We start from the raw sequence: 68,143 nt of genomic DNA on the forward strand, positions 1-68,143 counted from the left end.
CTAATTATGTCGCTCCCAAGATTTCAAATTACACGTGATCCTGAAATGACTCATCATTAGATGGACGTAAAATGGTGGGCGGGGCTTTGCGGGGAAAGGATGAAGGCGGGCATTCATGCTAGAACTGTTTTACTAGCCCTCTCTTACTTTTGCTAAACTCAAACATTCGCGGAAGAAGACAAATTGGACATATTAAATTAGGCATTAGATGGTACGGTCCTTAGAAACAGCCATCTTTATTTAACACTATTAAGTTAGCTCCGATATTGTCATAGTTAGTAACAAAGCTAGTTATAGCATCACCTTACTCTCTATGCGCATTAAACCGAAACTCGCGTCGACCGCTGGCAAAACTCGCACCTTCTTATAGCTTGGATAAGATTACGAAGAATTAGCAGAGATTAATGTGAATGGTGCCACGTGTTGGAGAGGCTGAGCAACGCCTTAAATATAAAGGCTGCAACACCAAAACACCCCCGCCAAGCAATGCGCCAGCACTGGAATCAAATGTAAGCCTACATACTTCCAGGCTCCTGTTTTCTTCACCCTGGTTCTTCTCTTTAGCGTGAGGCGGATTCTAGCACGTTGCTATGTCAGAACCACAGCGAGACATACCTAGTTTGTCGACACCAAACGGGCCTTAAATCTATAATCCCGCGACTGGCCCAAACAAAACTGTAGCAGAATATCTGGCTAAGAACAGTCCAACTTTTATACGGCTCGAGGCAGCTAGGAAGAAGGTAGTTGAACCAGCGATGTGCATTAATTTTGATCACTTATTAATACCATTTCAGGGTTAGGACAAACCAGACGGAGACAGTTATTGGCAGAATCGACGTAAATAATCGGACAAAGCACAGAGGATGCAGCGCAAGCATTCTATAATATAACAAAGCAAATCGCAGAGGAAATGCAGGCGAAGACAAGCGCTCTAACCCCAGAAGACCTTGGTGTTTAGCTCTTCCAGTCCCTGGACTTATACATGGCACCAGGCGGCTTTACGTGGGGCACCTTGGAGTATAAACCGGACGCAATCGCCTATAGCATTACTCTCCCTCCCGGGATTGGCGGTTACAAAAACTGGTTCACATTACCTGCCGAATACGTCAAGTTCATGGACATCACCATGCTTGCGAGCAAGTTCGGCGTCGGAACCATTCCAACGTGTTCTCCAGACTACTCCCTCTTCCACGCTGAACGCCCCTTTGTTGATCAACGCTTTTAGCTTATTTTCTGCGGCGGTGCCGTTCTTAGGAGTTATAAGCGATCTGAGCACAGACGAGAATTCGAACGAATGCGTCTAACAACATCTCAGCTTATCCTAAGTATGCAGCGGATCATTTTAGGGAGGATAATAGCTGTCTTACTTCGCAGACCAGATGCCTGGGATATAGTATATCTACTTCACTAATTTAACTTATTTAAAAACTATTACAATAAATTAGTCCTATACTTACTTTATAAGCCTTTTTATCTAAAAACAGTTTTATTACTTAGCTATCCCCTTTAAAATACTTATAAATAGAGTAGCCGTATCTATATTAGCCTTTTTTTTTTCCTAAAAAGAAATATACAGCTTAACTAGCTCCTAACTCTTTAATAGTATTTAACCTACTTTATATAGTACCCTCCCTTTTTTTAATAACTAATTAAACTGCTTTATTAATATATTTTTAAAGCGCTATACCGGCTTAAAGAAGTAATATACTTATTAGGCCTTGGACGGCCTTTTCCCTTATTTTGCAAGCGACATTCACCTGTAGTTATAAGATGTCACATAGTCACATAACTGTCAGGCGGGCGCACTAGCAGCTAGCGCTAAACGCGCTAGGAACCTACTTCTAGTAGCTGCGCTCTTAACCTTTTTTCTCTTTTTATATTATAACTTCTATAGTATAGTAATATAACCTTTTCTAATTGCTATTTACCTATTAAGTTTTTACACTTTATAATACTTTCTATAATATCTACTATCCTTATAAGGACTATATTTAGTAATCCTAGCCACTTAGAAACCTAGTTTACTATTTTACCTGTTATAGTAGGTTGCTATCGCTATAATAAACCTAAAAAAGGGCGTTAACCCTACTAATTCCTGCTATACTTTTTTAGGTATATTTAGTAAGGCTGTTAAAGTATCTAGCTCTATAGTATAGTACCTAGGAGCTACTAGTAAGTAGCTAGTAATACCGCCTTTAAAGTCTAATCTACTATTACTTTCTAACCTTTTCTCTACCTTTATACCTTCTAAGAATATTACTAACTTTATAGCTAGCCTTTCTCCCCTTTCTAGGCCCTTTATGTATTAGGATATTAAATATAACTAATAAAAAAAGGGGGACTAGGATATAGATAAATCTAATAATAAAGAATTATCTAGTAGTATAGAAGTAGAAAAGGATTTTACTACTAATATTACTATTATAGCGGTTAAAGATTAAGTACCCTATAAGTTCCCTAGTATAAGCTTCCGCGTATAGAGCTATAACCTTAATATAAACCTCTAAAATAAAACTATTACCTCCTAATATAACTAAGCAATTACTATTATATATAAAACTAGGCCTAGAACAGTATATAGAAATATTATTAAGGGAGCTAAAATAGTAAACCTAGATTTAGTTCTAAAGCCTAGAGCAGAGGAAGAACTTAAGAATAGTTTAGGTAATCTTAATATAATAGTTACTTTTGCTTAAATATACCCTACTAAAACAGCTTAGCTTCTTAACAGTATTTTACTATTAGCTTTTACTTTTATTAATAACCTATTAGAAGCAAAATTTTTAAAAAGCACCTTATCTATTTTAACTACCTTAATACTAATTTTAGCTACCTTTAGCACTAATAGGCTAGCATTTGCGCTATAGTTTAAGTACTAAAAGAAAAAGCAAAGAAATAGAAAATTAAATATAAATCCTTATAGAAGAAGTATAATAATATAGTAACTATTATCCAGGAATCTAAAACTAGACAGGCCTAGTAGGCAGCAGAAAAGGCAGCTACCTAATTAAAGAAGGCAGCTAAAAAGTATATTTAATAATAGGAATCTGCCTACTATAAACTAGAAGTAAAAAACTAAGCTTTAGCTAAGGAAATCTAGGAGCTAAAAGCTAACTATTAACACGTCTGTATATAGTTACTAGTTAACTACCTAGAAGACCTTTCTATTCCTCTCTTTTATTAGTCTACACCTGGATATAGTGCCTTAGCCTTTCTAATCCTATTTTAGGAACTGTTTATAGCTTCTACTACTCTATTTAACCTATCTAGAAAAACTAGAATAGCTTACCTAGATAAGCTAAAATAGCAGTATAATAATTTCCACCCTATAGCGTATATTAAGGGCTTTTCTAAGCTAGAAAAGTTTAGGGGAGACCTACCTATATTATAGCCTTAGATTAATAGTATACTAGCCTATTTTAAGAACTACTTTAAGAACTTTATAGGTATATCCTAAAAAACTTTAGCTACTATTATAGCTAGTAAACTAGAAGATAATACTGCAGTACTAGTATACTAAAGAAACCTAGATAAGAATTTCTATTTCTAAATACTATTTAAGCTATTCTCCTTCCTATACTAGTTTTTTAGAATTAAGAATATCTATTTCTATTATAAAAACATCTATAGAATGCTATTTTAGAAACCTAATAAAAATGCTATATTATAGTTCTACTTACTTAAGTTATCTATAGAAACTATCTAAAGTTTACTAAACTAGTTAGATTAAGAGGCTATTAAAAAAATAATAGCTAAGCTATCTAACTAGATTAGTAATACTATATCCAGTATGCCCTATAGTATAGATAACTTCCCCTAGTTCCTTAATACTATTAAAAACTATATTATTAAAAACTAGACTAAGTAATAAATTCTTAAATAAAATAAGAAAATAGTTAGCTCCCACCCCCGTATTAATAACTAGGGCAAGCCGGACTAACCTTATTCTTTTTAGCCAAGCTTTACTAGTAATAATTAACCGCCTGCTTCTAATAATAGCAGTAACTGCTCTTCTATTTCTAGTAATAGCAATAGTGCTAAGCTTACCCCTTTCTTTAGATAGCGTAACCCTAACTATACTAATATAAAAATAACTCCTATATAGAAGGCCTGCCGCAACTATCTTTATACTAACTAGAAATACTTTAAGTATAAATAACTAAGCTACCGCGCTATTAACTGCCTGCTTGCAGATTAAGAAGTTAGCGCTATATAGGATACTATTTCTAATTTAGAAACTGCACTAGAATTTAAGAAAATTAATAAGCCGGAAGCTAATATTAGCTCCAACTCTAATAGTTCTAGCAGTTTAGAAAATTAGGCACTTTTAATAATAGCTACTGTTAAGGGTTATAAGTATATAAAAGTAAAAAAGATAATAGAAAGCACTTTTAGAAACTGCTAGATAGATAGGAAACTATCTAAAGAAATAAAACTATTTTTTTTAGGAAAGCAGAATTTTTAAACTTTTAAGTAGTAGAAATAAAAGTATTTCTAGACTGCGGGGCTTTCTATAACTTTATTTTATATAAACTAGCGCACTAACTAAACCTAAATATCTAACCCCTAAAAAAGAAAAAAAAGAGTATATTCCTACTAAGGTGCTAATAGACCTAAGAAGTAGATAATAGAATACGCTAAGTTTCCCTTATAAATAGGAAAGCACTTTAAAATCCTCCGCTACTATATAGTATACAGCTGCGGGCGTTATAAGCTTATTTTAGGCTACTATTAGTTTAAGATCTATAACTATATATTATAAGTAGAATAAAAAAAGGTTTTTTTTAACAGCGCCTACTATCTATAGTACTATAATATTACTTACTAAAAAGTAATAGTTAAGGCCCTGCCTGCAATATAACCCTTAGAAATACTAAAAGCGCAGACTAGCCTACCCTTATAACCGGGATATATTTCTAAAACCTCTTTAGCACCTATAATAAAAAACGTACGCAAGAGGCTGCAGGAAGCTGTAAAATAATACTTTTCTAGTCCTGTTGCACTAAGCAATACTATAGATAGTATAGAGATTAAATACTATACTAGACCTATAATTAAATAATATACTAGGTAGAAAAAATAGGGTAAAATAGCTAAAACCTACTTTTTTACCTATAATATACTGCTAGAAGTCTCTATAAACAGGATTAAGGTTAGCAAAATAATAAAGAAAAATTTCTGCAAGTTTATAAATCCTAAAAAGGACACTGCTATTAAAGCTAAAATGCCGGAGCTTTATAGCGCCTAGAAGGACCTTTATTACTACCCCTTTTTTAATATACTACCTAAGTATACTAATAAAGATTATAATATTAAGATTAAAAAAGGAGCTAAACTCCCTTTAAGGAAACTATACCTAATATCCTAAATAGAACTTAAAGCTATCTAAAAGTATATTAACAATATAATAGTAAAGGGGTTTATTAAACCTGCCCTAGGAAATATAAGTTCCCTGTTGCTAGTTATATAGAAACCCGGAGAAGGTATATATATTTATATTAACTACTAAGAACTAAATAATGCTACTATTAAGGACTAATACCCCTTACTTCTTATCTAAAAAACCTTAGCCAGGCTATTTAAGGCCAAAATCTTTATAAAAATTAATATTATTGCAGTATTTAATTGCGTCCAAATAAAGCCGGGTATAGAATAGCTAATAGCCTTTTCTACTTACTATAGGACTTACTAGTACTGCGTAATATCTTTTAGGCTGTATAATATACCTGTAACTTTCCAACGCTTTATTAATACTGCTTTTTATAAGTATTTTAATAAGTTTATTACTATATACTTAGATAATATCCTAGTATATAGTAAAAGTATTAAAAAATACCCTGCTTATATAAAAAGCATTTTTACTTAACTATATAATAAAGAACTATACGCTAATATTAATAAGAGCAAGTTTTATATAACTAAAGTAAAGTTTCTTAGTCTAATAATCTCTATAAGTAGGATTAAAATAGACCTAGTTAAGCTAGAAGCTATTTACAACTAGCAGCTACCTTATACTATTACTAGACTTCTAGAATTCCTAGGTTTTATAGGATTCTACTAATAGTTTATTATAGAATACTCCGCTATTATATATTCTTTAACTAATACTATAAAGGGCACAGGCTATTCTAAGGGAAAACTAACTAAGGTCTAAGTTATATCGGAATTCTAAGCTACTTTTTAATAACTTAAGAATACCTTTAAAAAAAACTAGATCTTTATTACTTTTAACCCTAATAAAAATATATATATATATTACAATAGCTCTAGATAAGCAGTAGAAGGCACCCTTAAGTAGAAAGGTTTAGATAGCAAATTATACCCTATAGCCTTCTTTTTAAAAAAAATATACTCTAGTAGAATCTAACTATAATATCTATAACTAGGAACTTATAGCAATTATATAAGCATTTAAGAAATTCTAACTGGAACTAATAAGTATTAACCCTAAAAACCTAATCTTAGTTATAACCGACTATAAAAACTTAGAGTCTTTTATAACTACTAAGGTTTTTAGCTGCTGCTAGGCTAAATAGAGCCTTTTCCTCTTTTAGTTTAACTTTAAAATTGTTTATTAGCTAGAAAAGGAAAATATTAAAGCAGACGCCCTTTTTAGGCGTAAATAGGATATACCTATTAGAACAGATAATAACAGGCTTACTATTAACTACTAAGTAATCCTAAAGCCTTAGAATTTTTTAGATAGAATAAAACCTACTATATTAAAGAAGTCTATTATTACTACTCTTACTACTCTATCTATAGAAGTAGAAGACAACTAAATTAATAACTATATTTCCGATAATATAGTTAACACTATACGCCTTTACTTTATAGAAAAGGAAAAGAACAGTAATAAGTTTAATAATAATCTAGAGGAAGCTATTAGCTAAAAACTAGAATTAATTAGACCTCTAGACCCTAATAGAACCCTAACTTCTAATCTAATAGCAACTATATACGCAGAAGATCTAGTTTCTAAGGAAATTTTTACTTTTCTAGAAAACCTAACTAGCACCTGTTAATAGATGCCGCTACACCTACTTAAGGCTGGATACTAATTCTTCCTAGCTAACTATTAAGTTACTAGAATAAAAATAGAAGGTTAGGATAACTGCCGCCTTAAAATAAACAGGCGACTTTTTATACCTAAAAATAAGGCTCTCTAACGCTAACTATATATAGAATAATATAACTATTCTATAGCAGGTTATAAAGAACTAAAGCGCACTTATTTCGCGCTAATTTAATACTACTACTAGCCTTATATAGCATAATAAACTTATAGCGGATAAGGACCAGCCCGCCATTAACAAGGCATTTGGAATCGGAAGTAGAACGCAGCCCGCCTAATTTACGCGACCTAACCAATTAGCTACGCTGCCGGAAGTATTATCACAGCTAGCTATATAAACCACGTACGGCGGAGGCGATTAGCTAACATTAAGCGGAGAGGTTTAAATACTATTATTATAAGACAACCTAGCCAACTAATAGATCTACGCTGAGCAAAGAACCTAGGTAGACAACGGGCAAGCTAAGAAACAATAAGAGAACACCGAGATAAGCCAATATTAGAACAACTAAACAACCTCACTATTATACAGTATAACGTCCACAAGAACTTAATAACTTAGAAGGAGTTCCTTAAAAAGGCGGAGAACGCCAGCCTGTAACCTATAGTACTAGCTATATAAAAACTATAGAGAAACCTACGCAGGCAGGGGCAGGGGTATACAGTGTATACAACGCATATAATAAAGTTATACTATCTACTGTATATAGGAGAGGAATATATAAAAGCCTGTATATATATTAATAAACAACTAGATATTAATAAGTAGTCGGTTGTGCACTACTTACTAGATTTTAACACCCTCTTTTTTTGCGCAGAGGAAAAAAGGATCTATATTTACAATATCTATAACCCGAACCCTAACAGTATTATACAGGAACTACCCCTACTGCTAAATAATACCGAAGCGGAATATATTCTTATTAAAGATATAAACCTATACTATCTACTATAGAAAGGAGTTTAAGTTATATAAATTAAAAAGCAAGCAGAGGAGCTCCTCCGCATTACGCGCGAAGCAGGCATAGACCTAGCTATAGAGGAAGGGCTAGAAATATAGGTAAGAGGAATATTATAGTCTATAATTAACCTTATATTTACAACAGGGTAGCTAACAGAACAAATAATTTCCTCTATAGTATAAAAGGAATAGAACTGCAACTCTAATCACCGGCCTATATATATAGAGTTCGATATCTTACTACTAAAGGCAGCCGAACCCCCGCAGCGTAGGCTGTAGAAGGATATAGTATAGAAAGAAGTATAAGAGAACCTAGCAATACAGCTAGATAAGCTAGAAACTCGGAATAACCTGTAGGAGACGGAGGAAGATTTTAATATATTTGCACACCGCCTATATAAGTGTATATAAGCTATAATAGACAAAACTATACCACTTGCAAAGCTGTTAAAATAAGTATTACCTGCGTGGTTAATAAAGTGTACTAAGGAAGTGCAGGAGATAAGGCGGGCCTATAGGACCTGGCGCTTATTAAAAATAGTAGAGGACTGGATTTTATACAGAGTACAGTATAATAGAAAGAAAAGGGCTATACGCAAAGAGAGTATAAAAGTATAGCGCCGCGCAGTAGATAAGATTACGTCGGATCCGAAAGGCGTATAGAAGCTAGCTAAATAGGGCAGAGCTATTAGAAAGGAACTACAGCCACCGCCTTAATTCCCCCCTTTTTTATAGCCTAATAACGCAATACTCTATATAGATAATAAGACTAAGGCCTAAATACTTATAGAATAGTTCTTCCTATTCCCTATAGAGGCAGACTTCTCTAATATTAAAGGATACTAATACCTAGAGCTATATAAGTTCTTATAAAACGTTATAGTAGAAAACGTCCTCTCCGCGCTAATAGAAATAGCCCCGGATAAAGCCCCGGGCATTATAAAGATAACTAACAGAATCCTTAAGAAATGCGAAACGCAGCTAGTACTAACGCTGGCTAGGTTCTTTACCAGGTGCGTGCGTATAGGGCACTACCTATAGCTATATAAAAAATTAATTACTATAGTGCTACGCAAGCCTTAGAAAGCGTTCTATAATACAGCAAAGTTATACAGGCTAATTATACTGCTAGAAACAGTAGGTAAGCTGCTTAAATATATTATAGCACGAAAACTATCTAAGATAGCAGAGGAGAAAGGTATGCTCCTACCGAGCTAAATAGGCGTAAGGCCCGAACAATCTACGCAGACAGTACTAGAACTTCTTATAGAACAAATATAAACTATATAGAAGGGCAACTCTTACCTTATTACCTTCCTTTTTAGCCTAGATATTTTAGGGGCTTTTAATAGAGTATTTTATAAAAGAATAATATACAACCTACAGGTTTAATATATACTAGAATAGATAGTCTAATTTATAGAATTATTCCTATAGAACTAAACTATAAAACTCTCTATTAGAAAATATATTGCTAAGACTATCCCGGTTAATACAGGCATACTATAAGAATTCTTACTCTTGCTAATCCTTTTCTTATTCTTTGTAAGTATGCTCCTGCCGGCACTATAAAAAGGTAATATAATAGCCTACAGGTTTATAGATAATACTAACATTTTTATATTTAGTAGAAGTACGGAAAAAAACTACAGGGCAATTAAAAGTGCGCACGTATAGTATATAGAGTGGGCGAAGAAGCATAGTATAGTATTTACCCCGGATAAGTATTACCTTATATACTTTATAAGGCGCCGTTTAAATATAGTAAATATAAAGGCTATAGTAAATATCTAAGGCTTTATAGAGGGCCTAATTATAGAGCTCTGCGTGCTTAAAGTCCAGGTGGACTTTAAACTTAAATAGGGCCCGCATATATATATTATAAAGGAAAAGGCTATAGTATAAATAGAAGCCCTTACACGGCTAATAGTATTAATATAGGGCGTAAGCTTCTAAAAAGTATAGTATATATACTTAGCAGTTATTAGGCCGGTTCTTATATATAGGTGCACTACCTAGTTTCTAATACTAGGTATAAAGGAATAAATTAGCAAAGCAAAGATTAAATAACTTAAAACGGCCTAGAACTACTTCCTTTATACTATTACAGGGGCGTATAAAATAACAGATATTAAAATACTTAAATATAAAACCTCTTGCCCCCTTCTAAGGCTTAAGCTAGAGGAACTTGCAGTAGCGTACGCAGACTGCACGCGCGCAGGCTAGGCTAGAGAGCATATTAAGACTATATGCCGTACTATTAAAGACACTATTAGAAGATACTATAAGCCTAGGAAAACGCCTAAATATAAGCTAAGCCGGCGTAATATACTAAAAAGGCTTGCGGTTAAGGCTATAGCACTAGCCCTAAGGTATAAAGGGCAGTTAAACAACTTATATAAGCTCTTAAAATAAGGAGTAATATAGGAAGCGTATAAGGAAAAGTGGAGGAATAAATAGAAGGCCTATAGGAAGAAATAAAGGGGCCCTTTTACGCCGGCCCTTAATATAAAATAGAATAAAAATTAGGCAACTAAATACTATAAGCTTATAAAAGCAGAAAGCTTAATTATTACGCTCTTACGAACGGAATATATAGGGCTTAACGTATACCTGCACTATATAAGGGTGCCTAATTACCCTTTACCTGCGTGCCCCTGCGGGCATATACTATAGTCTCTAAAGTATATAGTAATACACTATAAATAATACTGTAATAGTAGAGGCAATATATTTTTTAAGGCTAGAATAAGAATATATATACAGCTATATAAAGACTATAAGGGAAATAAGGCCGTTTTACAATAGTTCCTGCACTAAATAGACCTCCTACTCTACCTTTCTATAGCTAGAAAAATAGCAACGGAAAAGCTAGCTATACAGCCAGCTAACTTATATAGCCACGCCCTAAGAACAGAACTATATACACGTACGTATATTATATAACTACAGGCACGCCCGCAATAGGGCAACCCCCCTAATTTCCTATTATCCTTTAATTTAATACCTTAGCTTTTAAGAAAAAGGGCACGCGCGTACAGTAAGGGCACGCGCGCCCTAACGCGAACCCTAGACCTTACTCACCTTCTAGACACTATATAACCCTGGAACCTAGGGCCTACGGATACTAGATCGATTCTGGAGAATATATTAAGATGGCTTACTCCGTAGCAATACTTATAGAGCTGCCACGCGTCCCCTATAGCCGCGCAGAAATAAAAGGAATATAAGGCGTTATATACTATAGAAAACAAGGTTTTTACCCGACTGCTATAGAGCGAACGGTTTCCCCTTATAAATAAAACCTAGATAGCACTGCTGTATAAACCCTAACGGGAGCTAAATCGGCCTAATAGAACCTAATAATAATAATAATAATATAGTAATGTATTCCACAAGCGAGCCGTCTACCTAAGCGAGCCGTTTACTTTATTATAAAAACCGGCCTTAAACGTTAATTGCTCTACAACGCTAATAGATATTAACTATATACAACTTATAGCCTAATCTGCAGCAACCTCTGCATTATTTTTGCACGTACGAATATTGTGCCCTAGCTCGCCGCAGCGTCTACAGCGCCGCGCGCTCCCGCTAGAATCTGCCCCGCCTTGCTGCCTTTTACTTTAGGCGTCCTTATTAAGCCTTTAAGCAGCTATTTAAGAGCCTGCTTCTATTATTAGAGTTCCTTCTCTCTAGATCCGCTTCTTTTTGCGCGCCTTGCGCTTTATAGCGGCTTTATTTGCCTTTTAAAGGCTGGCAACTATATCGCGCAGTAGTATAGCTTAATATATTATTGTTGCAGCACCTTTAGAAAGGCTGCTAAGCGCATTAAGAATTGCTGTAGGCAAGCTATTTTAATACCTTTAAATATAATTATAAATTAAAGCTAATTAAGAGCCTAGCTTATAAGCGTTGCTTAGTGTTTTTAATTCCTATTAAGCCTTTACTACAGCAGGAGGCAACAGTATATAAAGCTAAATATTAAGCTTTAAAAGTACTGCCTCTAGATTAAGCAGTATAAGGCCTGCGCCTTAAAAGCCTGCGCAAATATTACTCTTTATAATTAAGTTATAGAAGGCTGCTTTAAATACTAGTAAGAACTCTAGCTTTATAATATAGTTAATATAGTAGTATATTAAGTTCTTAATTTAGCGCCCGTATACCTTTTTTAACAGCGCAAAGCAGCTAATATTAAGCGGCTGCAGCAGGTGCAATAAATACACTAGTATACAGAAAGTAATAATATTATTCTCCTTATAAATCTCCTTAAATTTAAGCAAGCGGTGGCTCTTATAGCTATTAATAATTAGCAGCTAATATATACCTATAGTGCGATCCTTTATATGCTTATTAAAATACTATAGCCAGGTAATACTAAGCTTATTTATCGTCCAGCTATTATTACTTACTGCTATAACCTAGTTTAGTAGTATATTATTACCCTTATACTATATAGAGAGGTAGTACTTACCTAAAAAGATAATAAATAGCAGGATAGCCTATCTATAGGCATTAACTCCTTAGATTATTATTATCTATTCGCAATTACCTAGCTATATTAATTTTGGATAATTGCACCGCTTAGAGCCTGTTATAACCACGCCAGTTAAAATAACACCTATTTAGAAGCTAGCTTTATTAAAGTTGTATATATCTTTATCTAGAATGCTATACTTTGCTTTTATATTGCGTATAAGCTTAAACTAATTGCTAATTACCTTTAGATCCTCGTATAAAGCTCTCTAACAATTATACTTTTAATTAAATTATGTTTTAAGCTTAGGTGTTTGCTTAACAAAGTTCTCTGGCCAGTTCTTGCCAACGTGGCCGGCGGCGCGCTCGGCGAGCAATTTGTTAGCTATCTCTCGTACAGCATGCAGGTTGGGCGGAAATCCTCGCGAATCCAGGTCGAGTATATGTTAAACAACAACTAATTCCTCCAGCTTGGAAAGCTTCTTCGAATTAGGCTTAGAATCGCGTCGTGGGGTCGTTCCAGCGCGTTGATCTCGAATTGTGCTTCTGGGTACGTTATATGTCGTAATAGCGCGCCGTTCGCTTTTAAATTGCTGCTAATTAATTGCTGCGATAGCCATGCATATTCGACCTTTATTTTGTATTAATTGCACGTTGTGTTGTCAACGTATAGTGGTTAGAAGTTAACGCGTCGCGTTTTTATAATAAAGTGGACGGCTTACTTAGGTAGACGGCTCGCTTATAGAATACGTTATAATAAATTAATAAGTTCTATAATAACTATGCTATTTACCGATAAACTAAGTATTTAAGGAATAAGAAATATAGTTTTCTTAGGCCCTTACCTATTCTAAATAAGTAATAGTAATATTTTAGCATTAACTATATTATTAGTTTCCCCGCCTGCACCCGCTAAGGAATTAAATATTAGAATATTGCTGTAGTCTATAATAGACTTATAAAATACTACTACTTTATTTCTATAGATAGTCTAAGTTTAAAGGCACTAGTTTAGATTTTCCTACTACTTTTTACCTTATATAGAATTCTATAATCTATTACTTTAGATAAAGGCAGCAACTTTATTACTAAGTTCTAGAAACGCTTATACTAACGCCTTAGAATATCTTTTAAAATATCTACTACTTTCTATTCTAAAACTAATAGATAAATAAAATACTCCAATTAGGAGCTAAAGAAGTATTTATATAAATATATTAACTATACCTAAAATAATTAGGTTAACTAGCTACTAATAGCAGAATTCTAAGTAAATAATACTATTAATATATTTACAGGTATAACGCTGTTTTTTATAGATACTAGCTACTACCCTTAATTTAGCCTAGAACCGGCTAAGGCTATAGACCTAGATTTAGACAGCAGAATAATAAATAAGATTAAAATTACAGATAGTATAGAAAAGCTTACTAAATTCCTTTAGGAAAATATTACTTAGGCCTAAAAATAATAAGCAGAACACGCTAATATACACTGCGCTAACGCCCCTTTTTTTTAAGATAGGAGACCTAGTCTATATTAATACTAGGAACTGGAAAATAGAGCACCCTGTAAAGAAACTAGATAATAAATATACTAGACTCTAGCCTGTTACTTAAATTATTCCTAGAAGTAAAGCAGTAGAAGTCTAGCTTCCTAACTAGCTAGTAGCTAAAGAAATGTTTAATATCTTCCACCTAAACCTACTACGCTAGTACTACCCTAATCTAGTACCTTTATAGTTTTATCTAGAACTATAGCCTATCTATTTAGTCTAGGATAAAGAAATAAAAACCTAGAAAAAAAAGTTTTTTATTAATAAAATTATTAATTCTAGATAAGTTAAACGCAGTATCTAATATAAGGTTAAATAGGTAGATAACCCTTAATACTATTAGGAACCTGTAAAAAATTAGCTAGACTACTATAACGCCTGGCTATTCTACTAGAAATACCTATATAAACCCCGCTCTTCCGCCTAAGTTCTTCCGCCTAACTAGCAACCTAGAAAGGAAGATTAAGACAATTTTTATAGTATTAGCACTCTCCAGCAAGTTTTTTCTAAGCGCACCAGCGCTTAGAAGCTTATTTATTTAGTTTATAACCTTTTTTCTTTTACTACTTTTTATAAGAGCTTAGACCTATAGAGGAGGAAAGTAGTATTAGGCCTTAGACGGCCTTTTCCTTTATTTTACAAGCAATATTCACCTATAGTTACGAAACGTTATATAGTTATATAATAATTAGAAGGGCGCACTAGCAGCTAGCGCTAAACGCGCCAGGAACCTACTTCTAGCAGCTGCGCCCTTAACCTTTTTTTTTTCTTTATATTACAACTTCTATAGTATAGTAATATAACCTTTTCTAATTACTATTTGCCTATTAAGTCCTTATAATACTATTATTTTATTAAAGAGGTTTAACTTTAGACTCTGCAACTCTATCTACTTAACTATTATTTTATTACCCAACTTCTTATCTTTCTTTTTAATATGCTTAGCCTAATTAATACGTTTAAAGGCCTCTATTTCTATTTATTTTTAGTAGAACTATTATAGGTTTAGACCTATACCTACCTTAGGCAGTATAAGTATTAGTAAGGTTAAATATAATAGTGCAGAGACTTTATTAGGGTAGTTTTCAATAAGCGAAATTTGCAAATATTTGTAGTACAAATATTTATTATTAGCAGCAATTCTTAAAAAATAATTATTTTAACAACTTATTAATATTAAAGATAAAAGACTTTATATAGAATTAGTATATATTAATAAGTTTCGAATAATATTATATATTAAATTATTATATAACTGCGCGCCTTTATTGCAAAGTATCTTATTTAATATTAACCTTAATACTACTAGCACTAATACTAGCACTAGCACTAGTACTAGCAACAGTAATATATAAGTATATCCTCTAATTAGCTTTTAGCTTACTTATATAAAGTTACTTTTCCTTAAGTAATAGTCTAGATTACTGCTACTGTTTATAATACTTTACCTTTTTAAAACTTTTTACACCTATTTATATTCTCTTCTATAAAATTGTATAACGCGCTCTAGAAAAGTTTCGCTTAGGTTTATTACTTATTACTGGAATTAATAAGATAGTAATTACTAGCAGTAATAGACGGGGCTATTATATGCGCTATTACTCTTAACACTACTATTAAAAAGTAGAAAGCTTTCTAATATAACTTAGAAAATTGCTAATATAGTTTTTATACTTATTTTAGCTCTAAGGTAAAGTAAACTTATTTAGATCCTTAATAATTAGATTATATAAGTCTAATTCTTCTTTATACCTAGCTTACCTATACCTAGATAGCTAAGTAGTAAGACTTTAAGGCTTAAGAGCTTGCAACTAGTAATCCTCCTAAAGCTATTTAACCTTTTTAAGCGTCGCTCTCTGCTACTTTTTATCCTAATTTACTTAGATATACTTTGTACAACACTCTAGATAAAGAGTAATCACCGCAGTATATAATAGGGATTTATCTAACTTAAAATAGTATTTATTAAATATTTTCTATCCGATTTAAATCTAAGATTAAAAGAAGCTATTCTTTTTATAATATTTAAAACTCTACTTAAAATATTATACAAGAATATCTATTAAAAAGAGAATATTTAAAATTATTATGCTATAGCCCTAAGTTTCTAATATAACCCTTTAGAAAATCTAAAGAAAGTTATATATTATATAAAGCGTAGTCCAGTTCTATAGAGTAAGGAAATCTTAGCCTAATATTTTAGCATACTTCTTTATATAAAAGTTAATTGCTAACTAAAGTTATAAGGCCACCTAAAGTATTAAATGCTAGCTATTCTATTTTATATAATTATCTAATAGAATTTATCTTTAAGCAAGAGTAATAAAGTTTTTTATATAGCCTAGTAAGCTCCGGGTGTATATAATAATATTATATAGTTTACTAAGCGCTCTAAGGAATTATAATTAATTTCTCCTAGAGTCTAGGTTTACTTTAAGTCCTTTCTTATCTTTTAATATTATATAATAAATGCTTTTCTTCTTTAACTAAGTTTTAGAAAAGGAAAGCCTTAATAGTAAAGTAGATAATATAGCTATTATATTAGATTTATTAGTATAGAGCTTTCTACTCTATATAATTTTCTTAAAGGTATTTTTAGATTATATAATATAAGATATTATTTATAACGTATTCCACTACTAAGCTAGCTAAACTACTAAGCCGGCTACTTTTTCTTGGCACGACGAACACTATGTACGAAACACCAATTTATTTATAACTAGCTAAAGAACTTATATATAATACAGTTATATTAGATTTAGAAGCTTCTTTTTTATCTTTTTTATATATATAAGTATTATATCCAGTTTTTCTATAGTTTCTATAATACTGTTAAGCTAGTAGGGCCTGTTTATTACTACTACTACTATAAGCCTTTTTAGATAACTAAAACGCTGCCTGCGCTTTAGAAGCTATATATAATACTTCTATACTATACTCTATTATCCCGCCAGTCTAAATCCGCTTTCTTTTGCGCCCTTTACGCTTGGTTACTTCTGCTAATTACTTTTTAAGCTTTTATACGCAAGCCTTTATAAGCACATTTTTATATAGCATTTCTTTAGCTCCTTTAATAAGCTTTAAAAAGCCTTTTTAGGCTGTTATTAGTAATTATATAAAGGATTTATATACTAGCTTTAATTATAATCTAAATTTATATATATTACTTAGGGTTTTTAATTACTATAGCATTTCTAGTAGAGGTGCTAGTAGTAGGGTATATAACTATATATTAAGACAATTAAAAACAACCTGCGTATTAATAGGAACTAGTCTAGATGCCTAAAAGGCCTTCTTATAGTTATTATATATAAATATATTAAAAAACACAGCTTTAAAGGCTAGGAGGAAGCCCTTTTTATTAATATAGTAGATGTGTTAGCGTGCTAAGTTTTATACGCGCTGCGAGTACTTTAGCTTTAGTAGTAAGAAGTATACTATATTAAGTGGCTAGAGTATATATAATAAATACAGAGGTATATAGAGTATAAAAATCTTTTATATAAGGTAATAATCCTTAAAATCCTAGTTAAGATGGCTTTTATAGCTATCTAGGATAAGCAGCCTATATAACCCCACCTAACGGGTTTTTATATATTTATTAAAGTGCTTTAACTACTTAAAACTAAGTATATTATTAGTCTAGCTATTCTTAGAGACTAAGAGCTTCTAATTATATAGTATATCTACTTTTTTATACTATATAGAGATATAGACGCGTTCTTTATAGATAATAAATAGTAGGGTTGCGTACCTAGCAGCGCAAATACTTTAGATAACTATAATCTATTCCTAATTACCTAGCTGCATAAGAATAGGCCTTATATATCTCTCTAAGCCTATAACAACCTTTATTAAGCTAATTATACCTATCTAGAAGCCTATCTTATTAAAGTTATAGATATTATTATTATAAATACTATACTTTATCAACACCACGAAGAACAAAGCCACGGCCCAGATGGGGGCCCTTACGAGGCTCACGGCGTCGACCTGGGGCGCAAGCTTCCGGAAGGCACGCACAATATACTCGGCGGTTATTAGGCCTGCCATCACGTACGGATGCACCTCCTGGTATACTACACCGGGCATGAAAGAGCAGATCAGCAAGACAAAGATTAAGCAGCTCGAAACAGCACAGAACCAGTGCCTTCGTGCTATCTCAGGGGCATACAAGACAACAAACATCAGGGTGATGGAGCACGAGACATCATGCCCTCCACTCCGGCTAAAGCTGGAGGAACTTACGGTGGCCTACGCGGACCGCACACGCGAGGGGCCAGCCCGCGAGCACATCGAAACCCAATGCAGCCGCATAAGAGAAACGGTCCGTGCTAAATACAGGCCGAAAGGAACACCACGGTACGGCCCAAGCAGGCGCGACGAACTCCGCAAGCTCGCGGCGAAGGCATCACGGCTAGCCGCACTATACGAAGGCGAATCGGAAGAATCCTATAGGCGCACGAGGCGTGGCATGATCCAGGATGAATACGAAGAGAAGTGGAAGAAGGAATGGGAAGCCTACCGTAAAGAACTACGCCAAGGACCCCCAACACCAGCACTCGACACTAAATGGAGCAAACGACAAGAGGCACTACACAAAGGACTCACGAAGGTAGAGAGCACAATTATCACGAACCTACGGACGGAGCATATAGGGCTCAACGGTTACCTCCACCGTATGAGAGTGCCCGGCCACCCGACGCCGGCATGCCCTTGCGGGCATAGCCTCCAATCCCCAAGACACATTGTGATGAGTTGCGGAAGACACGTTGAGGGCAGGGGCGAGCTGTTCCAGAAGGCCAAGACGAGGACGTATGAACAGCTCTACAGAAGCCAGAAAGGAAGAAAGGCCGTGGCCCAATGGCTCCTCCAAAGGACGGACCTCCTGCCATACCTCTCGGTGGCCAGAGAGATGGCAGAGGCGGAGACGTAGGCATTCCACCTCCTACAACTTTACATAACTATGCATACTACGCATACCATGCATACCACGCATACTGCGCATACTACACACACTACGCATACTACGCATACTACGCCGCCTATATCACGCACCCACCCAACAGCTGTATCCACCCGTATACCGCAGCCCCCACATATATCGCAGCCTATACAGCACTACCCCCCACATACATCATTCAATTCAAGGACCAACGCCTTGACGAAGGGCACGCGTGCGAAACGACAGCACGCGTGCCCTCACGCTAATCCTAAACCAGCTCACTACTCCGGAATCAACTCGACCCGCGCCTAGGAGGACGACTGCAAAACCCGGACAGATTTAGGAAGACGCATCACGATGGCTTATTCCGTGGTGGACTTGATAGATCTACCACGTGTCCCCAATAGCTATACAACAACGAGAAGAGCGCTCAGCGCTATACACCGCAGAGGACGGGGTTTTCATCCGAACGCTGCATGGCAGCAAACGGTTTCTCCTTGTAAACTAGCCTAGATAGAACAGCTGCATGGACCCTAACGGGAGCTACACCAGCGTAATAGAATTTAATAATAATAATAATAATACTATACTTTACCTTTATATCTTATATAAGCTTAAACCACGCGTAAATAACCTCTAGATCTTCCTAGAGTATTCTCTAGCAGTTCTTTACTTAATTAAAAGCTATTTTTAGCTCCTCTATATGCAATATAAATTATATAGGCCAGTTCTTACCTACTAGTATCCTACTATATATAGCTAATAGTTTATTAGCTATATCTGCCACCTTATATAACTAGGGCGCAAACCCTTGCAAATCTAGGTTAAGGATGTATTATATAATAGTCTGCTCTTTAGTTATAGTAAGCTTTATATAGTTTAGTTATATTTAGGATTAAAATATAATTCTATAAAGCTAATCGGAGAGCTGCTAATATTGTATATTAAAAGCCGCTGCAGCGTATTATACGCTCTAAGTTTAGCCTAAGGTATAGGCCTGAAGCGCAAGATTAATTCGACCTTTTTACTAAGATAGAATATCGTTATGTTGCTAATGCATTGCCTTTCGTACGTGGTGTTCGTCGTGCTAAGAAAAAGTGGCCGGCTCGGTGGTTTGGCCGGCTTAGTAGTAGAATACGTTAGTTGTATTATTAGTAATAACAGCACTAAGTTTCTAATTAATACTATAGTTCTAGAGTATCGGAAGCAGTATATAGAACTGGTTCTCCCCGCTATATAATATTGTTATATAAAGTGCAAAAAGGCCTTTTTAAGGTCTTTTATTTCAATCTATAAAGTATGCGCAAACGCTAAGTAAAGATATTAGTTTAGGAATATCTAGATATTAAGTAAGAAGTAGACCTTAGATATTGCTAACTAAAGCTTTTTTTATATAATATTCTTCTATATTATAAATAAACTCTAGATTAGCTTATTAACTATAGAATAAGCTGTTATAATATAGCCCTAAACCTCTAAATTAAGAAACTAATAAAATATATAGAACTCTAGCTATTTAATAATTTAAAATAGTAGGTTTAATACAGTTATTAATAAAATAAGAGCTGCAGTAATAGCTTCCTAGTTAAGTATAGATTAAAGGGCTAGCACGTTAATCTTATTTTCCTGCCCGGTATTATAAAGCTGCGTATAGAGATTCTAGAGTTAAGTATTAATTTTTATATAAACAGGGCCCTCCTTCTTTTTATAATAGATATTATACTTAGACTTTAAGTAATATACTATCTCTATACAATACTTACAGTATATAAGCCTTATTTTCTTATAGTGCGTATTTTTAGCTTTATATAGTAACTAGGTATATACCTATAGCTTATATATCTTCTATTAGAAGCTTTCTAACTCCTCTATATTAAGGGAGTTTAATATAGGAGTAAATAGTAATAAATCCGCGTTAGAAGCTATTATTTAATAATAACTACGTGTATAGTATTGCAGTTAAGAAAATTTTTAAGGGGTGCTAAAAACATCCGTGCTAATATTATAAATCTGCTAATATCTGCTAATACGCGCTAATAAACGCCAATATTGCCTAGCGCCAATATTAAGCCAATATAATTGGCAGTATTAATATTGAAAAGCACGCTGGACTTTATTAATGGGGACTAGTAATGGCACATCCCCTTTTTCCTCCACGCACACCCCCTTTTCACTCCACGCATACCCCCCTCTCGTCTGATCTTCTGATTGGCCAGAACGGCTCGGAGCTTCGTCCGGAGCTCTATTCTTACGTGCATCCGTACTGTATAGAGAGGCTGTACAGCCTCTCTATTTTATCGTGCATACTGCAGCCGTATATACAGCCGCACGTGAGGCCGTACGTACGGTTATACGTATGCTATACGTAGGCTATATAGCCTCTCCATTTTATCACGCATCCTTTCCGATTACTGCAGCCGTATATACGCTGTTGTATTGCTACCTGCCGTGCCTACGTGCCTACAAGCATGCCAAAACTGTTAAAACCTCACCTTAATACGGCTCCTCCGCATCAAGCCTGGCCCCCCTCCATCACCGCCCGCACCTACTGAGTATTTCGATCCATATACCCCTCAATCTCTTCACCGTAGGCCGCCTCCTCGTCATACGATGCAAGCTGACGGAAGAGCTCCTCACGGCTAAGCGTCGCCACCTGAGGATGAGGCTGAGGCTGAGGATAAGCGCTATCCTGCCGCTGTACTGCCTCCTTCCGTGATGCTGCCTTCTTCCGTGGTGCCTTATCCTTTGAGCCAAGCGGCCGGCCACGCTTCCTACCTGTAGGTGCATCTGTATAAGGTTGTATAGGTGCGGGCGTAGGTGCTGCTGTAGGTGCTGCCGTAGATGCTGCCGTAGGTGCTGCCGTAGGTGCTGCCGTAGATGCAGCTGTAGGCCTAAGAAGGGCTGGATTAATACAAGAAAGATCAACCGGTGTAGCTGTCGACTGATAGGCATTCCGAGCAACAGGAGCTGGACGAGGGACTACAGAAATAGGCGGTGCTGGCGGCGGAGCTGTTGGCATGCGTCCTGGAGGTATGCTCGTATGTCCTACGGTATTTTGCTAGGCCGTAGCCCTGCGCTGATGCGTGCGCTTGTAGAGCAATATGCGCTTCCTCTGCTGTAGCATAGTACGCCAGCTGTGGCGTCTGGAGGGCCATAGTGAGGGTATTGTAGAGGAAGAGGAAGAGGATGTAATTAATTGCGATCAAGGCCGCATTTGGAGAGAGCATTTGGAATTAGTGAGCGATTTAGGCGAGCGAATCGGAGGCCTCGAAGCAACCCTCCGGGCCAATCAGAACGTGGTGAAGTGACCGGGGGGGGGGGGGGGAAGGGGTGTGCGTGGAGTGAAAAGGGGGTGTACGATTAGCCCTCCCCTTCCTTTATTTCTTAAGCAATATTCACCTGTAGTTATAAAACAGTTATATGGTCACGTGACTGTTAGGCGGGTGCACTAGCAGCTAGCGCCAACCGCGCTAGGAACCTACTTCTGGCGGCTGCGCTCTTGCCCTTCTTCTCTCTTTGTATCACAACTTCCATAGTATAGCAATGCAACCCTTTCTAATTGCTGTTTGCCTATCGGGTCCTCACATAGACAAAGGGAATTTCATAGATTAGACGAGTGCAGTTACACAAGCCTTGAGAGAAATCCCGAGCTAGAGAGTAGAAGAGGCTCTGAATGAGTAACTTCCATCCCAATATCTGCTTTTCATTCCCGAAGTCAGACGTAGATGATAGAACATGGTAATGCTTTCACGGGCTCTAACGACAAATTTCACAAGCATCCTCTCTGGCTATTTGTCACCTGAATTCGAGAGTGCCAAATATTGAGTCGAGAAAAAGGAAAGCCATTCCGAGTTCCTAATCTACCCTTCAATCTCTCCAGATGGACTGATCTCCACCATCGACATTCCCTCGCTCGCCACCGAGCGATCGCGTCCACGGCCAAGTTCCCTATATCCATCCAGCATTAACAATCCACAATTCTTTCGATCTCCCTAAATACCCGAGAATATAAATGATTCCATTTGCAGACTGTCCATAGAATCTTAATATAGATTAGTACCCTTCTTATTCAACTTGATAGGACCTAGGATCTTGCTCCATACTAGCCAGTTCAGTCCTATGGATTAGGAACCAAGATCAGGTTCTGCCGACCAACTAGATCCTTCTCCCACTAGTGTTGCGCAGCTTCAGCCGGGGCCGGAGTCAGTTACAACCGTCGTACGAGGCAAAGCATATCCGCAGAATAGTCGGAGTATTCGGGGGTGTGGGATGTTCCGCGTCACTTCGGACTATCCCATCCCACAAGAGCGACAAAACGGTATTCTCAGGTATGTATCATCCCTAGGTCTTAGAGTTTTCAGTGTTTAATAAGTGAGTTTTCGCTTCCATTAGCATTATCGAGAGCAATGGAGCGGACATACGTTATCATTGTCGGAGCAGGCCCCAGTGGCCTTGCTCTAGCGCTCGCGCTCGCACACCAACAAGTCAAGGTCAGTGCCCCATTAATATGCCTGTTACTCTGTTAGTGAGGGTGTCAGAGAATGCTTACAATATGCTTAGTGTATTCTCCTCGAAGCGAATCTCGACATATGCGAAGATCCTCGGGCAATTGCCATTGCCGGCGATACACATCGCATTCTGCAATTGCTTGGGATTAATCAAGAGAAAATGAAGAGTTTTGGACAGCGTTAGTCAATTTTATTTCACTTTCTTCCGAAATTTTCGCAGCCTAACGCGTGCAATACTTTCTAGCTTTGCCATCCATTAATATTCACCGGCATTCCTTCACCGCGAAGCCCTTCCTAACAATCAATTATGACAAAGATTGGCTACAGCAAGGATTAGCAAATGGCACAACTGTCTTTCAACCAAAACTGGGTACTGTATGGAGGATACGAATGAGGGAGTCATTGCTGACCGATCAATAGAGCAATCGTTGCGCGACTTGGTCAATGCTTCCGATTATGCGGATTTGAGGACAGAGTGCCAGGTGTTGTCTTGTCGCCCTAGCGAGGAGGGTGTAGAGGCAACTTACGACAACAAAGGGACTACACATCAGCTGAAAGGAGCATTCTTAGTCGGTGCTGATGGCAAGCGGGGAACGGTGCGCAAGGACTTCCTCGAGCCATTTGGCATCAAACAAGAATACGGAATGTGAGTATCGAGACACCGGCGCTGCCATTTTATGAAAACAGATTCATATCGAAGCTAGACACGAGTACGAGGCCACATGGATTGCCGCAAACCTTCGAGTAAACGCACCCACCCCCGAATCGCACCCAAAATTCCCACTGTGGAATCAAGGATTCAAATCTGACGAGCTCTGGGACTTGTTCTGGCCAAGTGGCTTCCAGTGTGTCCTTCCCTCTATTCGCGTGAGAAATGAGCGTCCATCTCACAGCTGATACGCATTAGTTTCTGTAACCACCCAACAATGCCAGTTGCAGCTGGCAGATTTGGTCCTGTTAATGAGCGTTTATGGAGGTTATAGCCTGCTCATTCCAGGAAACTTAGTTCGTTTGACTGACTGTCCAGCTTAGATTTGAATATGAATTACCTCAAGGCCAAATGCCACCAAATCTTAACGAAGATCTTCAGAAGCAATTGGAACGACACCTCACAATCCAACCTGGCTACTATCGGTATGGTCTTCATTAAAGCTAGTCCATATGATAAACTATAACGTCTGACACATAACGTGTAACAGGGGAAAATTGATCACGAGTCCCGTGGTGTTCCCTTGGGACTGTGTCGAGATAATGCGATGTCAGCCGGCGCTGTGAGCTTTCGTCTCATCCAAATCAGGAAAAGGCGCCTTTTCTAATGGACTTGCAAACTTTAGGTTCGCCCACAAGGTCGTCAACCGATGGTTTGACAATCGAACCATTTTGATAGGCGATGCTGCGCATGTTTTCCCCCCATTTGGAGCCCAAGGCATTGCCAACGGTGTTCGGGACGCTATTGCATTATCCTGGCGTATTGCCCTGATGATCAGGCTTAAGTCAGGCGCTGAAATTCCAACCCGAAGCAACCGACTGCTGTACGTCTGGTCTCAAGAACGACGAAAAGGGGTGAATGATTCGAGCGTAGAGACGATGCGAAATGGGGCCTTGATGAGGAACAAGTCCTGGATAGTTGCGACAGTGCTGGGTATCCTTAATGGTATCTCAGGATATATGCCTTCCATTCGCGACGCCTTGCATCGTATGCTGGTAACGGACGCTAAAGGTTACGTGGGCGTGCCCGATGGATTCTTCCAAGCAAACGCACATGGGGGCAGTAAGACTGCGCAAATCTGGGTTAAGGCAACTAGCGGCTCGATCCTTCTCACAGACGAGTTATTCTGGAAGCCAAAGTCAATCTTCACTCTATTGATTGTCAGCCCGATCAAGCAAAATGAAGCTGAGGAGCTCGAGCTGATGCTTGAGGCGGCAGACTTACCTCCCAACATTCTGGCTCACGAGATTCCGGAGATCCGCTTCAAGGGATCGTCCTCTTCTGATTACCCCACTTCGAAACGGATCCTCCAGTACACAGTGTGCGAGCTCAGTGACTTGGAAGAAGAACGCATCCACGTCTTCCCTGGCTACGACCACACATCCTTCAGGAACCGGCTCCGCACCGAGGCGCGCTATGTGTTAATCAGACCTGATTTCGTCATCTATTCTCAGGCGTCGACTCTAAAGCAGCTCGTGGGCCAGCTCCAGATCGCAAAAGACATGCTGGCGACATAATGAACGGGGTCTTCACAGCAATGACTCCAACTGACGTCCTAGTTGCCGTTTACGGAGGGCAATTTCTCCTGTCAATTGATCGGAATTGATCAATCTGCCAGGAGCAACAGATGGATTGCTGTGACGCAAAAGTGTTGGACGGGCTGCAAACACTAAAGCTAAAGCTGATTAAGCGGTAAACCGAGAGCCTCGTATACTCTACGGTATATATCTACGCAGGACAAAGAGATAGCGTCCCATATTAGTTTCGTTAGTCAACACAGTATGTTCTCCCATTAGTGGATGCTAGTATTTGCCACTGTGCTATTTCCGGTGTTGTTCATGCGAGTTGTTAGTTGTCACTTAAACAGTTTTCGATACTCAAGTGCTTCTGCTTGCACTAAGTTGGTATTATATGGACTAGGGCATCAACATAGTGGCTAGAAGACTGCGCAGGTCTATATCTGGATTGGTAGATATAACTAGCATTGAAGATTGCTAGCTACAGTCCTAAGAGGATACATGATGTGAGCGTAACTTCTGCCCCATACTATAAAGCGAATGCACCGCCACACTCGACTGACATGTTTCAAGACATACCAAGTTCCTCAGAAGACTCCGCATTATGACAACATCACACATTCAACCAAGCAAAACGGTCATCGCAACAGTATCTAGTAGGGAAGATAATGCTCCACTATGGACGATTGGCTCATGATCTACGTTGGTCGAACGCGAAGATTCTATTCGAATTTCATCGTGTTCTTGAGAGTTCCAATGGATGTGATGGAGACTTCGACGACGTCGCCATCCTTTAGGTTGTATTTGGGGTTCCGGAAGTACCCGATCCCAGGAGGCGTGCCCGTCATGATCGCTGAGCCAGCTGGGAGGGTGACACCTAATGAGGAGAGTCAACGATTTGTTCTGAGTCTTTGTACTTGCGGTGAAGATGAAAATGAGAACAGGAAGTAGAGAGAGAGATGGGCCAGCAATTACGAAGTGGAAAGATAATTGGAAAGCGGAGACTGAGGGGATGGTGAAAGCGAAAGGCTTACCTTCCGATAGAAAGCTAATCAACTTTGCAGAATCATGGATGAGATCCAAAGTACTCTCTTGGAATACCTTCCCGTTGACTTTTGTGGTGATTCTCTTGCCTTCGAAACTTCCAAACTCCTGGGCGCTGATCAGGACCGGGCCCAGCGGCGCGAACTTGTCGAAGGCCTTGGCCCGCGTGAACTGACCGCCCGCCCGTTTTGGGTCTTGGTAAAATCGAGCCGTGAGGTCGTTACCAATGGTGTACCCGAGGATGTAGTTCGGGGCGTCTTCGAGACTGACGTCACGGGCGTCTTTCGATGTGATAATAGTAAGTTCGCCCTAGGATGTTTTAGCCTTTCAGGCCGATTGAAAATGGAAGCTTTGATTCAGAGTATAGCTTAATCAGATATCAATACTAAAGGGAATTTTACCTCGAAGTCTAGGAATTTCTGTTGAGCGACTTTTGGAATTGGGACATCACCGGGGTCTGTCAATGACCTCCACGGCTTGTACCACATGACAGGGTCTTCAGGAACGGTGAGCTATAAGCAAAATTAGTGACTATTCTTGGAGAAAAGGCTCGCGAGACGCAAATTGAGGCAAGGTCTTTTTACATTTGCTTCTTCGGCATGTTTTCGATAATTCGTTCCAATGCAGACAATTTCGTTGGTTTGGACCGGTGTTGGGGAGAGGAACTGGAGCATAGTATTAGAGTACTCAGTGATTATGCGCTTTCAGGCACCTCGTGCCGCGTGAACTCGTGAAGTGTCTTATCGGAGGTTCCCAACCTTCTCAACGCTAATCGACTTCCCGCCTTCACGCTTCTCAAATTCAGCAAAGGACAGATAGCCTGTCAGAGTGAGATGTGAGTTTTCAGTCGAATCGAGTGGCCCAGGAGCCTCGGCGAAGTAGATTTGACCATCGATGGCTAGGAACCGGCTCATGTATTTCCAAGTTGGGACACTCATGGTGTTCGAAGTAAAGACTGGGTAAATCTTGGTGGATGGGAGAGTAACGCGGCTATTCAACGCAAAGTAAAGCTTAGTGAGGCAAGAGGTGACGAGCGACAGAGTACTGAATATGTATTTAAAACACACGTTGACTTGATTGCTTTGCAAGCCACGCGGAGGATTGTAGCTGAGAATCTTCCGCGTGGCCGGACGATCCGGTCAATGCTACGGCTCCACTGAGTCCTTGAAGCTTGATGAAGGCTATAATAAGGGAACTTTGAGGCGATTTTCGGCTCTGCACCCGGATAACTGTTGAGACGTCTTAAGGGCTTCAAGGACGCGGGACCATGGGTAGCGTATGGGACGTCATTGAACTTCTTCGTTGCACACACTTCGGTCAATGAAGAAATCGATGTCTCATGCAATAGGCTACCCTCTATCATTATTGCAGAAGGTGAAATATATCTCTATGCAACCACAAGCGAAATGCGTTCTTTGTATCAAACGCACGTAATTAATATATAATTCTACGAATTCCAGCAGGTACAGATAACAGAGTTGAACACTTCGGCAATGGCCCCTATTAGATACTCTGAGGCTCGCATTTAGAACATTGGCAAGCAAAGGAAAAGAGTGCCATTGACCAGCATAATAGTAGTATCTTCACACCACCGAATGGTCCTCAGAGAAGTCCTTTGGTAGTTCGGGGCCCCAGATCGCCAGCGGCCCCGCCTGACTTCGTACAGTATCAGTATTGACATTGACGAGGTCTCCATCAGTGTAGTGCTCGATGGTAAATCCACTGGTATCCCTCCAGTAATCGAATATCTGTGAACCTAGAATATGCCTTCCCACGCCCCAGACGGAGTGATACTTCTTATTTGCAAGCCACTCGTGTCCCAGCAGCTGGGTATCAAAGTCCTCCACTTCATATGATGTGTGATGCATATGATCATGGTCGCCTGGCTGCGCACGAGCAAGGAAAAGAGAGTGGTGATCCGAATATCGCTCCCCGAGGTCCAGATGTATGAACGCGATCACGTCTACGTTCTCATCTTGCGGGTGCCATTGGACATCGGTAGGAACGAAGTTGAAGTTACTCGTATACCAATCAGCCTCTTCGTACCAGTTGTTCAGGATGTATCCAACGTGCCCCAATTTGTGAATCATTGCTGGCCCGGGATGAAAGCGCTGGAACTCGCCTATATTCCGGAAGTGTCAATGCGATTGCACTAAATGACCGCACATTCTAATAAGGACTCACCGAGTCTTTGTTTCTTGAAGCTTCCATTAGGAAGTCCCAAGTTCTCGACCGTTGCAGATGGCGGAGCAGGTTCTGAAACCTGTCTCTCTTGCTGCCCATACAGGACGTACAAATAGAAACCTGAAGGGGTCTTCAAGGTCACTAAACGTCCGCCGCCAGGGTGAATGAGGTCTGTAGTCTCTGCTCCATCTAATGCGGCGGCCTTGTCGAAATCCCCTTGCGTCTGAGCGACAAAAGCGGCTCCTTTGTAAGCTTTGCCGCCTTTCGGAACTTTGCGAGCCACATAACAATACGGATCTTTTCCGTAGCCGCGGTAGAATGTCAAGTCCTTGTCGCGACCTATCTCAACGAATCCGAAGTTCTTGGCAAATTCCTCGAATGAGCCCATGTCTTCATGATCAAAGTACACATGGGATATGCGTTCGAGCTGGATCTTCGAAGGATTGTTGCGGATCTTAGGGAGCCGTAAAGCCGCCATATCGAACAATTTCAGGTAAGAAGAAGGAAATAGACAATGAGTTCCGTGCTTAGTATCAGACTATACTGGCAGTACTCCATATATCAAGTGGCAGTCGGTGGCAAATCATATTTTGCGCAGGCTTATGGATTAGTAAATCCAATAAACTGTCCGAATATTTCGGTTCCCAATCGCGGCCATCTTCCGCGCGAGCATTATTAAGTCGAAACTGTAGAAGTTGTGAGGTTCCTCCGAGAGTAAAGGATCCTCCGGTCATATCTTTAGGTTGCTCCGTGACGCCGGCGCAACTATGTTCTCAAGCCGGTGCGTGCACTCTTGACAGACCCTCTCAATTCTGAACAAGGATAGCTGGGCTTTCGTGATCTCTTCAATGTTCCATCAAGCTCTTCTCGTCAGTTTGAATGAGAAATCAATGTCACCAAGAGTCACGTGACCTGCTTGGTCACAGAAGTAGGAATATATCAAAAAACTTCCGTACATTGGAAATCGGTTACAGAACAGTAAATTTAGCACCTGAGCCACAGGACTTAAATTCAGGTCAGTACACGGAGACATGCGTATGGAATCTCAAGGCGGCAACATTGCGGCGAATCATGTGATTAACCTTTGTAACGCCGATCGAGGCCAGAGAGCTGTATTCTATGTTTCTCTTCTACGAGTACACTCAAAGATATTGATCACGATGCAGCTAGTGTATTATCTGCTCCCACAGAAGACTTTAGTGGAAGTGACATTGTAAGCAGAAACAACTTTGATCGTTCTATCATTTACTAAGCTTTACGTGAAATCATTGAGCATTCACAGCTTGCTTCCCGAATGCTTGGGGTTCTCGACGTCGACGAACTGATAGTAATATTGCAAGCATTGTGGGTTTGCAATGGTGGCAGCTGGCGTTACCACCTGACCTGACACGATTCGCTTCACTGGCAGTTCAACCTTTTTGCCGTTCACTGTCACCTATGGATGGGAGGATATTTAGTATCAAATCGCTGATTCGCCGGAAGCATGACGCCGAGTGGAAACTTACGGGAATATTTGGTGTGGCGAAGACATAAGCCGGGACGTGTCTTTTGCTCAACTGCTTCCCAATCTCCGATTTGATATCTCGTATCAATTTCTGAGAAAGAGTCTGCCCATGTCTCATCATCACGAAGAGTACTACCCTTTCATCAGCATCTATTGGTCGACGCTGGCCGACACAAATAGAGTCCTGGATCTGTGGGAACGTTCCTTCAAGCACGGAGTAAATCTCCGCAGATCCAAACCTGACGCCTTGGGGGTTGAGGACGCCGTCTGATCGACCAAGGAAGAATATCTGCTTGGTGACAGGATGCTGCTGCACAAGATCTCCGTGCGTCCAGCTTTCTGCGAATCTCTCGAAATATGAGCTGAGGAATCGCTTTCCGCCTGGATCAGCCCAGAATCCAAGTGGTACATTTGGGAATGACGCAGTAGCTACTAGCTCTCCCGGCATACCATCGGATACGGGCGTTCCCTTCACATTGTCGCCTTCAATTGTTGGGTCGAAGATAGAGATCGGTGTCCCCAGAACTGGCCCTTGGCATCCTCCTGTGTGGACTGGTTCCAAAGGATTGCCGCACGCGAAGCTGCCGCAAATATCGGTTCCTCCTGATAAATTCGAGAGCTGGACACTTTCCGGGAAGCCCTCGTCGTAAAACCATTCGAATTGCGCATCGGACAATACCGAGCCGGTGGATACAACAACTTCCAAAGCAGATAAGTCAAACAGCTCACGAGGTTTGAGTCGCTTCCTTTGAAGTTCAAGGAGATACCTTGGTGAGGTTCCAAAGTGAGTGACCCTATTTCTCATCAAGTTGCTGTTAGAAAAAATGCTCCAGGACTGCACAATAAGCTGGAGTCTTACCTTTCTTGCGCAGCGATTTCGAGAAGACTAGTCACTGATGGTAGGAATGGTGATCCGTCGTAACTATCACAGGATTAGCTTTCCTATCAGCAATTGGATTCAAAAGCTATCTCGCTTACAGGATGATTTTACTGCCCTTGAGCAGGTGGAAAATCAAGGCTGCATACATAATCCATCCAGTCTAAATGTGTCAGTGCGTCCAAATCGAAAGCATTGAGCTACCTATTGAAAAGCTTACTCACCGTCGTGTAGGTTAATGATATGGAACGATAGTCCATGCTACGGTGGAGCAATGCCTCTTTGGCGTTGGAAATGATGGAGCCCTTTTGTCAAGTCAGTGTATATACCAACCAGGCCACATGATTAGAGACTTTACGCCAACTGTATGGACAATGCACTTTGAGAACGTCAGTATCTACACGTATGATCAAGGTTCGGCTTTGCATACCTTAGGTGTCCCCGTCGTTCCTGATGAACTGTCATTTTGATAAGCCAGGGAGACAGCAAAATTGATTGGGCCACAAACTAGACAATGAATAAGGGGTCATGGAACGCTACTCTCTCGAAGGTAAGCTCTTCTTTGTCTGAGGCGGATCTCTGTAGCCAACTTTCTGTTGTCATTCTGCCTTTATGATTAGTCCATGGAGTTTACTTAGATAGGAATGTGTGGATGTCAGACGTACACACGTGGAATCCCACTGATATCGTGAGGAGTCGAGAACCGAGGCTGAGAAATAATGCCTTCAAACTCATGAATATCTTTCATGCCTTCAATGACTGCGTTCATTTTAGGTCTCAGGTCAATTTTCTGTCCATTGTAGAGCGCCCCATCATCCATGAACACGAACTTCGGCTTGATCTGTACCAAACGCTCCAGCAGACCCTAAACAGCGTTAGTGCATGTGACGAGCGGCCTCTCGAGAACCGTGGTTATCCGACCTTTGCGCCCATGTCACTGGAGCTTGAAGAAAATACGGCACCTAAAGCCGTACATCCTAGAAATACTTTGAGAGTATCTCCGGAATTTGACGCGATTACAGCGATTCTATCTCCTTTTTGTACGCCGGAGGCTTTCATTGCTCTCGCGACCCGTGCGACGCCTTCTCTCAATGAACCCCATGTTACGTCGCGTTTCTCAGATCCTCCTTCTCGAATTTCCGTGAAAGCTATCTTTCCATCCTCCTTGTGAAGTGTGCTGCGTTGGTCCTTGACACCAGGCTTCTGCGTGTACAGAATGTTTTCGGCGAAATTCAATCTGATTCCATCAAACCAGATCGGAAGACTGGTTATGCTAGCGTTTTCGTCCACAGGTTTTTGGTAGCTACCCTCATGAATGAAGAGGAGATATTCGAAGGCCGCCGACCAGAAGTCGTTTCGACGAGATACCGAGAAGTCGTAGAGTTGTCTAAACGTCTAGACGAAAGTCAGCGTTGCCGTCCGTTGCTTCCAGATGCAGCTGGAAAGCCAGATTGCGAACTTGAATAGGGCTCGCTAACAGTTATATCCAGGTCGAAATTCGCGTTGATCTTTTGCATAAAATCCCACATGTACGTAGACTCTGGATCTGCATGCTTCCATAGGCTGCGCGGCGGAGTGTCCATGTTGGTTGTCATCTTACGAGGTTGAAAGGCCGTCGCTTAAGGACGCGGCATTGAAAGTTGGAAGATATTTTAAGTGTCCCTCTGTGCGACGCTATTTTTGCTCGCAGGTGGTCGGAGGAACATAGCTGTACTTGGGGATCGTACGAAGCCAAACGCGGAGAGAAACTAGCCCACGGTGCTAGTCATGACCAACGACCGGAGCATCAGTGATCCACAGTGAGGATATATTGCGGGGAAAGCGGAGGAACTGAAAACAAGAGCGTTACCCCAGGTTTCCGCAGTACTAACATAGGAAATTAGGTATACTTGACTACCACTCAAGATCTCCTGGCAAACGAGGTCAACACATAGACTCTCGATTTGTGTCTCGATGTTTTGATGCATGTCGCCTACATCATGCTCAAAGCTCTCAATATCGACAAGTTACAAGCCACCGCCGTGGTGTGCTCAATTCTGATCGCATTTTGGGGTTTCAGGTTGGCCCATTCGATATTTATACTTCGTAAGGTCCCCGGACCAGCAGCTGCCCGCTTTACGAATCTATGGCGCGTTTCCTTCGTATGGTCGGGCAAAGCTCACATAAAATACCGAAAGCTGCACGAAAAGTATGGGCCAATTGTCCGAACTGGTCCAAACGTGTTGGATATATCGGATCCTTCTGCGATACCCACGATCTACGGCATCAAAAGTAAATACCTAAAAGTATTAATCCACCATATTGCCAACCATTATCATTGGTGCTGACTTACACACCGAGTAGTCGGATTTCTATATCACATTATCTGCCTCATATGAGGATGAAGTTATGGACAGCCTCTTCTCGACTCGGGATCCCGAGTACCACAGGAACCTCAAGAGACCGGTGACCCAGAAATACTCCATGACTTCAATCCGGGCGCTGGAACATCTTGTAGACCCCTGCAATACGATATTCACAGACGCAATGCTCGACTTGAGCGGCCAAGTCGTGGACTTGGGTGCCTGGCTGCAATGGTACGCTTTCGATGCGATCGGAGCAATCACGTTCAGCAAGCGTTTTGGATTCATGGAAGAACGCCGAGACATCAACAGCGTTATCGCCGGAATCGAAGGTGGCTTACACTATGCTGGTATCATCGGCCAAGTCCCGGTATTGCACCAGTTTCTCTTGGGCAGCCGTACCTTTAGGAAGTTTCAGGAGAAACTGATGCCCAATGCCCCTAACCCGATCAAGACTGTTACCAAGGTATGACGGTGGAAAGGGTGTGCATATACTAGCAAGCCTATCTGACTGCCTTTATAGATGGCATTGCAGAGCATTAAAGAGTACGACAAAGAATCCTCGAGCGAAAGTGAGAAGCGATCGGACTTCTTAGCCTATCTCCAACAACAAGAGAGGGGATTGGAGCCCCAGATGAGCACGCGAGAGATGATGAATCACTTGCTGAACAATCTGTATGCCAGGACACATCAGCTTTCAACTAGCATGTAACTGACTAGCGTAGCTTGGCAGGAAGTGACACAACCGCTATCTCCCTCCGAGCAGTGTTTTACTACGTTATGCGCGATCAGCGGATTTACGAGACACTTCAACGCGAGATCGATGAGGCAGATCAAGCAGGCAAACTGTCGGAGTATATCACATACGCTGAAAGCCTGGAGCTAGAGTATCTGTTGGTATTACTCCCTGACGAAACAGTGCTCGATTGCTAATGATAAATGCCTAGGCAATTGTGTATCAAAGAAGCTATGCGGATGCATCCGGGCGTCTCGTATCCTCTCGAGCGGATAGTTCCTGAAGGAGGGGCCGAATTGTGTGGCATTCATGTACCCGCCGGCACGACTGTGGGCGTCAATGCGGCCACTGTGCATCGAAGTAGAGAGGTCTTCGGCCAAGATGCCGATGAGTTCAGACCCGAGCGCTGGAGCGGAGACCCGGAAAAGACGAAAGAGATGGAGCGTAATCTTCTTACAGTGAGTCCATTGATGCCAACTTCTTCTCCCTGGGCTGGGGCGCAGCACTAATGCGGTCTTGACAGTTCGGAGCTGGTGTGAGAACGTGCATCGGGAAAAATATTTCCATCATGGAGATGGGCAAGCTGGTGCCTCAAGTGTTGCGCCAGTTCGACATTGAGTGGGCGTCAAGCGAGCGAGAGTGGACTGTGACAACATACTGGTTCGCCAAGCAGACGGGGCTATTGGTACGAATGAAGCCTCGCTGCCGAGGATGAGTGACGCCTGGTACTAATGCTCTCTTGGTAACGGAGATTCGGGCGTGCTTTGCGCGTGCAGGAGAATGGGTTTTTGGGGACGGGCAGATGTACACAGATAGTAACTACATCAGTTTCACGAGCCAGTACCCATACAGGCACGTAGGTTACGGGCAAGCCCCAGATCTGTATTTTTCAAGCATCGTCTATATGAAGTCACGAGATAATCACATGACTGCTAAGCGAGCCGGTCCAGACAGCCCATTCCAGGCCGCGAGACACGCTCTTCTCTCCCACAATATAACTGCCGTACATTGCAATACGGACTTCTGCTATTGCCGACCTCCGAGTTCTCACCATCCAGACACCCATGCCGTCCCCGCAGCAGACGGACCCATAACGGCTACCCCGCAGTTTGTTGCGGGTCGGGAGCGCAAAGCGGTTGATGTGTGGGGAATGACCAAGGTTTGTTATTTGCTGTGTTGCTATTGGTTTGCCTCAAATCGGCCCTTTGATTCCAGGATTCGGATACGTAGATCCTGTCACGTGCTTGTCCACCTGCTCCTCTTTCGTCCGCCTTCAACCTCAACCCTCGTGGGCCGTCTTCTCTCCACCAAAGCACCGTCTCGATCTCTGCTGCTGCTGCTGCTACTGCTGCTGCTATTGCTGCTGCTCATGATCCGTATCTTATCTTCTCTTCTATGTGGATTTTGTCATGTCCGCCGCATCCGCAATGCCTGCCATGTCCGCAAGCATCTCCAGCCGCTCCCTCCCCCCACTGTCTCCCAACGCCTCTCGCAACGCCGAATCTTGGGATCCCGCACCAACCAACGCCGAGCTCGCCGCGTTCCGTGTTTGCGACAGTTGCCGAATGTAGGTGCAATCGCTTCCCATGACAGCCACTCAGCTGCCGCAACACTGTCAATATCCTGGTTCTGCAATTGCTAATGTAGCTCCTCGGGTGCGGCAGGAAAAAAACCAAATGTACGATTTGATCTCGCATCTGCCCACTGGACCTCTGATTCACAGTTTTTAAGGTGACATGAAGCGCCCGAGCTGTGCGGCGTGTCGGGTTCGGCGGGCACCATGCACCTACAGCAAGCGAAAGCGAAAACCGGGTGCGCATCAAGAACCACCCGACCCCGTTTCACAGCCTGCATTATCTAAATTTTCACGATTAGGTCCTCCGAAGGGCGATTCGGTAAGGAGGCGAACATCTGAGACCTGTTCCCACTGCCAAACTGGAAGACATGGCCCAGTATCTGAAGGCGGTCCGGGCGGCGGGCCCCTTGTGAACGAGCACATGTCTCCCCCAACTTTGCCCAGTGACATTTCCAATACTTTTGTCGAGCGTAGCCGGTCTGCTCTTCCTGTCGAGGAAGAGGCGGATCAAGACTTTCCTTCTATGCAGTTGCCGAATTTCCGACTTTTCGATTTCTCTCCCTACTACTCGCCTAGCGCTGTCGCCCAGGAGACGACCTCAGGGCTGAGTGAAGATATGGAAGATTACTTGTAAGTTAATCAGCTAATCGTCGGCACCCACTTATGGAGACGATTTGTCGCAGGCTTGAACTCTACTTTGAACACGTACAGCCCGCTTATCCTCTCTTCCGCAAACCCCAGCCCGGCGAAAAATGCAGCGCCGCCCACATTCCCCCACGGCTGAAGATGGCCATTTTCTGCGTTTCGTCGCGCTTCGCAAGCCGCCAGGGCACTGAGCCCCTCCCATCGCAATCGGAATTCGCAGAGCGAGCGGATAACTCCGGTTATAAGAGAGAACTGGACCTTAATGAGATTAAAACCTGCCTCTTGCTGTGTCTGCATTATTTCTCCGAGTCTCTGAACTGGCACACATTAGCAGAAGTCGGAAAACTCACGCGCATGGCCCATCTCTACGGCCTTCGCTATCTCGAGCAACAGGAAAACGGCGTCTTCTGGCAAGACGGAGCCGTTCTTGAGTGTGATCCAGAGGAATGGAGAAATGTCTGGTGGTGCGTATATGCGCTAGACACCTGTTGTAATGCTCTTACGTAAGTTTAAAGACCAATTGGTTACGGTGCACCGCTGAAATAGAGGCCCAGAGTAACCTCGCATTCCTTCGCGTCAGGGTTGCAGAAAACGGCACTCTCAATGACTTCCGTCGCCGAATTCACGAACTCTTCGCACATTGACTTGGAATCGCTTTCCGAAGAACCGCAGTATCTCCCATCGGCCACGTCCAAATACTGGGAAACCATGAGTAGGATCTTCGACCGGCCATCGTGTCGCAGCCGCAACCTGTACATCGCTACATCTGCCCTAATGAGAGCGGCCACGGACGTTCGCTGTCTTGTGCAGCAACAAAATTGCAACGAGGACTTGAACCGCCGCCTACGAGAGCTTGAGACTGACTATGCAGCTGTGAGGCTTGCCCTGCCCGCTTGGTATTCCAACCCATCCCGCAACTTAGCCAGTGGCGAGACAGAGAGGGAGCACCAGGATCGTTTAGACACGCTATTGCTCTCGTACTGGTACATCCACTCTTCCCTTGAAGTTCGCAGTCACGTGACTACGGCTAACCCATTCGTGATGCTTCCAGCGCCTGCCTAACTATTTCAATTACTGCGGCACGAAGCGTAATTTCAGACTCCCTCGATGATAGCTATCTAAAACTGCAAGAGCACTGGCAGACAATCCTAGCCAAAGTGCACGAAATTGTTCTGGTGATCCAGAATTGGAAACCGCAGTATTTCAGTTTCATGAATCCAATGTGCTCTTACATCGTTTTTCTTACTGGTTCCGTTGTCGCACTTGACCGCGCGATGCATCTCGGCACGCAGCCTGCGCTGTCCAACGCATCAGGAGACCTGAACCTCATGATGCTCTTTCTGCGCCAGGTTGGCTGCTACTGGGCTGTAGGTATGTGGCTGATTCCTCTAGAATCAAAATGACTACAATTTGTTAACTTTGAACGTGCTCCAGGGAACCGCCTTGCAGGTTAGTTTGAGAGAGCCCTGATGGATGATAGTGATGATGACTGACGAAAGAATACAGACACGTTATTCAAATTACGGCGATTTGAAGGAATGGGAGCGACGTGTCGGGACGTTACCATGTTCCTGTGGCAGATGACGACCTCGCCGGATGGGACGAATCTATGGAGTCTTCCTGGGAGTCACATCGGAACTGGATGTCAGCTGCAGAGCGCGGGAAATGCAGAGCCCCAGGGAAGCCAACCAGAGAACAGGTCGGGGAGGATCGAAATCACAGACCTGGAATGGCTGGACGATATTTCCCAATTCTCTTGGTAACGGTGTGGATGCTTATATGATTAAAGTATTGAACTGTTATAGTTCAATAGCTGTTCTTAGTGTGCCTTCCCTGATACGTCTTATTGAAGGTAGTACTTAAAGGGTTGCGATAGGCCGAAATTAGGTCAGATGATTTTATCGGATTTACAGAGAAATGATAAAATAATTGCTGCGAATGTAGCATAATTTACCTTGTAAGATACCTCTACGTCTGCCCAAATCGCTCCACTCAAATTCCATTACTAGCAATCATTAACTCGTCACCGTCCATCCCAATTCATACTCTCCATGCTCTCCAGTCGTAAGTCTGAAAATACCCATACTTATGAAAATACAAATGGGAAATGAGCGATGTGGAAAAGACAGATCATGTCTCTAGCGAACTAGCCGGATTGCCTGGCGCTGACGGCAAACCATGCGACGACCCCCGATCTCGCCGTCGAGTAGTCCGGGTAGCATCCTGACGGTCGCCATCCAGAGTCAAGTCCACCGGATGCTGCTCACTGTAACCTCCGGGCTGCCTCTGTCTTTCGAGTCTCGCTAGTCTCAGCTGAAGTCTGGCGTGCTTTTCGGCAAGCCTCAGCAAGCCTAGATCATCGGGAATAGCATCTAAACTGTCGGCAAGCTCATAGTTATTCTCTACCTTAATTGGAGGCCCATGGGTGGCCGAACGTTCCCGGGGTCCAAGGGCCAAGGGACATTCCCGGAGTGGTTCACCGTTCACGACTGGTCGACGATTTGGCGAGGTAGGGAAATGAGAGAGAGGCCTAGGGGGTTGATACACTTGACGCCCAAACGCCGGGCCATTTATTGCTGGAGCTCTAGCAACGCCAAATGGGAGATTCGATGAATGAGAGACTCCTAGGTCAGTGGGGAACGGCGGGTCCCAGGAGCCGGGCTCGTACTGATTGGTTGTTGGGAAGTATGTGTTCCCGAGGGGCATGGTTTCATTGAATGAAACGCTACCGGCTTCGTATTGCCTTGATGGCTGGTGATCTCTAGCACGGCCAAACGGCTCATAGCTAGGTAGGCCGTTTATTGGCCTACGAATTTCCGGCGTAGGCAAGCCATAGCGGACTGGCTCTTGAAGGCCGAATTGAGGAGCATGCAGAGGTGCAAGCTTAGAAGTAAGCGGAGATATAGAATTTGCCTGCTGACTTCCCTTAGAATTTCGGGTTAGGATCTCGATCCCAAGCTCTCGGTAGACGAGTTTCCGAGCCTCTAGAAGGCTCAAAAGGGTCAAATTGGACTTGTTCAGCACTCTGAGTGCGGCCCTCATGCACTCTTGTACTCTAGGCAACCCCCCTTTGGTCTTCTTGGAAAGCTGCCAGATGTCTATAATGAATGTGTGTCCCCATTCCTTTGGGTTATCTTCCTTCTCTAGAAGTTTCTCCCCATTCTCGTTCACTCTGCAAGGCAGAATCTCATGCGGTATGCACAGATGCAGTGCTTCTTGATTCCAATTCTTGGCGGCTTCCTCGATGCGCTTGAGCATCTCTATTTGCATCTCAAATGATAATCTGTTGAATGGTATTTTAGGGTGCCGCGGCCGCGGCATGCTGTGCTATAGATGATTCGAAGTTAGTGGTTGTAATTTACTACATGGAGGCTGAAACACGAGGGTTTCACTTACATTTTCGCAGGCGTCAACTAGAGGGTCCGCAGTTTGATGAATTTGGCGAGGATTCCGGGTTCCAACATGCTCGTCTTTGATGTGAATCTTTGGCGAGGCGGACCTATCTTCCGGCGGCTCTCTTAGACGAGAAGATGAGCGACGGGTTCGTACTTAAGCTGGTGTCGAAGCAACGACTGGAATATCAGCTGCGTAAATCCGTTGCCGAGGGTTTTCTCGGTAAGAATAAATGCATTGCTGGTTCAGGCGCCGACATACACCACACTGTGGTCTTAGCTCGTCGCACTTACGGTGCCGCCACACACAGGTATCGCATGCTCGGCGTCTTCTCTTTGGAAGGCTTTCCTCCTGACCTCGAAGAGTGTCCGTTTCGTCTGTCGCATTGGCAGCATCCATATCGTCCATGATCTCCACGAAATCTGCCCTGTCCAAGATACAGTTGATGTCGAAGGGGTTTCCACGTCGTAAGGGCCCCACCGAAATGTTCGTGGTCGCAACGTTGACAACAGGGCTTGTAATTGGCGGATGCTGCTCACTATCACCTCCGGGATGCATCTTTCTTGCAAGTATCGCTCGTCTCAGCGTCATCTCTGAGTGACTCTCCTTATCTCTGGCGTGATCTTCGAGAGGCCTTAACAAGACGAGATCATCCTCAACCATCACTTCAGATTCAATAGTGTGCGAGCCTTCCTCGAATCGCCTAACGGTGAATGGGGTCAGCTCTTCGCGTCCATTGACCTGCTTTGGACGGGGCGTTAGAGTGACTTGGTAGCATCGCAAGACAGAGAACTCGCACCTGTCTGGATTCTCCACCCTGCCCAATCCCTGCCATCTGAGCCCGTGGTGCTGCTGTGGGTATTGTCTCTGAAGCTGGAGGCTCCATTCCCCTCGGTGTCAGAGAGGCTTCCGGGTATGCACAGTCTAGTCCTAAGTGCCGACAACGTCCGCATTGGGGCTTTGTTGCGTCGCACTTTATCCCCAAAAATATACAGGATTTACAGGTCATGGAAGGAGCGGCCAGAGGACACGAATCTGGGGTGGGAAATGTATGCTGCTTGACAGGCCACTCGGATCGTTCTACTATGGGAATGATCGGGTAACATTGGAATTCTTTCATGACCTCGTTGAGGTCGCGCAACAGCAGAGTTCGAGACCCTGTAGGATGGTGTTGTAATCGCGTCTCAATAGCTGTGACGATTCCTTGCTGTACTGTTTCTAACCGGAAACCAGTGGAAAGCGTCAACAAGGACACGGCCATTTCGGAGGTGAAGTACACGGTGTTGTCCTGGTTGCGGAATTGAGGGGGGACGAAGTCGACGATGTCGGCCAGTGACCAGTTGCGTTTCACATCATCTAAGACGGAAGTCAAGCTGTCTGCGATATTCGTGTCTCGTCCTGCGTCTTTTGCGCCGGGTTTCGCGATGCTTGCGTCATGGAGCCCTGCCTTGGGCGTCCCATCGTTGGAAGTCATCGTGATCACCGCGTGTGGTCCGATTGAAGCTGGGAGAGATTGACCTGACCGAGTGGATAGCGCTGAAAGCACTTCAGTGGGTGGGACAATGTCGGCGCAAATTGCATTAAGGTAAGCGAAATGATGGAAATGATATTCGAAGGCTGAATGCCTAGCTGCTGAAAAGTCGATGGCGTTGAGGTGCAGAGTACGAAAGGCACACGGTATCATGGAAGCGGTAGCTCTCATAGCACGGCTTCCGATCATGTCGCGCAACCAAGAAAGCGTGCGTCAAAAGCGACCAGACAACAAGGGTTCGAAATGCTCCAAAAAGGCGGTCACACAACAACAGAAACGTAATTCTCGATACCGCTCATTTCCCTTGCTCCAAGGCTTGGCGGCTCTCATCGATATCTCAGCGCTCGCCATCCCGGGGACAGGCAAGACCAGACCGGCCCACACCTACTGTAAAGATCCGTTGAGGCCTGAATCACATCCCATCATATGGGTCTATGCACTTGTGCCGACTTGCAGCAGCTAGAGATGCGATGAGTGACACTGTATGCTAAATCTATCAGAGGCTTATCAGAACGGCGAAGAAATTTGTTGTGACACAGCGCACCATGCAGCCACGCACGCGACGTTACGCAACCACGGGGCTGAGAGTGTGACATGAGAGTGGACAGAAGGAAGGTGGATGAATGGGTGATGATACTGTGTTGTATACGATGGGCGTCCAGCGGGCCTGTCTCTGCTGGGCGTCGCGGCTGGTGGCAGTGAGTAACGTCCAATAACCAGTCGACGTAGGGCGTGGGCCGGGAGAGGATAGCCCGTCGCGGCTTAGAAGGAGCACGTGCTATCAACGTATGTCCTCCAAAAACAATACATTTTTTCAGGTATGGCACGTCGATAGAGCGCACAGAAGTGCATGTAGGATTAGCAAAGCTTAAGGAAAAGAACATTGTCCTACAAAGTCTTCAACACCTCCCTGCATTATTCCCTCATATTCGCCATAAACATCAACAGTGTCTTCACGTCGAGCCCAGCTGACCCAAACACCACCATCGCTGCCTACATCCACGGCTCGCTAGAAAGAGTCCTGGCTCCTGAGAGAGTCTGATGCAGTATCCCCAAATCTGGCGAACCGCATTCGCCGTCCTCACTAGCATCGGTATAGCGACATGGCTTCGAGCCTTAGATCCCTGACTCTACAGCTCCTTTCAGACGCAGCTTCCCGTCCGTCAGATGCAGTCCGATAACCGTACTGTCTGAGACTTTTCACCGAGTCTCTCGTCATCTGATCACTCCGTCAGTCTGGTGAATTGTTGTTGGATATTGGCATCCACAGTGTTCCAGCCAGTCCTATTGCTGCGGGGGTGATCGGTCTATCAATTTTGCACACCCTGCAAAGAAAGGTGCTCTTCGATACATCGTCGCTGTACCTCGGACGGTTAGCTTATTGGAGGCATAAAGTCTGCTAGAGGGCCTGAGATCCCTGGAAACTTCGTTCAACCAACCCAATCAGCGATGCCATCTCCAGTCGCGTTACACCGCGTTACAACGGAGCCCCCTGCAGACTATCTGTCGGACGTGAGAAGGGCCAAGTCCTCTATTTTCGTGCTCCCAAACACATGCGTCGGACCTGTGCCGGATCCGGCTTTTGGAGTACAAATTGTATGCGACCCGAAACGCTTGCTTTCAACAGAACGTACATTCAACCGCTTTCGTACTACAACGGTACAGAATGGAGGGCGCGAGATGAGCTCGGTTTCCATTATGTCTGGCATGAACATCGACGTTATCAGTCGAGTGTGCGGAGACTGGACATATAGTCTCCCGCTTACTTCAATCGCATGTCTTGAGCATGTTGCCTTCCAATGTATGCACAAGCAACGAAAAGATGCCAACAGTACCTTCACAGCATAGAGATGCAGCGGTGGTGACTTCATGTTACAAATTACTTATTCCGGTGCCAACCCAATCTCAGACCGGCTAATGATTGAAGCTGCTATCATTTTCAGAGTTGAGGCATCTCCTTGAAGTGTTTTCAGGACGTGGAGTCTTCGCTGCCCCGCTTCTTCTTAAGGTGCTGCCCAAAGAAATGAAGCCGAATTTTCTTCCATGGGTATAACAGTGAATTGACTTCGACCAGCGTACTCTCAAGTCGCCAGAACAGTTACTTCTATGATTCACCGCTGTTTCTCACCCCTCAGTTTCGACAGAGCACCCTAATTCCCCAGCTTCCTGCACGATTCCTTCACTGGGACGTCGAAGAGACGCTCTGTTGACCAGAGCTGGAGTTCACTGCAGCCACTATTTCTTAGCTTACCCGGTTTAATTTGCACCAAGTTCATCATGGAGAGTGCATAAGCCCGGGAGTTGCAGCCTCCTTGACTTACTGTAAACACCCGCCGACCACAAAGCTACTCGCCCGGAGTTCGGACGTGTGACTCTGAGGTCTACCGGGCTAGATATCTGCAGGAAGCTTGGCCCGTTTATCGTATTCACTCAGGGTTTCCGGCCTACGTGCCTAGCCAATTACAACTTCTACAGAGAGGGGTTGGGGTACGGTGGCCTACCCTGCCTACCGCTGCCTACTGCTGCCTCTAATTAGTACTTATGCCTACGCTCCCTATGTAGTATATAGTCTGCTCGTACGGCTTCACAAATCAAACAGAGTTCACGTCAATTTGCAACCTAAGTTATTCCTGCAATTCCATTCAGTACTTAAACCCTCCCATTTTCGATCTTACTACCTTATCTACTTACTCTCCATCTGTTGTCTTCAGGCCCTCCTTTCCCATCGTTGGTCTCTGAGCTTTACATACATCATCAGTACTCTGAGCTTCGCACATATCTTCAGGCACCTTGCTCTTCCAAAACCAATTGTTTGTGCTTCACTCATCAACCGACGTCCTTCCACACGATCTCACTTCTCAGGACCCAAAACTCACCCGCACTCTCTCCCATCAATCGCAAGCGCTACATTCTACGAGGACCGACAGTCTTCCTCTCGCTGTCTCCTACCCTCGACCTCTACCACTCCTGCCTCTATCGACTACCACTACCTCCTTCTGGAAGTATTCCTGGTACTGTCCTCTGCTTTAGACCAGCTCTCGCCCTCGACTCTCACTATACACTCGAGCACACCTCTCCTACACGTACTTAAGAAAGCTTCGCTTCGCTTGCACTTCTAATTTCCCCTGGCCCGTCAGGTATCGCACGTGTCACTAGGCAGTTTTTGCCGACTACCCTTAATTACCTTCTGCTATTATCGAGTGTGGACTCCCGCTATCACCTTTTTTCCAAAACAACTACCGGAAGTAAGTGATACCTTCTTGAGTTTTCGCGCTTCAACACTTTCTTCAACCTCACCGGCCTACTTTTGGAAAATACAATTGCTAAGTTGCTAAGTTCAAATCGTCTGTAGGACATGTCGTTGCACCCTGAAAAGCTGACCGATAAGTTAGACAATGCGGAGCAAGCAACCCTCATCGAGAATTTACACGAAGCCGCTCGGAACTGGGATGAAGACACCTGTATGAGGACAATGGCGCTTCAAGCTCTCGTTCCGAGATTGACCGTGTCAACCGCCTAAGGGAGTCACTCTTTCCAACCGACGCCGGACCCTCGCAACAAGCAAATTCCGCATTAGGAGTCACTAGAGCATCTACATCGCAGACACGCAGCCGAACGTCCAGGCATACTGAGCATCGCCATCAACTCCGGACGCCTCGCCCTCGCTTCCATCCCTCGCCTTTAACTACCTCGAATCCTTTTCCTCTATCGATCGACGTCGGCGTCGCCCAGTCGAGAGAAACGAAGCCTTCGATTCGCGTTCGTCGACCCTTAGACCTGCGATCAAGGTTGAAGATGCCGACTCGGGTTGTAACAGCTACAACCTAGGATCAACAACTCATACGGTTCACGGTCACCTACGTACAGGCACTCCTCCCCTTTTCTCTCTCCTTGATTCTCGTTCTTTGATTAGTTGCTACTAGCGCGCACTCAGCGTGGCGAGGCCCTCTGTTCAGCTACACCAGGGTCCTCTCAGCTGTGTCCATTCCTTTCAAATGGCCTCTATTCAGCTGAGCTGATAAGACCTAATGGGTGGGCCATTTCCTATGAGTATATATTCGGCCCGTACGGCCACTACAATACAAGCAGAGTTCACATCAATTTAACCTGAGTTGCCGTCGAGACTCTGGCTGGGAGTCTCACACGAACAGGCAGCGCTCCAGGTACAGATCCACGCCTAGAGAAAGACATCGAGCTGGCCAAGGACCGTGTCCGACTCCAGGAACTAATCATCGAAGTAAAGGAGCTGGAAAAGAGGGAAATAGTACGGCAGCAGAAGCAGCTGGGGGGTCGGCAAAACCCAATCCCACTTCTAGACTTGCAAGGCCAGACTGGGACAGAGGAAGCTTCCTCGGTCCCTCCAGCACGATCAAGATGGGAGCCTATCCGTTGTCATGATTCCATTAGTAGTCTTGTGTTAGGGCAACGAGGCGGATCGATTCAAGTCTGGATTTTCGATGTCGGATGGATGTCATGAAAGACTTCGCCATTTTTTTTTCTTTCTTGTCTCAGTTCCGCTTCCTTCTAAACTTGTACATACTATCACGCTCAACTACTTTAAAAGGTTTATCTTCTTGCATTACATATATACCTTCTCTTGCTTCTCTTCTAACCTTCGCAACGTTTAGCTGCAGAACGTGATGCATAAAGAAGTTGTCCTCGGGAAGGGAACTGTTGGAAGTTATCAACCTGACGCTCTTGGACACGTAACTCCCGGAGCTTATCCGGTCACGAGCAGGACTACTTCCATAGTATATATGGGCTTTGCCCCTCGAATTGAATGCAATTAAACCTCCCATTAGGCGTTGATGGAGCATTACATATAAGTGACTCCGCATCTAGACATCATGTCTATCGACCCCATACGCCTCTCTCTCGTTTCGCTGCCTTGCTTTCTACTGCATCAAATCGAACTTACTGCCCACCAAAGCTGCCATCCACCCGTCGAGAACAGTGGACCACTCGGGATCTGGGGAGCGTTCGCCCACCTTTTCCAGTCTCGCTGAGGCTTCTCGAAGACCACGCCAGAGACAGGGGAAGTCGAGAGAGAGGACTCTGTGGCAATCGTGGACGACCAGTGGTCACTTTCACCAATGATAACCACTGGCGTTGGACACCGTCTATGCCTTTGATTCTTAGGAAACATTTGAATATGGAACTGTCTACGCAATGTCCCAGCCGATTTGGATCTACGGACCATTTCTGGCTACTCTTGATCAGAGATGCGATTACACTAATTAGTCTTGGAGAAGAGTAAGACTGGAGTGGGGTATCTACGCTGAATTCTATCGTACAAATCTGTTAAATCCCGTTTCTCTTACGTGGCTTAGAGAAACTAGGCGGCCTACCTCCTAGCTATACACGAATCCAGCACTAATAAGCTACTGTTGGATCTTCAAGACGCAGAATATCTTCTCTTCAAGCCGCCATCTCCTTACTCTCCGACCTCCCTGTCTCTGTCCTCTCCTCGGCCTTCTGCTCGACCTCTCCAACCTTAGCTAACGTCGCCGCCTGCGCTTCCTTCTCACCCACCCCACCCTTCCCCTCCTCAGCGACCCTCCCCCCATCCAGTTTCTTCGGGGGCATATTCTTCCTCACACTCCGCCACTCCATCCCCACCGCCCCCAGCACCGCCAAACACGCCATGATAAGCCCCACGCGAAAGACCACCTGCAGCGCGCCCATATACGCCCCCAGCGCCCTCCGCCTTTGCTCCACCGGAACCAGCTTCAGCAGCTCCGTCGCCCCCGTCCCCTGAATCGCCTTCGGACTGACACTGATGCCTGGAATGCCGGCGAGGCGGTTAGCTAGTTGGTTGTTGAGAACGTTTTGCCCAACGGAAAGAAACACGGCCCCAAACAGCTGCTGCCCGAAAAACATCAGCCCGGCCCCAATCGCCACCTCCTCGCGCTTCAGCACCGTCTGCGCCGCCATGTTCGGCGCCTGGGCCGCGAAGCCGAAGCCGAGGCCGTAGATGATTTGGTACCCGATCCAGCCCCCCTTGGACGTGCTAACGGCGAGAGTGGTGAGGAGGCCCGCGCCGATGGCGGTGAGCCCCACGCCGAGGATCGCGAAGGGGGTATAGTAGCCCACGCGACTGACGAGCTGCCCCGTGACGATGGAGGCGAGCACGACGGGGAGGAGGAGGGGGAGGAGGTGCAGGCCGGAGCTGACGGCGGAGAGGGAGCGGGTGGCTTGGAAGTAGAGGGGGAGGTAGTAGACTGGGGTTCTGAGGTTAGTCTATAAGACCGTGTTAGAGGGTTGAGGTTTCGGGTAAAAGAGGGGAGTGAGGAGAGAAGAGAAAGAAGAGGGAGTAGGAGTAAGGCATACCGAATAGCATCTGGTGCGCGCCTAGACACGAGCTGACCCAGAAGCCGGAGATGATGCTGCGCTGCAGGAAGATGCGCGGGGGGAGGGTGGCTTGGTCGGGTTTCCAGGCCTGGATGGCAACGAAGGCGAGGAGGAGTAGGAGGACGAGGACGAGGAGGGCGATGATGCGGCCGGAGCTCCAGGGGTGTGTGGTGCCGCCCCATTGGAGTGCGAGACATAGACACACGACGCCGGGGATGAGGGCGAGTAGGCCCAAGGCGTTGAGTTGGTGTAGTTTGTCTTTGAGAGGAATGTTGGTGGTGGGACGGTCGGGGATGTGGAGGAGGAAGAAGACGAGCACCATGACCGCACCGCCTAAGGGGAGGTTGAGGTAGAAGCACCAACGCCAGGTGACTTTTGTGGTGAAGCCGCCGCCGATTAGGGGGCCGGCTACTGAGGAGATGCCGAAGACGGCGCCGAAGAAACCTTGGTACTTGGGGCGTCTGTGGAGGGGGACGGCGTAGACGATGATAACCATCTATAGTAGCGTGGTGTAAGCAAATATATAGCAAAGACGGACGGGACTAAACGAGGAATGGGGATGTTGAATGATGGTGTCCAAGGAGAGAGATAAACGTACAACGCCCGAGAGAACTCCTCCCGATCCCAGCCCGGCAATAGCTCTCCCCAATATAAAAGCGATCGAGTTCGGTGCCGCACCACAAAGGGCTGAGCCAACCTCAAACAACAAAATAGACGCCAGAAACGTAACTTTGATGCTGAAGACTTTGTAGAGCTTCCCAAACACCAGCTGGAACGCGCAGCTTGTGAGTAGGTACGCCGTGCCATACCAGCCAATATCGCCAGCCGAGTTGAACTCGTTTGTGATCTGGGGGATAGCGGTCGAAATGATGAGGCGGTCTAGGGATACCAGGAACATGCCGACGAAGATGGATGTCATTATAAGTGCGAGCTTGAGACCGGAGGGGTAGACGATGTCGGTCGGCGTGCCCTTGGTATCCTTGGTCTTCTCGCCATCCTTGGGCGCAGATGGCGGTATATTGTTCTCCTGTGACTTCTTTCCCTTCTCATGGGACGGCATGTTGCAGCTGTAACGCCTGAAAGAGTGTCTATTGAAAACCGATGGCCTTGAAGCTGGCGTTTCCACGTCTTCGTCGAAAGCAGCGGTCCAAAAATATACTTCGTATCCACAAGCGAAGCAGAAGCACAACAGACAAAATCGAGGATATCGCTATTAGAAGCAAAATAGACTGTAAAGGAAAGACAAGAAAGTGCAAGAAAGTGCTGAAGAGACGGGCAAAGGAAGATTTACATAGTAACGAACCATTCAGCGTCGATTTCGCTTACTTCTACTAGCACCGTGGCACCCTTGCGCTCGCGTTCAACGCGAACGCCACTAGTAGTGCAGTCAAAGCTTGAACAATGTATGCAAGGCTTAACGTGCTTCGTGTTGCTTCGCGTTGCTTGATTAGTGTATGTAGCCTCGCGCTGATACTGGGAAGGAAGAATACCCCGCTGGATCTATTCATCCAGCTGAACTGAATACTGCTGGTTGGTAGAGCGGCATAGAAGAGAATCGGAAATCCCCGTCCCAATCGCATGTCGGGCTATGATATCGTCCTCCCGGGTCGTTTAAACCGCCGACCACCGATAACTATATCCGCAGGGTATCAGATCCCTAGCCTTTCACAGGACACACACCGTAGCTATTGACGGAGTACGTATTCTTAGCCAGCTAGCCTACGGAGTATGGTACGGTTAGCTCGGCTACCTTGATATAGAACACGGTTCCTATACTTAGCCCTCACAGTTCTACGGTACGGCTTAGTAAGCCTCCACACACACAGAGTATATATACGGCGTACGTAGCCTAGATAGATGCTCATCCAATACATCACTTACCTCGTTCAATGCATTGTTTCACCTCCATCCTCAGCTATCGACTCAACTCCCAAGATGATTTATAAGCGCAATCTACTAGTTATAATAGTTAGACCACCCTCTATCCATATCTTATACACTTCCACAATACCACTAATTGCCGTATCGCGTCCCAGAAAGCGCTGCGAGTTTGGAGAGAAGATTTTGCCTAAGCAAGTGCAGGTAGAAAAACGCCAAGAGACTGAATTCCTCTCTATGTTAGATACTTTTGCCTAGTTACTGGGTTTTTTTGCCAAGTCTTTGCTTGCATACCCTAGGCAGTTTTTATGTCTTAGCATTTTGAGGTTGTAATTACTCTGCAATACGAAGGAGCTCTTTTTTTCTTGAGTCCTATGTCCTCGCCTAATTTCAGTGGCAGGGTAGGACTCAAGAAAAACGAGCTCCTTCGTAGAGTGGAATTAGCTGACCATAGCTCACGTGCACTTCCGCGGAATAGACTTCGTTTCACAGGAGGGAAGGGGGGGAGGGGGGGGAGGTGGTCAACATTTAGCTGTCTCGGAGAAGCCTATGCAGAAGCCCGACTCGAGGACGTCAACCAAGAAAGCATTGGGTGCTACCCGGTTAACTCCTCCCGCGTCACCCTCCTAAACCTTCAAACAAAGCCCAACCCAACCTGCCCGCTTCGAGATGATAACATCCGTTCCCTCAGCACACCACCCTCTACCAAACCCACCTACTGTCAACTACGCATAGCTCAAAAAAAAACTCCCTCGTACAGCCGTATACAAGCACAACACCAGCGCCATAGCAGAACCACCCTACCCCCCTTTTCTTTCTAAACGCTCAGTACAAATCACAACAATCTACCCCAATCGAGCTCAAGACTCCAAAGAAAAGCTCCCCCCCCCCTCGGTCCCAAACTCCCGCGCCCGCTCAGCTCTGCCGCACGTCCCGGTCGCGACCACGCGCGCGGACGGCGCAAAGCTGTGGCCAGGACCTCACCGCTGCCTCGGCGGATGTCGGGTGGGCGCGATGCTGTTTCCGGGCATGTGCGATTCGGCCGGATGCGCTGGGATGCCGGGAACGGGCGGCGGCTGCGTAGGCGCTGGCGCGTCGGTGGTGGGTGTCTCTTGCGCGGCGAGTTGGGGGAGCAGTTTCGGCAAGTAGTGCATCTTAATCCACTCAAGGTGTGCGGTCGTGAGGTACAGGCCGGGTGTACGTTGATGACCGATGATGGGGATCACCGCTTGGGAGCGGTCTGCTCACTGCAGCGACGGAAGAAGTTGTCGAAGCGGGGGAGGGTGTAGATCTGCTAGAGGGTGGATTGGTGTTCAAGCTCGAGCGTGTTACGCATCATTTTGTGTAGATCCGAAAGACCGGAAACCCGGCCAGGGGGGACGCCCGGGCCCCTCAGCGCAGCGAGGGGGATCATAGTGGAAGCAAATCAGAAGATAGAAGTATCTCAAGATTGATGAAGGATTTTGAAAGCGAGGCTGTTAGTATATCTTTTGGGGATGTATCAGTGATATAAATATAGTCAGAACCGGGAAAAGATGTCGGTGGGCAGGGCGAATGAACCGTGCACTGGCTCTTCAGAATGAGACAGATCCTAGCATGAGGAGCATATCTGCCCTCAGCTCTGCGCGCAGCCGAGCGTCGGGAGTGAGCGAAGTTTTCTGCGTTTGAACATGTCTGAAGAATATCGTGGGCCTAGAAGTCATGATGCGCGGCAAGTAGAGCAAAATTGCGGGAGCTAGCCATGGAGGGAGAGCCTCTTTGCTGTGTGATTAAAACGGAGCGCGGCTGCCCCACATCCCGCCGGCGAAGATGTAGCACACCTCAGGAAAAGATGTGGGAAACACTGCAGCCACGAGAGCCAGACCGTTGATGGTTGCCTAACGCTACACCAGCATGAAAGGAAAGACGACGGGTTGAGGTATGAAGAAGGGGGCAATGGTACGAAAGCAATTCATGAAATAGCGAGAGACCTACCGTGACTGAAGTTGAAGAATGTGAGAACCTCATCGCAAGTGCGAGAGAGTAAAGATGATGTGTGTAGTGGACAACAATGTATGACAGAGGAGACGGGATGAGTACCAGAGAACGTACCTACGTGCCTACCCGCCCCAACAACAGCGAAGCAAATCTCGAGGACTAGATCCAGAAGGCTACCAGGCAGCAGGTGGTAGCTAGACCACAAAGGTGTACGACAAGGGAGACGGGACGGGTTTTAAAATACGTACCCATCCGTCTCAGCCTCACCAAAACACCAATCTCGGAGGAGGGGTCCAAAAGGCGGCCAGGCAGCAAGAACAGACAGAAACCAAGCGCGAAGTGTCTGCACCAGTCTCGGCAGAGACTAGGCAGCAGAAACCAATGCAGTGACCAAGTATACGCATCCAAAGATCGCATAACAATATAATTATGATTGAGCCTGATATTACTGAAAGTCGTATACACATGCGAGAGACCCAAGGGGAATCTCTCATACCAAAAACGCCGATCCAATACGTATAATGCCACAGCCTTGCGGCAAAGGAAGCTTCTTGGGATGCAGAATGGTCCCCGCAAAATGCCGCAGCGCTAAATGATGCGATCCAAATATTCAAAAACAGGATAGTGGCAAACGACAGTCGTGAAAATGAGGAGGCGGTGAACGGAGGACGATGGTGGTGTCACGCAGTCGCACGAGGACGAACTGGCGAGGGAGAAAACAGCATCCTTAAGCCGGACGGCTCCCTCTTCTTGGGCTTAACCTTCTCCTTGCTCTTCTCTTTCCCACTACGCGACGTAGAGCTGCGATGTGACTTCGAAGAATGCGTCGACTTCGGTGCGTGGCTTCTGCTCCTGCGCTCACTTCGTCTCGATTTGAGGTCATCGGCCTGCAGTACGCCCTCCGCAATAAGCTGTCGCGATGCGCCAGGCGTGATGAACTCGCCATCGACAGTCGTTCCCCTGCTCTCGACCTCAGCCTCGGCAATACCGCGCTGCCAAATTTCGATGCGAGAGAGCTCTGCGGTCTCCAGCTGGTCCATCTCCAGGGGTTCCTCGAGCTCGGCCTCGGCTTCTTTCTTGGCGCGGATCTTCCTGATGACTTTGTAGCCGCCCAATGCGATGATGGTGACGCCGACACCAACACCGGCGGCAATCATGAATTGAGGTGAGGCGAGGAGAGCCACGACGGCTGGGAATGACCCCTTAAGCGCAGTAAGCACGCCGGGGCCCATTTTGGTGAGGATGTTCGATATTTCCCCGAGGGTGAGGGCAACGGCAGCCAGGGCCTCGGGGTTCTTTTGCAAGTTCTCAATCATAGCCGTGACACTGTACTGCAAGCAATTGGCCTCGTCTAGCAGCATTGTGAGCTTGTTCGCTTTCTCTCGCAACTCCCCGTCATTGTATCTGGGGGATGGTAGCGGCGGTGGGAGTTCTCCGTATGCGAGATCCATATCGATGTGAGGCTCAGAGTTCGAGTGTGATGATATGTGCCTTGCCATTGTCACTGGCCCATCTGTGTGTCGTCGTAGTAACTCCCGCCTATGGACCTCCTCTACCTCGTCCTCCATACGGCGGTGAGTGGGCCGGCGTGGTAGAGGCCTGTCGTCGTTCTCGTAGAAGCTGTCGGTATAACCGCGCTCGAGAGGGGATTTAGAATGGTGGTGGGACTTGGATCGCCGGGGATCGCGGGAGTGCTTTGAGGAGGCTCGGGAGCGGACGTCGTCCTCAATGCGCATCGTCTTGATGCCATGGATGGCTTTCCGCTCGTCGAAGGCGGCATTGCGCTCGGCCTTGATCTCGGCTTTGCGCTCGCGGTAGGCGGACTTGGCTTCCTTGAAGACGTTTATGAGGTGCTTGCTCTGCGGACGGTTAGCATTCATGTACACTGATCAAAGTAGCGGTGGGCAAACACGCACGCTGCTCACGACCTTGCCAGACTTGTTGATGACGGTGATGGTCTCGCCGAGGTTCACCATGGCGAGTAGGAGCGAGACGAGAGGTCCGCCGGTGCAGTAGGGTGTGTGGTGCTGTGGAACCTGGGTGGTCTGGCCCAGTAGTACTTGGTCAACAAGTACGGTGAAGGTTGTCTGGCGATGTTGGGCGCATGAGACAGACGAGGGAGTCGAATCGAGAAGTGCCAGCAACGCTCGAGACAGGACTCATATATCAAGAGAACACAAACGGAGGGTTTCGCGGAGTGGCAGCAGCAGAGCAGGGCGCGAGATGAGGCAAATAGTGCTACTCTCCAGCGATGGCCTCAGCCATAGTTGCTAGCACTGGCGCATACAGGCGGCGGGGAGTGGCTCGGGCGCCGTCGTCGACGACGCGGATCGGCTTTGGGGAATCGGCAGCGCTGGAACCGGCCCAGTCAACGCGGTGCCCGCGGCGTGCTCTCGTGGGCTGGTGAGACGTTGAGGGGTGGGATTCGTGGGAGCGGCCTCAGACGTGGTCGCGCCGTCCAAGACCAAGGGACGTGCCGGTCGTTCGTTTGGTACTTCGTGGCCGCCCGCCACTCGTCTGGCTGCACGCCCCCAATCAATCCCTACAGCGTATCGCCGCCTCACCGCGCTCATTGGCACCCTCCACCGCAAAGCTTTTCACGGCCTGCAGGCGCCGAGGACGTGTCGCTCAGGAGACTGGCTGCCGGCGGGTGCAAAGAGGAGGCTGATGTCAGGACGCGTGCAAATCTGAGATACAGCTGCAGCCGCCTGCAGTGGAAACTTCTGCCCAACGTGCTGGGTGAGCGAAGCCTGCAGCGAAGCATCACTGCCCGAAGGAGCGCCCCGATCCTGCGTCGTCACCAGACCTTCGGCGTGATTGTTCCAAGGTTCCAATTCTCAGCTTGCATGAAGCAAGAAAATGCGCCACAGCTGCACCGCCACATAGCCACCTCATCGTCCTCTGCCTGGTGCTCTGGGGGGTGCTCTAGGCCCGTTCAGTGCCTGGCGATGGTGGAATCCCCAAGCATCACACGGAGAAGAGCTGGCGGCTGCTGCTGTCTCGGGGTTTCAAGGTCCGACGTTGCGAAGTAATGGTGTCGTCTCAGCATGTGAAGTGGGATGGACGGGACGATTTTGTTTCCCACCAGGGTCCCCTGTATGTACAGCCAAACCGCAAGGCTGTCGGGCACTCCCGCATTGATACCTTTGTAGCGTTTCCTATCTAAACCACGACGGGGCTGCCCCTTCTGGGGTTTAGCTAAATATAACTTCGTTAATGGAGACGCAGGTTGGAACTGTAGCATCTAGTTTCACTCGTCTTAAATATGCACGAGAAGGTCGATTGAAGTCTGCGGAACTGAACTAGGACAGGGTAGGTATCGCGCTTCTCTAGACACCCAACCGCTACAATCTTCTCCAGTCTACGATTGAGAATCTCAGTTAATTGTTTCAATAGCAACATCTCTCGACTCCTACATTACGAAGTATAGTGGCCATCTGTTGCCATTTATATAAGCTAGATGGGAGTTGTCGTATTGCAGGAGCGAATGTATGTACCTAGGTATCCACAGACGCAAAACGCCATACACGCCAGCCCCACTCGTGGCGGACAAATTCATTGGCCTAGATACAGGTCACGTATAAGGGTAGATGGTATTCGCTGGCCGGAAGAAGACCTGGCGAGTGTCGAATCGTTGTATGTAGATCTCGGATTACCTAAATGCCCAAAGTCCTTGCCTTCCGAGCTTCTTTCGTTGCTGTTTCGTGACCTTCTTATCACGGAAGTGCGTTATCCGTAGCCCCAACATTTCTACACGTGGTACCACTTGACGTGGGTGATCGGACCTTTATTCCTGTAAAGGGTCTCGATAGTAAGAAACGTACTCACGGGTTACGATATCATTCCTTGGAAGCAAACCCCAATTGAAGTTGGGAAGATGGCCCACATAGTGAAAAACTTGTTGGTGTCAAGACAAGATACACCTTCGATATCGGCGAAATTTTCATGATTGGCGACATCCAAAGCTGATTCGTCAGACTATTGCGAAAGCGATAGCGAACTTGACAAGCTTTCGGATCTGTTTGAAGATTGAAACTGAGAACCGGATGATGGTGGGAAAAGATGTGGCGGTGGCTTGAAGTCTTGTCCCTCAGCCACAGCTTGCCACGACACCCTCCCCCACGTCGAGCCGGTCTGTCCGGCACTTACTCCCGCGTTATGGCGTTCCTTTTGTGGGCCGTGATGGGATTGCTCGTTCTTGTGTGTGGCTGGGGAAGAATAACCTTTTCCCCGAGGGCCGCAACCGTAGTGGTGTGAGGTCCTCGTGGAACTCCGTGAATCAGAGAGTGCCTCGTCCTCATGGATCATCTGACAGTTGATCATGATGAACAGCTGGAAATGTTTACCCTTATCGCTTGAGTGATGGACAAGTAGTACTGCCCGTCGTGAACTTCGTGGGGATGTCCTTTAGAACTAAAAACAAAAGACAACGCATGAGTGTTTGAGTGCAGTCTTAAATTAATGAGGTGGGTCAACCACCTCGTGTCAGGTGTTTGATGCTAGCCAAAGTGAACTTGATAGATTGCAGCAAAAGCAACGTAAACCCACACATGCTCTGGCCTGCCAGCAACTACTTTCGCCTACCTAATTCAAGACAGTTGTCGAGTCGAATCGAAGGTCGGTGCGCAGTAGTAGGTTAGCATCGCTGTCCAGTTGAAGCATGGTAAATAGTTTGTCCAAACGACTAAGCATGACCACGAGTCGTAGTAGAGCCACGAGGCATGTGCGGTGTCGAAGAGGTGGTTTGTTGTACCAACTAGTCCCACACCAGAAGAAGCACACGATAGCCACGGCGTACAAGGGGGTAACATGAGCGGGCCAGCTGCCCTCCCTGCAAGTTTTGGGGGCGTTATAGTAAAGTCCTAGAGAAATAGCATGGATACGACTATAATGCCCCTAAAACTTGCAGGGAGGGCAGCTGGCCCGCTCATGTTACCCCCTTGTATGCGCGATCGGTGGCATGCACCAAAAGGAGCTGCTCAACGAATCCGATGCCTCATCGCTCAGCATTGGCGTCGACATCGCCCCAAAGGTCGAACACAAGCGCCGCAATCTGATCGTGCGGTGAGCACACCACCAATAACCTCACAGCCATCCGTTCGACGATCGCCATCGGACGGACATGCCCGGCGTTGCGTTGCGTCAACTCGGTACCTGCATGATCGTGCATCTTCGAGGTGGTTACCCAAGATCCCATAATGAAAAAGGCGTCCGTCGCCGAGGGCGTGCCTCTGTGCAATGGTCTCAGACACGGAATCCATCTGACGAGTCATCCGTCGATTTCGCCATCCCGGACTGCGCGCTCGTCATCTCATATCTAGAATATCCCGCAAGCCGTAGGGGGGCTCGCTGAGCGGTGAGGTTGCGATGGCGAATCTGAGAGGGAGCTCGGAGTCCTGCTTCGGCGGTATCAGGAGTCAAAAACGACATGTAGATTCTGCTGGTGACTCCTGCTTCAGTAAAACTACCTTCGCGCCCTTCCATCCAACTAAAGCGTTCACGCCCCGCCTCTTTCATTGCCGCGAGTTTTCAGGGTGCACGTCGGCCGGTCGTGCTATGTGTCAGTTTTCAGAAACGCCGGAGTCGAGAGGGGAGTCGTCGGAGGAGTCGTGGGAAGTGCCAGGTGAGAGTCTTTTAGATCAATGAGTGGAGGTCGATGTCCCGTGGGTGCAAGACTTGCAATCTAGGCTTGGTACAGCATGGCGGTCCACCCAAGTCCAGCAAGCCCAATTGGAGGACGGGTGACGCCTCAATTGCGATGAAGAAGCTGGGCGAACAAAGGTGGTGATGATATCCACTTCGAGCGCCAGGTCGGGCCGAGCCGACTCGTTCGGCAAGTCGGCCGGGATTACTGCCAGCAACCCACTCCGACGACCCTTGATGCCACCCCGATGTCGACCGAGCGCAGTCCTCGACGTGTATTGACTGACGATTTGCGCGTAGACGTCTCCACGGATCACGATGAGGCGGTTGCAGATGTCGAGGTCAACGGCCAGCGGGCTCTGCTATCGAGACCAGCCAAAAACCCCACCATCTTCCACCGAATGAGACATGACAAGTCCATCCTAGCCGTCGTAGTATCAACTTCACACATCTTCGCTGGAACACAAGGGGGAGAGATACTTGTGAGTTGATCTGAGCTCCTGACGGCCTCATCTGATTCTGGAAAGGTGTACAGTCTAGATACGTATGGGTGCGTCAAAGTCATTGAAGGCCACAGAGGGAGCGTGCTGGGCCTCTGCCTGTCGCAAGATCAGGATCTTCTATTTTCTAGTGCAGGAGACAGGATCGTGAACGTAAGGCATACATCACTGCGCTCAACGCATCTGCTAACCTATCCTCAGGTCTGGAGCACCAAGAACTTCCTCCGCGTCTACACCATATACTCCCTCTACGATGTCGGCGACATTTTCTGCGTATCATACTCCTCCTCCCTTAAAACAGTATACTTGGGATGTCAGAACACGAGCATTCAGGTAACCTACGACAACTCCATTACGCTACACGTGGTGCTGACACGCCGATAGTGGTACGATCTAAGGGAAAAGGACATTCGCCCTCCACCAGACCCTAAAGCACACCCCGCCGAACGTACAAGCCGCTTCTTTGACTCGTCCGGTCCTGGTGGTGTCCAAACCCCTCGACCGCGGTCTACAGATGATGGTCCTCGGAATGCGGTAGGTGGCCAGTCGCTGGAGATTCATAATCAATACATTCGCCAATTCGCACATTTCGGCTATGTATACTGTATGCTCATAGCTCGGGGAATAACATCGGACGATCCAAACGAGGAAATACTCATATCTGGAGGCGGAGACGGAGTGATTCATCTATGGGGTCTAAATGGGGACAAAGGGGGTGCCATATATGAAGTCCAAGCTCTCGGGGACGACCAAGAGGGGGAAGCATCAGTCCTGTCTCTTGCATTGGATGGAAAGTTCCTCTATAGCGGACGTCTGGATGGAGAGATCAACGTCTGGGACTTGGAAACGTACCAGCTTGTGAGGAGCCTCAAAACAGTCACTGGCGACATACTATCACTGAGTGTCGGCGGTGGATTCCTGTTTAGCACTGGAGTGAATGGTTTGGTTCAGGTAAGCCGAATGTACAAGCGGGTTTAGTACGTTCTAACATTCGCACAGAAATTCAATCGTCAATACGAGACCGTAGCGACATTTCAAGCTCACAGAGAACGTGTCTTAGCATCCACTTTTGCATACAACAGCAAATGCAAGCCTATATTCGTCACGGGTGGCAACGATAGCACGGTCGCGATCTGGGATGTGCAGGATTGCATTTCCGCCCCAGCCAACAATAAGCGGACAAGCAACGGTAACTGCTCCAAAATTCTTTTCACATTTTGTATATTGCAGACACTAATTTAGTCAGAGCATCTCTTCGAATTCCTCAAAGAGTTTGTTTCGTACCGTACGGTATCTTCTGATGCACGATATAAAGGTGACTGCCGAAGAGGTGCTTCCTACCTTCGATCCGTCTTCAAAAACTTTGGCGCTGCCACCGAAATGCTCAACACTAAGGATTCTTACAATCCTATCATTCTTGCCACTTTCCGCGGTAATCGTCTGAAGCAACCGGCGCGCAAACGCATCCTTTTCTATGGCCACTACGATGTCATCCCAGCCGAGAACGAGCAAGGGAAATGGATCTCAGACCCTTTTTCGCTTCAGGGAATCGATGGGTATCTCTATGGACGTGGAGCGTCTGACAACAAAGGCCCTATCATGGCCGCTATTTTTGCCGTGGCAGATCTTATAGCAGAGCAAGCCTTGGACTCTGACGTCGTTTTCTTGATCGAAGGCGAGGAAGAGTGTGGTTCGCGAGGCTTCGTAAACGCTATCCAAGCCAACAAAGAGCTCATTGGCGACATTGACTGGATCCTTCTAGCCAACAGCTACTGGCTCGACGACCAAAACCCGTGTCTCACTTACGGCCTGCGCGGTGTGATTCATGCGACCGTACAAGTCGAATCCCCACATCCCGACCTTCATAGCGGTGTCGACGGCAGCGCCAACCTTGACGAGTCGCTCAAGGATCTCATCATGACACTCGCTCAACTCACCGGCAAACACGGCAAAGTGCGAATTCCAGGCTTCTACGACCCCATCTTACCCCTATCCCAGGACGAGAAGAAGCTCTACAAAGACATTACTCAGACCCTCGTCCGTGGGAACCCAGACCTCGGCGACCCAGATGAGCTCGCAACCTCTCTCATGCGACGATGGCGCGAGGCCTCCCTCACTATCCACCGCTTCCAAACCTCCGGCCCGGAAAACTCCACCATTATCCCTCGCCTTGCTCGCGCCTCGCTCTCTCTTCGCTTAGTCCCCAACCAAGAGTCCACTGTCATCGCTCAATTGCTCACAGACTTTCTCCATCAAGTCTTCGATAGCCTGGACACCGAGAACAGCCTCACCGTCACCATCGATCACGTCGCCGAACCCTGGCTCGGCGACTTCAACAACCAAATTTTCCAGACTCTCGAGCGCGCTATCATCGACGTCTGGGGCCCGACGCCCGCACCCAGCCCGAGCGTCGCGCACCGGCGCAAATCGTCCGCTGGACACGCCGCCCGTGCGTTCGCTCAGCGCAATTCGATCACCTCAACTACGCTGGCCGCTGGGTCGGGCGACAAGGACGCGGAAGAACCCGCTTCCGCGATCGCGAACGGGAAGCCGGAGCAAGGCATGTTCGTCACCAAGCCGCTGTATATCCGCGAGGGCGGCAGCATCCCGTCGATCCGATTCTTGGAGAAGGAGTTTGGAGCGCCCGCGGCGCATTTGCCGTGTGGGCAGGCGAGCGATTCGGCGCATTTGGATAATGAGAGGCTGAGGCTTGTTAATCTGTATAATAGTCGGCGGGTTTTTAAGAGGGTGTTTAGGGAATTGCCGAAGAAAGAATAGAAAGGGGGAGATGTATAATATGTTCAGGGGTTCTGGTATTGGCGTTGGGGTGGGTGTTTAGGGTAAGATGGGACGCAAGTGGCTGGGTTTGTGTACTTGAATAGAGGCACCTGAAAAGAATGGGGAAGCAGATTAAATGATGGTAGCTCCAAGTTAATTAGAATTTTTCGTTGAAGACGACTCCCTCTACGCCCTCGACTGCGTATCATCACCTCCCTCTGACCCTCCGATCAAAGCAATTACGCGATCATTCTGGACTTAGTGCTTCAAACGTCAATTTGACGCTGTAAGCACATTGGAAACCGCCCATACCCATTCAAGGCCGTTACCCCTCCCTCGAGATGAGGAGAGCGCATAAGCCTTCTCATTTGACGAAGAACGCGCCAACTCCAGGAAAAGTTTGCTTTGCCTCGGAAGTATTGAGATGCAACGAACGCAGCACAGCGGACAGTCTAGATAGCCGCCGTCAAGATTCAGGCGCCCCACTACATAGCCAACACGAAGTTCTGAACAGAAGTAACCAAGATAGGCCCGTTCGAAGCCTAGGCCGAGGGGGTGGAACGATCGAAGCCGTGAATCGATTGAAGCCGTAAAACCAAGAGGGCCGAGGGGTAGTTAGGGGCCCCTTTGAACTTGGTTCGAGGGGGCCCCAAAGTCGTCGTCGTCGTCGTCGTGAAAGTTGTCCTGGGGTTCAGCAGCTCCGCTCATTGCAGCTACACGATGCAAAAACCATTGGCATCTCTAATAGGGCGATGCCAGGCAGCGGCCGTAGGACTGGGTTGTCAGTTGTGAGAGATATCTCGGACCCGGAGGAGATTAGCTGGTTGGTCTGGTTGGTCGAAAAGTGTTGCCAAGTTCGGTGCCTTGATCCAAGGCTGCTAATGAAGGGACTGGTTTGAACCTTGTACGCCTGGACCGTGGGCGTTTCGTGATAGCCAGAACAGCTGTACTTCTAAGTGCTTTTTGTCCTCTGATATTCGGATTGGCTTCAGGGCGAAATATGCCCGCTCCCAATACGCATGGGCATGTGTGGCAAAGGCAGACCAGGTTCTGGCAAACCTCTGTGCCACGTGGGAAAATTGCAGAGTACCACGCATCGACTTGTTCATTCGACCAAAATACTCCCAAAGCCTGCCAAAAGGAGGGGACAGATTGTTCGACGCTGTTGTCTTCATACCGCATCGAGAATGGACAAATATGTGCCACCTCAATAGGCTCGCCCGACTTTGTAAGGATACATGTCTTCTGGTCTCTCTGATAGCACTAGAGATTATTAGATAAATTAAGATAAAACTTAGGATAGACTATATATATAACTATGCTATGTGTGAGGGCTTAGTAAGCCGTTCCGCTGGCTGTAGTTAGGCCGAATCACCAAGCGGCGATGCTCAATCGCCTCACCCATTGCCCGCCCACTGTGTCCAAGCTTCCTCTTCGACTGCATCTGGAATTGTCGTTCCGCGAAATAGGCTATCAAAGAGGGCCACGTCGACGCCCTGCAAGTCCCAGTCGTCATCTTCGACACCTGCAACCCCTGCCCCGACGGGAAACTGGGACTCGTGAATGTTGCCACTGCTGAAGCTGGAGCCGCTATTGCCTGCGGAGGGAGGCTGTTGCGGCGACGCTAGCTGGCTAAATTGCAACTGCCCGGTCTGCGCATTCTGATGATCCAACTGGCTGCCGATCTGATATACCGGCGGACTGTCAGACTCAGAAGACGGTTGTTGGCTGTGTTGGCCCAGCTGATCGGGGAGCAACATGTCTCCGCTCAATGTGATCGGGAGGCCTTGCTCACCCACTGTTGGTGCGATTGAGACAGACTTTGAGATAGCGCCGCGCTCGAAATTGATGGTACCAAAGTAGGGGATGTGGACGTGCAGACCTTTACCCCCGTTCGACAACTTACCGTGATACTCAAGCTCTTCCTCGTCACCTGTGGAAGAGTTGATACTGTAGCTAGTGCCGCTGACGGCGTTAGCCTCGATGGCAAGCAGAGGGCGGAGGATGCGGGCGATTTTGGAGGCGATGGCATCGGTACCAGCGCGGGCCATGGATTCGATGATCTCAAGAGTGCGCTCCATTATGCCGCGATCGCTGGGGCGGCTGTGAGCGAGGAAGCTGAAGACGGCGCCGGGGTTCGAGTTTAGGGCAAGACCCTGACGCCGGCCGCGGGATTCAAGATGGGCGAGGCACAAGACCGTGGTAGAAATGAAGGCGAGAAAGTCGGTGCCACGGCAGTAGAAGTGGGCAGGGTTTGAGGTGCGGAAGGCTACAAAGCGGGCCAGAGTCTCGCGGCTGACGTTGACGGCAGTGATCTTGCTATGATCGTACCTATGGTCGGGAGAGGAGCGCAGCATGTAGGGTAAATGCAGCCGTATTAGCAGGTGATAGTGGCTGAACTGGTCCATGAGGCGAATTGTCTCGTGGAGGACCTCTGTGCCGCCCATATTGCTAGCTGAGAGATCGGGGATCAGCCACCACTGGGGCGGCATCTCGGCGGCAGCCTTCTGCAATAGCGTGTCGATATCATGGGTTTCGGATAGGTTATTTTCGTTGCGCTGCAGGATGCGGTCAGCCATAGTGCAGTGGATGCGCTGCATGCGATCAATGGGCTGGCACCCTTTCAATGACTCTGATGATGCGAAGCGTGCTTCGAGCGAAGTGCACGGCAGGCCCAGCATGAGCGAAAGATAGCGGTCCATTTCGACCAGGCGAAAACAGATTTGGTCCGGGTTGAAGATTGCTCGCATTTCCTGTGTGAGAATCTTCAGCGACGGCGAATTGAGACCGCGGTGAAGCGCCATCATCTGCGCAACGGTGGTCGCTCGGCGCATTGCCATCCACGCCCTGTGGAGGTTGCCGGCATAGTTCTGGTACTCAGCCTCGATCATGATGCACTCGAGGCCCTCGACGGAGCGGATAAGATCTTCGTTAGTGGTTACAAGTCTGATGGCCGATTCGACGACGTGAGACATGACATCGTGGTAGGAGGAGCCCAGGTCTGTCAATTCCTGGATAGCAGAAGGGAGAACACCTTGAAGAAACGTGCCGAGCACTAGAAGCTTGCGCGCAATTAGCACCGGATGGGAACCAGGTGGGGGCAGTTTCAGCATCTCCCGAGGCGAGGGCGGGTCCCAGCGCATGGAGCTAGAATAGGGTGTGCATATTCCGCCATGAAGATGCGCTGAAAGGCCAACGGGGAGTGTGCAGATGATGTCAATGTCGCGCTGGCTAGGCCATGCTGCGGTGAGAGCGCGGGACAGTTCCTCATACTTAGCTGCGGCGCGCCTGCTATGGATTGGAGAAGCCGTTGTGGCATGCGAGGGCCGATCCAAAGGGGGCCTTGAGAGGGCGAATTGGCCTGTATTCAGAACGTGCTTTCGAGGTATGAGAATAGAGTCTGGTGAGGGCTTGAAGGCTGGCAACACGCACCCCTATTCTGCTACCACTACAACCGACGGAAGCACCAGCCTCAACTTCGGATGGGACCGGTGTTGGAATGCCTGCATAACGGTTCGAGTCAACCAGGCGCTCGACGAGTTGCTCGACCCGGCCGAGCCTCGTCTCTACTGGAATGCTACCAGCAGAGGGCATCGGCTCGTCGGGGTACTCCTGGCTGAGGCATGCCGTCCCTCGTCGCCTGCAGTTCTCGCAGACGGCCTCGGTGGCCGCGAAGATGCAACGGACCTTGCGCCGCCTGCACTCCCAGCAGTTTTGGGTGCCCTTGCGGACCTTTCTTCGCTTGGGCTCCGATCCGTCCATCTGGGGGCTTCCTCCGGTCATTGCCCACTGCAATACTGCGCAAGAGGTATGTTTTTCTTAGTGAGTTCGGCGTGCTCGGGTTGAGAAAAGGTGTTGATGCACCGAGGTGATGAGATTCGGTCGAAATATATCTCTAGTACCAATGCCAATGCCACCAAGCTTATCTAAGACGTTTTAGTGGGTGTTTCAGCCGAGCTCGGTGGACGAACAGCCACAGCGTCCAGGCCATCATTTCATCTGTAAAGTGGTTTACGGGGACACCCCCTCAGGTTTAGGCGGTCCTTCTCTTCCGGCTTAGCGTGTTTTTCTGCCCTTATGTAATCAGTCTTCGAACCTCCTCTAACTAACTATAAAAACACATACCCTGCTTCTCACTCCACTTTCTCGTCTTATGCATTACCACCAGATCCCTCCCCTTTTGAATTCCCGCTTGACGAAGGCTTGCATTCGGCTGCATGCCATAGTATAGACGATAGACAATTACGGGAAATGTAGGATTTGTTCTAACAAAAGTCTACTATTATAAAAATGGAGGAGCTCGTTTGCGGCTACCTTACTTAGCTAACCAGCCCTGGAAGTCGGCCTGAATACCACATGACTTAGCTAGAGGCTTTTGCGATGACACAACCTCGACACCTTCCGGCAAGGGGCCACTGTTTATAGAAGTGATCGAGGAGGCGACGAAGGAATCGCAGAAGGCGATGGAGGGGTGAATCAAATTTGCTTAGGTCAGCAGGTAAGGCGTGGTAGGGTGCGGAGGAACGATATTGGAGGTTTTTGGCTTGCAATGAAGACAAAATGAGTAATGAGAAGTGAACGCGTTTGACGCGTTTGGAACGACGCATCGTGATGCTTGGCATGGTGCTGAAGTTGCGAATGATGCATGTAGAATATTGGCCTTCAACAACACCACGTCTGCAAAGCGCGTCAGACGAGAATCCGTGTGATGTTCTGTAGACGTGATAAAAGCCGGAAATAAGAGGCCACGACCCGTCTATGGTGCTGACGCCAAGGCTTTTGGGCGTCCGTCCCCGACGCCGCACTCTTCATTCCCCTCTCCATACACACTCTAGTGGAGCAACTTTTACTCTCGAGCCACTGACCAGCGCTAGCATGCTGATACGCTGCAGGACATTGGACTCTCCCGTGACGAACACGCCGTATGTCAAGAATGCCTTACAGACAGATTTGCGGCGCGTCACCGCAGAGGACGCACTTTGCCTCAGCCGACGTCTCGCGATGTGCGCAGATGCCGCCTGCGCCACGAATGATATACGCCTCAGTAGAATGTATTCCAGATCCTGGTGCCTTCCGGAAGCCAATGTCGCCCAATCACGTTCGCGGCACAGTCATGAGTGGCAAATCCAGCTTTCAAACATTGATGGAGCAAAGAGTGCTCCTCTTGTTGATTGCCAGCCATTCACTGATTTCTCATTGCTTTCTCAGGTGTTCGCTTCCAGCCACCTGTATAAAAGCTTTCACCACACAGATAGTTCCACACAACAATATACATTTTTCCCTCCTTGCACCATCAAACATACCACCATAGCCACGCGAAAGCTTGATATGTGCCGCAATCTATCCGCAGCTTGTTTCAAAGCGATCGACTTGACGAATCGAACGCCTGTTTATCTCCGAACCTAGTATTGCACACATCTAAATCGTGACTGCTTAGCGCTACGCGCCGGCATCTTCATCGCCATGTTGCCAGAAACCCTCTGACGATGCGTCTACTAGAAGCCTCAACACTGGCAGTGCACACCCAACTTTAGCTCCTCCTTGATTCAGAGATGGCCCCCGATCCCGTGCCGCACCGCGAACTTCACCTACGACGTCGTACCTGGCTCCTCTTGCACTCCATCGCCGCAAATGTGTCCAAAAGAAATCGAATTTAGATCACAAGGAGCCATGTGTCCTTTTTCAAAGGACACGGTCAGGCAACCCGGGGGAATGTATATAAGTCTCTCGTCTAACTTCCCCATCTTTCCCATTATCTTCTCGCTTGTTCCAGCGTTTCATTTTTACGTCCTTTATCTCTATGATATACATATCACTGTAGGAGAATCTACTACCCTTTCTCTTTGGCTTCAGAGAAGGTATTTGATCTATTTTTGGGGGTATTAAGGTCATAGGATCAATCACCACTTCAGCCAGTATGCCAGGCCATCCGCGATGGTCCTGGACGGTTAGATTCCTAGTAAGTGTGCGACCACCTCGATATGCAGATTCTAAATGTCGCAGATTTCAGCGCTCTTGATTGCTTTCCATCAGCTTGTCTTCCGTAATGAGACTTGGGTAGACCTCGGATACTTTAACAACCTTCCAAAACCCTTGGACCTCTTCCGCCATCCACAATCGAAAACCCAACGTTATCCTACACTCTTGCTATCCATACCACAAGAAGGCGTTGTTTGGAAGCGAAGCCAAGCGACTGGCTTAGATAGTCCCTTTGGTGGTACTTTTGGTGCTTCCCACTCTGCTTCTGGTGCTTTTCACTCTGCTTCTGGTGTCTTCGGTCCCACTGGACCCATGTCACCACCTGGGAGTACTAGCACCTTTCAGTCGTATGGAACTTCGGTATCGAGCATATTCACATCAGAAAGTTCATCGGGAGGTTCAGACAAAACAGCCGCTCTGTCTTCAACTACGACCTCCGCTGCTTCTAGTTCAAGTTCCTTCGCTTCAGTGTCATCAGCCAATCAGAATTCAGGCGGCTCCGCTAGCTCCAGCGCTAACATCCCACCTTCTACTGTCCAGGTCACAGCGACCGTCACTTCCATCCAAACCTCGACCGTCCAAATTACACCGGTGGCCCAAGGACCCGAGATTGTTATCGGTTCGAACACTTATCCGTTCGAAACGAAGACCAGAACTATTACCCAAGCAAGTGGTGGTAACATCGTAATCGGGCCAACGCAGGTGGTGTGCGGCACAGTCACTATCCCCCTCGGCGTTACCGGCACAGCACCCCAACTACTATCCTGCCTAGGAGAAACCATGGCGGCTAATCCGGCTCCGACATATAGAAACTTCTCCGATCTCGCGAAAGAATTGGATGTTGTCGTAGATAATCAAGAATTTGTGATTCTCCCATTCCCGTTCGCAATTCCACGCATACTCCCGTCCGCCACCAAGGTCGACAAGATTGAAATGTCTCCTTCCGGCGTCATTCTTGGAGGAGCCAACATGCCTATACCATCTGGGCTCACTAAAGAGACTAACCTTGGCAATGGTGTTAAAGCTAAGCTGGGAGGGAAAGAAAAAAAGAAGAAATCCAACTGTGGGGGCCTATTCGCCGCCATTAAATGCTTGGGTGATACTGCGGGGAAGGCAACAGAAGGAATTGCAGGAATTGTGAAAGACACGGGACCCTTCGTGCAGGGCACTGTTGATTCCATTGAAGAGGGCGCAATCACTAGTAAATTCAACTTGGTAGACAGCTGTAAGTATCCTAATTATCTATCAATGCTGGCTACCCACCATACACATTGCTAACTAGCCCTAGTCGCACAAGACTTCGCGCATACAGTCAACGGCCTCATTGATGATTTCTCTTCTGAATTCTCTAACGACCTTAAGTCTATAGACGGAAAATTCAAGAGTCCAATACCAGGAGCCGGACCACCAGAAATAGGCCCCCTTCTTAAAAACGCTTGGCTGGAAGCAAAACACATGTCTA

General features: G+C 46.0%; 13 protein-coding genes across 13 annotated transcripts; 5 read left to right on the plus strand and 8 right to left on the minus strand.

Moving 5' to 3' along the window:
• Nucleotides 1-71: 71 nt before the first annotated feature.
• On the plus strand, nt 72-1,393 carry BDZ99DRAFT_467234 (uncharacterized protein; the record flags this gene model as incomplete). Its single annotated transcript, XM_033720977.1, has 5 exons — nt 72-74; nt 699-795; nt 861-950; nt 993-1,207; nt 1,265-1,393. Coding segments are annotated over 5 exons (534 nt in total), but the record flags the coding sequence as incomplete, so codon positions are not given.
• Nucleotides 1,394-23,415: 22,022 nt separating this feature from the next.
• BDZ99DRAFT_544214 (FAD/NAD(P)-binding domain-containing protein) lies at nt 23,416-25,887 on the plus strand (the record flags this gene model as incomplete). The annotated part of the gene is made up of 10 exons (XM_033726815.1): nt 23,416-23,499; nt 23,570-23,696; nt 23,762-23,887; nt 23,938-24,163; nt 24,222-24,362; nt 24,425-24,493; nt 24,550-24,651; nt 24,717-24,788; nt 24,852-25,171; nt 25,238-25,887. The coding sequence occupies 10 exons, from the start codon at nt 23,416-23,418 to the stop codon at nt 25,741-25,743; spliced, it is 1,773 nt and encodes a 590-aa protein (XP_033571501.1). The 3' UTR covers nt 25,744-25,887.
• Nucleotides 25,888-26,465: 578 nt separating this feature from the next.
• BDZ99DRAFT_397450 (uncharacterized protein) lies at nt 26,466-27,725 on the minus strand (the record flags this gene model as incomplete). Its single annotated transcript, XM_033716050.1, has 5 exons — nt 26,466-26,620; nt 26,778-27,096; nt 27,189-27,299; nt 27,372-27,452; nt 27,546-27,725. The coding sequence occupies 5 exons, from the start codon at nt 27,723-27,725 to the stop codon at nt 26,466-26,468; spliced, it is 846 nt and encodes a 281-aa protein (XP_033571502.1).
• Nucleotides 27,726-28,348: 623 nt separating this feature from the next.
• BDZ99DRAFT_544222 (Glyoxalase/Bleomycin resistance protein/Dihydroxybiphenyl dioxygenase) lies at nt 28,349-29,464 on the minus strand. The gene is made up of 2 exons (XM_033726816.1): nt 28,972-29,464; nt 28,349-28,909 (listed from the first exon to the last, which is right to left on the minus strand). Exons 1-2 carry the CDS (start codon nt 29,447-29,449, stop codon nt 28,371-28,373), a joined length of 1,017 nt encoding a protein of 338 aa, XP_033571503.1. The 5' UTR covers nt 29,450-29,464; the 3' UTR covers nt 28,349-28,370.
• Nucleotides 29,465-30,202: 738 nt separating this feature from the next.
• Nucleotides 30,203-32,935, minus strand: BDZ99DRAFT_451606 (acetoacetyl-CoA synthetase-like protein; the record flags this gene model as incomplete). Its single annotated transcript, XM_033718223.1, has 11 exons — nt 30,203-30,406; nt 30,477-31,269; nt 31,335-31,397; nt 31,454-31,515; nt 31,577-31,657; nt 31,711-31,731; nt 31,783-31,810; nt 31,861-31,956; nt 32,018-32,217; nt 32,274-32,747; nt 32,831-32,935. 11 exons carry the CDS (start codon nt 32,933-32,935, stop codon nt 30,248-30,250), a joined length of 2,082 nt encoding a protein of 693 aa, XP_033571504.1. The 3' UTR covers nt 30,203-30,247.
• A 396-nt stretch (nt 32,936-33,331) lies between these two features.
• Nucleotides 33,332-35,145, plus strand: BDZ99DRAFT_397356 (cytochrome P450; the record flags this gene model as incomplete). Its single annotated transcript, XM_033716046.1, is given in 6 exon segments — nt 33,332-33,637; nt 33,696-34,151; nt 34,242-34,402; nt 34,420-34,587; nt 34,642-34,888; nt 34,954-35,145. 6 exon segments carry the CDS (start codon nt 33,332-33,334, stop codon nt 35,143-35,145), a joined length of 1,530 nt encoding a protein of 509 aa, XP_033571505.1.
• Nucleotides 35,146-36,477: 1,332 nt separating this feature from the next.
• Nucleotides 36,478-38,151, plus strand: BDZ99DRAFT_147344 (uncharacterized protein). Its single transcript, XM_033712749.1, has 3 exons — nt 36,478-37,154; nt 37,206-37,634; nt 37,703-38,151. The coding sequence occupies exons 1-3, from the start codon at nt 36,670-36,672 to the stop codon at nt 38,052-38,054; spliced, it is 1,266 nt and encodes a 421-aa protein (XP_033571506.1). The 5' UTR covers nt 36,478-36,669; the 3' UTR covers nt 38,055-38,151.
• Nucleotides 38,152-38,781: 630 nt separating this feature from the next.
• Nucleotides 38,782-41,518, minus strand: BDZ99DRAFT_525380 (uncharacterized protein; the record flags this gene model as incomplete). The annotated part of the gene is made up of 4 exons (XM_033725987.1): nt 38,782-39,978; nt 40,048-40,199; nt 40,338-40,785; nt 40,844-41,518. 4 exons carry the CDS (start codon nt 41,516-41,518, stop codon nt 38,782-38,784), a joined length of 2,472 nt encoding a protein of 823 aa, XP_033571507.1.
• A 5,357-nt stretch (nt 41,519-46,875) lies between these two features.
• Nucleotides 46,876-48,986, minus strand: BDZ99DRAFT_451608 (putative MFS multidrug transporter; the record flags this gene model as incomplete). Its single annotated transcript, XM_033718224.1, has 3 exons — nt 46,876-47,796; nt 47,906-48,422; nt 48,525-48,986. The coding sequence occupies 3 exons, from the start codon at nt 48,984-48,986 to the stop codon at nt 46,994-46,996; spliced, it is 1,782 nt and encodes a 593-aa protein (XP_033571508.1). The 3' UTR covers nt 46,876-46,993.
• Nucleotides 48,987-50,315: 1,329 nt separating this feature from the next.
• Nucleotides 50,316-51,249, minus strand: BDZ99DRAFT_467243 (uncharacterized protein). The gene has a single exon (XM_033720978.1). It carries the CDS (start codon nt 50,956-50,958, stop codon nt 50,785-50,787), a length of 174 nt encoding a protein of 57 aa, XP_033571509.1. The 5' UTR covers nt 50,959-51,249; the 3' UTR covers nt 50,316-50,784.
• Nucleotides 51,250-52,179: 930 nt separating this feature from the next.
• Nucleotides 52,180-54,227, minus strand: BDZ99DRAFT_575202 (uncharacterized protein). The gene is made up of 2 exons (XM_033728443.1): nt 53,698-54,227; nt 52,180-53,640 (listed from the first exon to the last, which is right to left on the minus strand). Exons 1-2 carry the CDS (start codon nt 53,755-53,757, stop codon nt 52,462-52,464), a joined length of 1,239 nt encoding a protein of 412 aa, XP_033571510.1. The 5' UTR covers nt 53,758-54,227; the 3' UTR covers nt 52,180-52,461.
• A 3,473-nt stretch (nt 54,228-57,700) lies between these two features.
• On the plus strand, nt 57,701-60,881 carry BDZ99DRAFT_425306 (glutathione degradosome). The gene is made up of 6 exons (XM_033717083.1): nt 57,701-57,906; nt 57,952-58,077; nt 58,126-58,257; nt 58,309-58,875; nt 58,924-59,113; nt 59,171-60,881. Exons 1-6 carry the CDS (start codon nt 57,826-57,828, stop codon nt 60,700-60,702), a joined length of 2,628 nt encoding a protein of 875 aa, XP_033571511.1. The 5' UTR covers nt 57,701-57,825; the 3' UTR covers nt 60,703-60,881.
• Nucleotides 60,882-62,005: 1,124 nt separating this feature from the next.
• On the minus strand, nt 62,006-64,467 carry BDZ99DRAFT_425309 (uncharacterized protein; the record flags this gene model as incomplete). The annotated part of the gene is made up of 3 exons (XM_033717084.1): nt 62,006-62,252; nt 62,520-63,974; nt 64,228-64,467. The coding sequence occupies 3 exons, from the start codon at nt 64,462-64,464 to the stop codon at nt 62,100-62,102; spliced, it is 1,845 nt and encodes a 614-aa protein (XP_033571512.1). The 3' UTR covers nt 62,006-62,099.
• Nucleotides 64,468-68,143: the final 3,676 nt, after the last annotated feature.

Source organism: Mytilinidion resinicola (genome assembly GCF_010093595.1).
Source record: "Mytilinidion resinicola strain CBS 304.34 unplaced genomic scaffold BDZ99scaffold_21, whole genome shotgun sequence".
Classification (NCBI taxonomy): domain Eukaryota; kingdom Fungi; phylum Ascomycota; class Dothideomycetes; order Mytilinidiales; family Mytilinidiaceae; genus Mytilinidion; species Mytilinidion resinicola.

What these genes read in the sequence shown, in the direction of transcription:
- BDZ99DRAFT_544222 (XM_033726816.1), bottom strand. Translation starts at nt 29,449, where the DNA reads ATGGCGGCTTTACGGCTCCCTAAGATCCGCAACAATCCTTCGAAGATC. An exon ending in CTTCAAGAAACAAAGACTCG is followed by an intron (nt 28,910 to 28,971) that starts GTGAGTCCTTAT and finishes TCCGGAATATAG; the next exon opens with GCGAGTTCCAGCGCTTTCAT.
- BDZ99DRAFT_575202 (XM_033728443.1), bottom strand. Translation starts at nt 53,757, where the DNA reads ATGGTGAACCTCGGCGAGACCATCACCGTCATCAACAAGTCTGGCAAG. An exon ending in CTGGCAAGGTCGTGAGCAGC is followed by an intron (nt 53,641 to 53,697) that starts GTGCGTGTTTGC and finishes AACCGTCCGCAG; the next exon opens with AGCAAGCACCTCATAAACGT.
- BDZ99DRAFT_467243 (XM_033720978.1), bottom strand. Translation starts at nt 50,958, where the DNA reads ATGCACTACTTGCCGAAACTGCTCCCCCAACTCGCCGCGCAAGAGACA.
- BDZ99DRAFT_425306 (XM_033717083.1), top strand. Translation starts at nt 57,826, where the DNA reads ATGAGACATGACAAGTCCATCCTAGCCGTCGTAGTATCAACTTCACAC. An exon ending in GAGTGAATGGTTTGGTTCAG is followed by an intron (nt 58,876 to 58,923) that starts GTAAGCCGAATG and finishes ACATTCGCACAG; the next exon opens with AAATTCAATCGTCAATACGA. An exon ending in CAATAAGCGGACAAGCAACG is followed by an intron (nt 59,114 to 59,170) that starts GTAACTGCTCCA and finishes TAATTTAGTCAG; the next exon opens with AGCATCTCTTCGAATTCCTC.
- BDZ99DRAFT_147344 (XM_033712749.1), top strand. Translation starts at nt 36,670, where the DNA reads ATGGAGACGATTTGTCGCAGGCTTGAACTCTACTTTGAACACGTACAG. An exon ending in ACCTGTTGTAATGCTCTTAC is followed by an intron (nt 37,155 to 37,205) that starts GTAAGTTTAAAG and finishes ATAGAGGCCCAG; the next exon opens with AGTAACCTCGCATTCCTTCG. An exon ending in ACGCTATTGCTCTCGTACTG is followed by an intron (nt 37,635 to 37,702) that starts GTACATCCACTC and finishes TGATGCTTCCAG; the next exon opens with CGCCTGCCTAACTATTTCAA.